Source organism: Amblyomma americanum, chromosome 5, assembly GCF_052857255.1.
Source record: "Amblyomma americanum isolate KBUSLIRL-KWMA chromosome 5, ASM5285725v1, whole genome shotgun sequence".
Classification (NCBI taxonomy): Eukaryota; Metazoa; Arthropoda; class Arachnida; order Ixodida; family Ixodidae; genus Amblyomma; species Amblyomma americanum.
This window is the reverse complement of record NC_135501.1, coordinates 144,332,453-144,403,552: the sequence shown is the minus strand read 5'-3', so window position 1 is coordinate 144,403,552 and position 71,100 is coordinate 144,332,453. Positions and strand designations below refer to the sequence as shown.

At 47.8% G+C, this 71,100-nt stretch overlaps 2 protein-coding genes, 2 long non-coding RNA genes and 2 other non-coding genes across 8 annotated transcripts in view; all 6 read left to right on the top strand.

Moving 5' to 3' along the window:
• The window catches only part of LOC144132808 (uncharacterized), a 31,715-nt gene extending 11,707 nt beyond the window's left edge, over window positions 1–20,008 (top strand). Inside the window, exons 5-7 of the mRNA XM_077665470.1 lie at window positions 1,129–1,227; window positions 9,932–10,027; window positions 17,100–20,008. Of these exons, the coding sequence (XP_077521596.1) occupies window positions 1,129–1,227; window positions 9,932–10,027; window positions 17,100–17,264 (360 nt within the window). The 3' untranslated portion in view covers window positions 17,265–20,008. The remainder of the gene's footprint in view (window positions 1–1,128; window positions 1,228–9,931; window positions 10,028–17,099) is intronic.
• A 5,147-nt stretch (window positions 20,009–25,155) lies between these two features.
• On the top strand, window positions 25,156–32,041 carry LOC144135127 (uncharacterized). Of its 2 annotated transcripts, none has more exons than XR_013315383.1 (2): window positions 25,156–25,702; window positions 30,236–32,041. It is a non-coding gene; the product is annotated as an uncharacterized LOC144135127 (long non-coding RNA). The 2 variants fall into 2 exon arrangements; XR_013315384.1 differs by lacking the exon at window positions 25,156–25,702 and adding an exon at window positions 28,251–28,346.
• Window positions 32,042–39,053: 7,012 nt separating this feature from the next.
• LOC144135126 (uncharacterized) lies at window positions 39,054–51,773 on the top strand. 2 transcript variants are annotated; one of them, XR_013315381.1, is made up of 4 exons: window positions 39,054–39,355; window positions 40,284–40,361; window positions 42,411–42,487; window positions 51,028–51,773. It is a non-coding gene; the product is annotated as an uncharacterized LOC144135126 (long non-coding RNA). The 2 variants fall into 2 exon arrangements; XR_013315382.1 differs by lacking the exon at window positions 42,411–42,487.
• Window positions 43,676–43,747, top strand: TRNAE-CUC (transfer RNA glutamic acid (anticodon CUC)). The gene has a single exon. It is a non-coding gene; the product is annotated as a tRNA-Glu (tRNA).
• Window positions 43,760–43,831, top strand: TRNAQ-CUG (transfer RNA glutamine (anticodon CUG)). The gene has a single exon. It is a non-coding gene; the product is annotated as a tRNA-Gln (tRNA).
• A 4,310-nt stretch (window positions 51,774–56,083) lies between the features above and the next one.
• Window positions 56,084–62,972, top strand: LOC144135125 (endochitinase-like). The gene is made up of 6 exons (XM_077667874.1): window positions 56,084–56,361; window positions 58,380–58,457; window positions 59,494–59,838; window positions 60,596–60,831; window positions 61,363–61,612; window positions 62,510–62,972. Exons 1-6 carry the CDS (start codon window positions 56,206–56,208, stop codon window positions 62,831–62,833), a joined length of 1,389 nt encoding a protein of 462 aa, XP_077524000.1. The 5' UTR covers window positions 56,084–56,205; the 3' UTR covers window positions 62,834–62,972.
• Window positions 62,973–71,100: the final 8,128 nt, after the last annotated feature.

The following is a 71,100-nucleotide window of genomic DNA, read 5'->3' as shown; positions in this document are numbered from 1 at the left end:
GGTGAAGTTTTAGAGACGCGAAATGGAAAAAGAAAAGTTTTACCCACGTATAATACAATTGACAAAAGCTCAGAGAAAACATTTATTCAAATCGCATCCCACACTTCACTTCAATCACTTTAATCTTCAGCAGCGCTTTCTTCGGACATTTCTTTGTCCGACAAATCATCCCAAATGTACTCATCTTCCGTGCGATCAAGGGCATTTGAGATTCCACACTTCTCAAAAGAACGACGCACAAGATCTTCTGGGATGGCCGCCCATGCGTCCACGATCCATTTGCACAGCGTGGCTGGCGAAGCCCGCTTCACCTGCCCGGCTGGCGTCTCTGCAAGCTCATCTGAGCACATCCACTCTGTGTAGCACCGCTTGACTGTGTCCTTGAAGGGTTTGTTTACACAAGCATCAAGGGGCTGTAGTTGTGGCATCATCCCACCCGGAGTCATAACGAGTTCAGTGCCGCAGTTGCGTAGCAGCCTCTTCACCGAGCCGCCCAAATGGCAACGAAATACATCCAGCACAAGGATGGACGGCAAAGACTACAGTGCACCAGATCGCCTACACCACACGGACTTTACCCAGTCCAAGACTAGATCCTCATTCATCCACGCTTTCTCATGACATCTCACGATGACATTTTTCGGCAGCTTCAACATTTTCGACATTTTTCGACCTCTCGATCACTGAGGAACGTTCATTCAGCTTCATTAAATGGAGGCCTTGTGTGTCTAATGGTAAATAAGTAAATAAATTAAAAGAATAAAGTAAAAATAAAATAAAACAAATAACAGTGTCCGTTTCTGCAAAGTGATATGCAAAGAGCACCCGAGGCTGCTAATGTGACCCATTAATGCTATCGTGTCATGCCCTTAGGGCGGAGCTTATGTACCCCCAAATCTTGTAACTTCTTAGTCTGTGTCTGTAATAACTATGCAGCTCTTAACAAGTGCTTCTGTTGTCTCAGTCCTTGGGTTTTCAAGGCACGAGATTGGCACTTAGCACTGCTGCATCAGGGTTTGTAGGTTGTTTTTTTCTTTTTCTCACTTTGATTGCAAAGTGGTGTTTTATGCTTCCTTGTTTTTGCCTCTGTGTGATAAACTCTGTTTGCCATGATTCCCCGCCTTCCAGGTTCCGTTCTCCCTTTCGATCGGCTTGTGGGACGGGCGCACCGGCAGCAGAAGTTTTGACTGTTTCCAGCAGCTCAACCCTGACAGCAAAATGCTCAAGGTGAGGGGCATCTAGTATTTCAGAAAGCTGTTTCTTGCAGAGCTGTGTTTTAGCGCAGCATTGTTAAGGCTTCCATCTTGAAAAAAAATGTCTAGTTGATTTTAGGTAATTGGGCCAAATGCGGATGTGTGCGCTGCATGATGTATTTCGGTACTCCGCTGCTTTGCTAGAATTAAGGTGGTTGTTGGCGTGTGTGTTCTTTCATGCAAAAATGAATGGAGGACATGGCAACACCTGCCATAGCCACTGCGCCACTGCTTACGTGCCCATCGGCTACACTGTGACAAGGAAGCCACCCGGTGGGCAGGCGAGCAGTGGCACAAGGCAGGTGCCATGGCAGGTGCTGGCATCGGTGGGACTTGGGTTGCGTGGGTTGGGCTGAGACCCAGGTTGCTCTTCCTGAGCAGCGTCTCACAATTAAATGGGCTGCTGCCTGACACAGTGGGCAGGTTTCCCACCACCGGGTGGGCATGCGAGCAGCCTGCCACAAAGCCAGCTTCAGACAGACAGGCAAACAAACAAGCACAGTAAGACGAAAAGTGTCGGTCAGAGTGGGCGATGCGTGAACGAGCGTTTCCGAGAACATGCCAACAATGTGAAACAAATGCGGGAAACTTTGGCAATTCGCTGCTGTGACTGAATATGAGGGTGGCGGCCATTGTGCTCCGGACTTCCCACAATCTGTAATTATCGTCCGGCATCCTTCGCAAATCACAAGGGAGATATTGGAGGCGCTAGAGATTGATAGGACGGGCAGTGGTTGCGTAAGGACGCCATCAATCGGCCTTTCAAAAAAGGAGATGATGTATCTGAGCGGGTATTGAGTGACATGACTTTTTGTATGCTGCTGTCATTGTTAGCTTTTGTCTTTGCCCCCTTTCATATGCCTATACATCTTTCGATGTTTCTAATAAACGTCAGTTAGAAGTTAGCGCTTGTCCTTCGTCTTTCTTTGCATCCGTGTGTTTTTTTGCGCTTTTCGTCTTACAATGCATTATACCAACTAGCCCGTACCCACACCTTACTAAATAAGCACACAATGTCCAAATGCATGGAATGGCCACTTTAAGTGCTAGCACACTAAAAATATGGCGGCAGCGTCACAGGTGTTGTGAGCTTAAAATGGGTTGGGTAGGGTGGCCCACATGGCCATCCTGCCCCTAGGTGGCAAGTGGACCATCTAGGTCACGTGACCTTGTGACGTCAAAACCTGCCCCCTGGATTGTGAGCAAACTGATCACCTTGGCAGGTGGCAGTTAAATTAATGATTGGTCACAAGAGGTTGCTTGGGAAGAACAACCTAGGACGCACAAGCCCCGCCGGTGGCAGCACCAGCCATCGCAGGGCAGTGGCGCATCGTTTAACTGCTGCACCAGGAGTCGTATGAGGACCGCCAGCGATCTGCGAATGTTAAGTAGATAATGATCGATTCTGTGTATGTGGGCATTGACCTATTAACATTATCGCGTCATACATTTAAGGTGGAGCGTAAGTATCTCCTCTAGTTTTTGTGCCCTCCATCATGGCAACAGTCTGTGCACCATGCAAAAATAAACAGCACAAGTCATCATGAATGAACCTAAGTGGGCGTGTAAGAATTAGGGTTTTCGATTTACAGCAGAAGCACTTTTGGGGCAGGATTAGGCCTCTTGGCACTATTGGGCGTTTTCAAGACCAATTATAGTGTACTACCCACAAGGTTATTGCATTAGATGTAGAAAGAATGAATCCACTCAAGTTTTGAAACAGCTCCAAAAGTTGCAAATGGATCGCCTCATACGCGTGGAATACAATTTTTATCGGCTTGATACTGATGCACATGTAATGATAATAATAATTGAGCAACGCTAAATTGTCAAAATAAAACTACCAATAGCAAGGATTAAAATACAAAGCATGAAATCAACTCTGGATCCAGCATTTTTCTATTTCAGAAATATATTTGAAATTACCGAATACAATAGAATCTCAATGAATGGAAATTCGTTCAACGGAATTGCCGCTTGAATGGAACATGAACCTCAAAGTTAGTTGATTGGGTATTAAGGGAGAGTGAAAAGAACCTCGTTTTCCGGATTTATTATCTTCCCACCACCAAGTAAGCAGAACTAAACCTTAAATCAAACCGGCAAATAGTAGGGCAAGCTCACCACCATCGCGATGCTCATCACTGTTGTCTTTGGCTTTCTCGCACATCGCATCTGCATATAGCCGTGTTCAGGTAGGCCTTTGCCTTTGTTGAGTGTTGTGTATGATGTTTGTGGTTCAATCAGCAAAGTCACTAGGATTTGCAATTCTGCTGGCAGCACACAAACACTTGTACACTACGTTTGTGCCAAATAGGAAGATAGAAATGACTCTTCACGAAAATGATGCTCGTAACATACCGTATTTACGCGTGTATAACCCGCCCCTGCGTATAACCTGCACCCCTAACTTCGAACTCCACGAAAAAAGAAAATAAACCCCGTATAACCCGCATGTTTACCTGAAAAAGAAAATATGAGCACTAGAAAGATACAATTGCATACTCAGTGATCATTTCATTTTCAGAACATTTATTCAAACGACCACCACCACGTCACTGGTTATCCGATTCTCAATCGTCGTCGCTCTCACTGTGGCCATCCAAGACTTCATTGCCACTCTCAAAGACCTAGTCTTTCTTGGAGCCATCAAAGCTGTTACTCATGGCACATTTTTAAAAGCTTTTAAGCACCAAGTCGGCCGGTATCGCTTTTCACACATTCATCCACGATCCACTGGCACAGCAATGGAATATCGGACCTTCGCACGCGTCCCATCGGTGTGAGGGCGGAAAGGCCGTCAACCATCCACGGGGCATACAGCCGCTTCACATGTGCCTTGAACGGCTTGTTCAGGCACACGTCGGTGGCCTTTAGCATGGATGCCATTCGCCAGGCATTATAATGAGGTCGGTGCCGGTCTCGGCGAGGCGAGCCTTCACCGCATCAGTGCAGTGGCCTCGGAAGGAATCCAATATGAGCATCGACCAGCGTGCCAGGAAGGCACCTGGTCTTCGTTCCCAGATTACTCGAAGCCAATCACCAACTAGGACACTGCTCATCCAGGAATTTTCTTCCGCACGCAAAACGATTCCTGGGGCAGTGGTGTGCTAGGTAGTGTCTTGCGTTTGAAAATCACATACGTGTGCAGTTTCATGCCGTCAGCCAAAGCACATAACATGACTGTGCAGCGCAGCTTGGCATTTCCGCCGGTCAGCAAGCTGACTGATTTGGAACTCTTTTTTTCCATGGTCATGCCCATCAGCATCACAAAGTGCACAGGTGTCTGACCAGGATTTCCCACCTGAGACAGCAAATAGCTGTGCTCCTTCCGAAGTGCGATGACATATCGTTGAAAGTTCAACAATTTTTTCTCGTAGGCATCAGGAAGCCGCTGGCACATGGGTGTTCGCCGCCGCCTAGAAAATCCATGTCTTCGCATGAAGCGCTGAAGCCATCCACGGCTTGCACGAAACTCGTGTGGAATGTTCATTTCCCGGGCCAACTTCGGCGCTTCCATTTGCACCATCTCAAAAGTCGAAACAGCATGGCCATGGCTTCTCTGCTGCTCAGTGAACTTGGCAAGCTGTGTCTCGAGGTGGGGGTACATGGCAGTCTTTGGACCACGAAACACTCGCATGTCCCGGTTTGTTGTTTCAGGACTCTCTTTTTTTCTTCCTCCAGTCACGAATGCACGACTTGTCAACATCATGCTGTCTCGCAGCAGCTCTGTTGCCGATGTCTTCAGCAGTGGCTATAATCTTTAGCTTCTTTTTCGCTGTGAAACGCTGCTGGCGAGTCACACTCATGACACCAATACAAAGCAGGCAAACAGTGCAAACTGGGGTGTAGTACACAAAACAGCGCCTGACACTAGGCTCAACAACGCTGGCTGAAGAAAATACTATGGCCAATGGAGTGGGGAAGAATAAACAGACTATGAATGTGGATTTGGCTATGCCTTTCGTTGGCCCCTCATCGGCTTGACAAGAGGCGATACAATGGGGATGGCGGATTACAGGGAGGCTGCCGCGCATTGTCGGGAAGCCGACGCCCCCCGCCCCCAAAGAAAAAATTTTGCAGATAACCTGCACCCCCCACTTTTTAAACGCGTTTTTTTTTCAAATTTTGGTGCGGGTTATGCGCAAGTAAATACGGTAATACGCTGCCCCGAAGAGTAGCCTGACTAGGATACTTCATGACAAGGACAAACTGCTGGAGGCTTACAGAAAGTCATGTTTGTATCTGCAGTGAAAAATAATACTGAGTGGCTGATCATGAAGATTTGGAAAAATGCTGGATGCTCCGAGTATGTAGAGCCCGTAGTGAGAACATCCCCATCTACGGCTCACTCATTCCAGCAAAAGTACAATTTGTCGTTCAGCTCGCCGTTTAAGGTTTTCTCATGTAGCAAAGGGTAGCTGATGAGTTTGACGGAACAGAATGGCCTCGTGGTTTGTGACTTTTCAGTGGAGTTTGCCTTGCCACTGTGATGCCATGCAGAGACTGACGGGCACGACAGCTCCCTGGGCAGTATGGATCAAAGATGACGTTGATGAGACTAAGCGATTTTTCAAGTTGATTCCCTCCAAATCCCCATCCTTCAGTGGACAGCAGTGCACGATTAGGAAACTTTGAAAGGATGGGCTGACTTTTGTCATCAGCATGACTGGAAGCAACGAACTGGAATGACTACTAATTGGAAGCTCGAACGTCATTGCTGCTTCAAAGATATTGCAGCCTTGCCCATTTCATATCGCACGTGGATGACACTAGGCATTTTCTTCGAGTGGCTTCATTGGGAAGATGCACGCTTATTGCAAGAGAAGAGGAAAGTGGTGTTTCTTGCTCTGGAAATGGAATTATGCTGAGCCTCACCTACCTTGAATTCATGGCAGCCAACACCGTAGCACTGCTGCAGCCCATGGGTTAGGGTGGGACGAGAAATTCAAGGTGCACTTCTGCATGAACCTTGTGCAGAGAATGTTGTTGTGCATCAACTCAGGGCAATAAAAGGTGGATCGGTTGCGCACCATGTACTGTCGCGCTCAACATTAGCTGCAACAAGAGAGCTGTGGCTTGATGTCAGTTCTTAAAACATTTCCTCTGCAGCACAGCCGGTAATTTGTGCACTTACTCGTTGATGCAAAGAACAACATAAGCTCAATTTTTGTGCAGCTTGTGGGCTCCATGTAAGGATGCATTGTGTTGCTGTAAAGTGGAATCCTTGGCAGATTCACTCGGGGCACGTTGCAGGTCACACTGAGTGTGATAGTACCTTCTCGGTAATGATTTGAGGGAGGTGAGTGCAATCGCCATTGCAAACTGCTTCATGCGCACGGAGTTAGCCGCCACTGTAGAAAAACCATGCATACAGAATGTGCCTCCTGATGTGGTCCATGATGCTGCTGAGGAAGATCTGCTTGAGAGAGCTGTGCTGCAGTTTGAGTCCGATCCAACGAGCATGTTCATGTTGGCAGAGATGTAGTACTATGTCCAGGAAATACCGTGGAAAGCATTGTAGCTGAAATTTGCCATGAGGGAAGCGAAGAGGAGGAGGCAGGTGAGCCTGAAAATGAGACCATTGGCCATGACCCTGGTGTGACTGCTGCACTGGCAGAATCAGCAGTGCAAATGCTGAAGAACTTCTTTCAGCAAGATCGAGGTGGAGAACTGTGTCTGAGCAGTGTCTCAGGTATAGGTGACGCCATTAAAAAAGAAACGGCGGTGGGAGCTAAAGCAAACAAATACATGAAATCTTTATTCACTGCTGAACAAGTAGGTATTCATTTCCACATTATTTTACAGATGGAGAAAGTAGTTGTACAACTGACCATTTTTTTTCTTTCATTTTCAGTACTTTGTGGAAAAAACATTTATATTCAGTGCTTACTCTTTTGCTATGAAGTTTGGGATCATATCATTCTGCTCAACCTCTCTGTAAATGGAACTCCTGATAAATGGAGCATATTTTCCCATTCTCATGAGTTTCCATTTACAGAGAGAGTCCACTGTATTTGCTCAAGCCTGAACTTAGTATTATTCAGGTTAGAGGGTGTTATGTTTGCTGCACAGTCACTATTGCATGCCAACTGCGTCACAATTGCCCCAGTAGCTTTGTGATGGTTTTATGCAAGTTAATGCTGTATATTTTAAAGCACTGCTAAATTTCTAGTTGTCACCACAGTGGGCCTGCATCCGATGTTACAGTGTGCTGTAGAAGCTCCACAGGGTTACAGCTTACCCTGTAATGAGTTTGTGCTGAGGTGTTTTCAGCCATGGTTTCCTATGGCGTGCGTAAAATAATTTTTGCTCCTCACGAAAATGAGACACCATTATAGTTAATGGCATAATTGCAATTAGCACAGACATGGATTGGAAGAAGGCCGTTCCAGTAAAATTTGTCGAGGGCAAAACATTTGAAGATGACTTTGAGACCAGTGTTCCCCACCTCATTCTCCTAACAATGGCTGTTCTCTGCTGCAAGGTTTGCTCAGGAACATAATTAGCCCCCTGTTGTCGCTTGACCTGAACCTGAAGTGGTATATTTTGGGTTGTAAAACTTAGCTGGAATGCCCTTATTGTAGGCTTTGTGAATATTTGGTCAAATAATAAAGTATTCTATAACCCATTCGATATGAATGAAATCTTGAAGTATTCGTCTCAAGCGAATAGCATTACTAGAATGCTTGCTTCACGTGGTTTTGATTCAGCATGCCCTTTCGGTATGGCACTGCGGCGCATTTGGAGCCAAAGCCTCGACTCTATGAACTCTTACAAGGGATGCATGCCGTGTGCCTGCGGGCCTACACATATGCTAGAGCTGTTCAGCACATGTGCGTGGCAGCAGACGCGAGCAGGCGGGAGCACAGCTCCCAGTTCTGTACCTGCCACGAGTTTACTCCCGTGCTACCCACAGTGTGCACACTCCGGATCTGACGCACTACACTATATGGAGGATGGATGCCTCCCTTGACTTCTGCATAGTGAGTCTTAGCTGACTGCAGCTGACTTAGCTGCTCTTTCCTGCTTGAAGTAAGACACATGGAGATGGGTGTCCCTTTTTCACGCCTGATGAGGGCTGGTGCTGGGCACGCATGCATGTGGTGTGCACATCTAGCAAGTGTTCATGGAGTCACCACTTAACAACAACAGCTGCACAATGAAGCAGTCATACTTAATACTAGCAGTCGAAGCTCCCGCACCCACAAAAATGTTAGCTTCGCATGTAAGTCGACTCTGCAATTTCCAGTGGCCATTTTTGCGAAAGGTTGGCATAGCTTCAATAACTGACTAAGCTTCAATGCACCCTTTCTTATTTTTCATGCTGTGGCTTTGTGTTTTAGGCAAATACTTCAATACTTAATACAATAGGAAAATCCATATTGTGCTTTTGAATTAAAACTGAAGTACTATATAGCTTAGCACTGAAACAGCCGGCACAAAGACAAGGCACACAAGTGCTGAAAGGTTGAACGACGCTAGCTGCTCAACCTTTTTTTTTTTTGTGTCAAAAGTTTCTGATATTATTCGAAGTAAATTACTATTTGGTTCAAACCAAAAAGCACTATTCGCACAGGCCTAACCTATTGTTGCTTAACCTGCATGTTAACTGACATAGTTCAGGTTGTAAGACTTAACCCAATTGCACTTGCACATTTTGCCCGTCGGGCTGCAGCGGTTCAAGGAGGAGCTTTGGTTCAATGTGTTGGTATGGGATTAGCAGCTGAACCCCATAAAGAGGCATAGCTGTAACAGACAGTTGGGAACAAGAGATTACACATTAGTTGGCCACCCTATGATTCCCATTAAGAGGAGCTCTGTCTTATGGAGACATTGGACATAGAACTCATTCGGTAGTAATGGACAAGTTATATAAAATGGAGAGCGACTGCAAAACTACACCACTGTTGCTAGGTCTAGCACAGCGTTGACATGGTAACCACACGGTATTTTGATGTCCAAGTGAACAGGTGCACTTAGTGCAGGAAGTAAATTGGTTTCGAGGGTAGCAAAGACGCAGTGACTGTCTCACTTCTATGTGAATACCTATACCATGCCATGGGGGAAGAGATGGAAGAGGGAGTGAAAGAAGAAATAAATAGTTGGGATTGAACCTGACGCAGTCAGCCACTCTTGTGTTTCACCCCACATCTTTGAGCAGCAGGTTCTAGGAACACCCTCTTCGAAGCCAGCCGGTAGCAGCATCAGCAGGCTAATCGAGCCAGTAGCAGCCACAGTGGAATGCGCAATGCTTCATCCTTCTCACCGAGGATGCCTTTTCCTCTCAAATTTTCTCTTTTGGGGGTGCTGGGCAAGGGAGGAAAGGGTAGTGCTCCGAAATGAAAGCACTAAAATATGCGAAGCGTCCTGCAGGGGAAGGCAAGGGGCATGCTTGAAATGCAGATGCTTAGACGCACTGTCCTGGCTGATGCCATGACCGCTGCTAATCCATGGTGAAAGCCTGTGTCAGGATGTCGGTTACTACGACATCCATCCCCATCTTTCACACATAGCTGTTTAGTATGTAAGATGTGCAGTATGGCAGGGCGAGCGCACTTGTTACGGGCCCTAACTTCTGGCATGGGTGACGTCTCTAAAAAAGTTTTTTCACCTTAAAAAGAAAAAAAAAATGCGGGTTAAGTCAAGTGAAATTTTTGCCCTGTCTTTCTCTGCAGCAAACTCTGGAAGAGCTGCACCCACTGTACCAGGCTCTCTTCCTGCACCTGATCAACTGGAAGGAGCAGCAGTCACGCTACGCCTTCAGCATTGAGGTGCGTGTCCGCTGTGAAACACTTGATCAAACTTGCCCAGGTGGTCTCTGCCTCCTCCCTGCACAGTGCGAGAAGAGTTTCGATTGGTGGACGCATAAAAAAAGTCCATTAGGCTCTGGTTTTGGTGACCGAAAGAGGTCAGATGCATAGCTGATAAAAATGTTAGGGGCAGCTGCAAATGGTGCAGCGTATGACTAAGTGGAGATTGTTGGGACAGGCCTTTGCCCTGCAGGGAGCATGATCTGGCTGGTGGGGTCCGGGGCGAAAAAAACTATTGGGTCAAATTGGGGTTTTCAATTGGAAACATCTGGATTGTCCTATTGGTTGTAATTGTGTATATAGAACCATGAAAGTTCCAGTTGGGATGTTCCAGTTGGATGCAGTTGGAATGTCCAGTTGGTTTCATTTGTGTATTTTGAACTAGTTGAAACCAGTTGGAATGTCCCAACTGGAGCTTTCATGGTCACAAATATGCAATCAGAACCAATTGGTTCCAGTTGGAATAGTTTGAAAACCCTAAATGTACCCATTGGGTTTTTTTCACCTGGAGTGGTCAGGAAGCGTGCATGTATTTTAAAGAAGGGACAGAAAATGCAAATTTAAAATTGTGGGAGCTAGATGCGGCCCCATATTTATTGCCGATGGCTTGAATTCATATGTGCGGCGACAGCCAGCGAGTAACACGTCTGCTCTGCCACTCGTACAGTATCAATATCAATACAATGTCTATAGCCCGATCCTACCCATGTGTTCCACTGTGCCGCTACTCGTGCAGAGAAAGTTGGAAGTTGTAGTTCTTAGCTGACGCTGAACAACACCTGGGAAGGGAAATGCGCATCAGATACGGTCAGTTCAGTAAGGGCCCGCGATGGTAGATTTTCTTAATATTGTCACCGACAAACGTAGCTGGAAGGTGGAAGCACAGCCGTTTTCTGGGGCGAGGCTTGCCGAACCGCCGCACTACTTCGAGACAAAAGAACACGTTTGGCCACGCGCTGGGAGACAGGTTCGGCCACCAGGTGGCGCTGGCAGAATGTCAGCAGTGTGGCATTGCCCCCCTCTTTTTCAAGAGGCATCGACTCGATGCCGCATGCGAGGGGGAAGAAACATACGTAAGGCGGAAGGTAGTGGCGCGAGTGTCTTCGTGGAAAGGGGCTAACGGGAGTAATACGGCTTCATTCGCGCCACGTGGACTACTTCGGACGTCGGTTGTCGAGACGACCGGACAGTTCCTTGAGAGAGCACGTCGTAGGCCACCGCGCTGAGGCGGCGTAACACCTGGCATGGACCAAAGTGACGGCGAAGAAGCTTCTCAGAGCGCCCTCGCAAACGCATCGGACTCCATACCCAGACTTGGTCACCGGGTGTGTAAATCACCTCCCTGCGGCGGAGGTTGTAGCGCTCGGCGTTCCGTTCTTGTTGGCACCGGATTCGCTGTCGAGCAACTTGGCGAGCGGCTTCGGCGTCACGAACAAATTGGTCACCGTCTACGACAGAAGAGGGAGTAGGATCCGGAAGAAGCATGGCGTCCAGCATGGTCAAGGCTTCGGGACCGTGCACCAAATGGAACGGAGTGAAGCACGTCGTTTCATGGAGCGCAGTGTTGTATGCGAACGTGATGTAAGGCAGTATCCGGTCCCAGTTCGCATGGTCATCGTTGACACACATAGAAAACATATCGGCAATTGCCTCGTTAAGCCGCTCAGTTGGACCGTTTTTTTGTTGATGGTAAGCTGTAGTCTTGCGATGGCTCGTGCCACTGAGTCGAAGTACCTTGCTCATAAATGCCGACGTAAACGCGGTTCCCCTGTCATTTAATCCGACTGTTGGGGCTCCGTGACGAAGCACAATGTGGTGAATGAAAAAATGTGCAACTTTGGCGGCAGTGCCACGGGGAAGGGCCTTGGTCTCACAATAGCGGCTAAGATAGTCCGTGGCAACAGCAATATACCGGTTACCCATGGAAGACGCCGGAAATGGGCCGAGTATGTCCATGCCGACCTGTTGAAATGTGAGGCGCGGGGGATCGATAGGCTACAGGAGCCCAGCTGGTTTAGTTGGCGACGTCTTCTGGCGCTGACACTCGTGACAGGTTCGCACGTTGCGGGGGACAACCATAGCAAGCCTGGGCCAGTAGTACTTGTGGCGTATGCGCGCTAACGTGCGGGAAAACCCGAGGTGGCCCGAGGGAAGGTCGTCGTGGCACGCACGCAGAACTTCGTCACGAAGCATTGTAGGCACTACAAGCTGATAGACAGTGTTCATTGGGCCATAGTTCTTTCTCTAGAGGTCACCATCGCGTAAGCAAAACGATGACAGTCCACGCTTGAAGAGTCGAGGTGGTGATGGAGCGGTTTCCTCGAGGTACTCGATGAGGGGCAGCAGTTCGGAGTCGTCTCTTTGTTGGCGGGCAAGGGTGGATGTGGTGACAGCACCGAGAAAAGCGGAATCGTCGTCGGACTCTTCCGTGGGGCTGGGAATAGGAGAGCGGGAGAGACAGTCAGCATCACTGTGTTTCTGGCAAGACTTGTGCACGATGGCGACATCAAATTCTTGTAACCGAAGGCTCCATCGAGCAAGCCACCCTGAGGGATCTTTCAGGTTTGCCAGTCAACACAGTGAATGATGGTCGCTCACGACCCGAAACGGGTGGCCATACAAGTACGGTCAAAATTTCGTAACTGCCCACAGCATAGCCAGACATTCCTTTTCCGTGGTGGAATAATTGACTTCGGAACGCGATAAAGTGTGACTGGCGTAGGCAATCACGCGTTCTAGACCATCCTGCCGCTGAACAAGGACCGCACCAAGACCAACATTACTGGCATCGGTGCGCAGTTCTGTGTCGGCCTCTTCGTCGAAGTGGCCAAGCACAGGCACACATTGGAGACAGGACTTCAGTTCCGTGAAGGCTCTATCCTGGTCCTCGCCCCAGAAGAAGGATGCAGCATCTTTCTTCAGGCGGGTCATGTCCTCATTAAACATGGCCACGCTCTCGTTGGACTGTTGTGACCTGGAGCGAAGGGCGATTTCAGCATTTTCCTTTCGTTAGTTCAAGCTGAATGTGGCAAGCAGCTCACAGCGAAAAGCTGCCCAGTTGGAAAAGGATGCCTCGTGGTTCTCGAACCACGTTTTCGCCGTGTCTTGCAGTGCGAAATAAACATTCATCAGCTTCCGCTCGTCCCATTCGTTGAATGCAGCAATCCAGTCAAAACTGGCCAACGAACCAATCTTCAACATCCTTGAACTGGTCGCCATGGAAGGATGGTGGCGACCAAGGTGCGAGGAGGACGAACGGGGGGGGACTGCCGGAGTACTGACCTGTCTGGCTGCCAGTGGTGGAAGTCATAGCTCGCACAGGTCTTTTCAGCGGCTCAAACTCAGGTTGCAGGCCTCGTAGGCAACGGCTGGCTTTGTGGACAGGTGTGGCATCCGCGCGTCAGGGAGAATCGTCAAGGATTTCGACGGAGCACGTATATGGGATGGTACCCAGCATGGCTCCACCAAATGTCACCGACAAACGTAGCTGGAAGCGGGAAGAACAGCCGTTTTCCGAGGTGAGGCTTGTCGAACCGCCGCGCTCATTCGAGACAAAAGAAGGCGTTCGGCCATGCGCTGGGAGACAGGTTCGGCCGCCAGGTGGCGCCGGCAGAATGTCAGCAGTGTGGCAATACAGTAAAAGCTCGTTAATTCGGCACTGACGGGACCGCGAAAAATTGTCGAATTAACCGAATGTCGAAATATCGAATGAATCACAAAAACATGAAATTTGCCCCAGCATGACATACCTTTATTTGGCAAAGAAGTTTGTTATCGTCGTCTGCCTTTTCGTGCGAATTAGAGCGGCTACAATAGCTCTAACAGCTGCCAGATGCTCCGCGGCACGCGAACCATCCGGAATTTGTTCACAGAAGTCTTCTGGTACGGACAAGGCTTCTGCGGCTTCTTTCACCGTGCGCTTCGGCGTTTGGGGCAGGTGCTCACGCCTCCATAATGCTGTTTTCATTCTTCACGTAAGTGGCCAAGGTGGTTCTTTTAACATCATACTTGACCATCACGTCAGAGCGTGAAACACCATCCTTCAGCACCTTCAATATTTCCACTTTCGTGGCTAGGTCCTTCGCCTGGTTGTACTTCGGCCGCTTTGCCGGTGTCGCCATCGGAGCAGGACGCGATGGCGAGGCGCGCAGGCACGGCGCGCTACGCACTCGAAAACAGCACAGTAAACACGCTGGCAAAGCACGCAATATCCAGAAAAGGCGTGTTAGGGTTCAATAACCGCGATCGTAGCAGCAAGAAACACGGGGCAACGACGACACACGCCAAAACGAGACTTGCTGAAGATAGGGTTAACACGACGACTGAGCACGACTGCAAGAGGCAACGAAGCACAAAGAAAGACACCGGGCGCTTCGGCCACTGCTAACCTTGCTTCCCTCGCCCTCTCTCGCACTGCTGATGACGATGACCGTACGGATGGCCTACGCTACATTCTTTTTTTCCAACTTTACAGTAGCGCCGCTCTTGGCGGGCCGTGGAACTAGGTCGAATTAACCGATGGGCGGTAAAATTTGTCCGAATTAACGAGAGTTTTGCCCCATAGACTCCTATATATAATTGTAGGGACCATGCGTGCAGGTCGAATTATCCGATTGTCCGAATTAACAAGGGTCGAATTAACGAGCTTTCACTGTATAAAGCCCTTCATGATAAAGTTTTCATATGCATGTAAGGAAATTTTGTGTGAGAGCTTGTTCACTTATTGTACACACCAGTGGTGGAACTGCTGCGCCAATTGCGCCAAACTGCGCCAAATCAGAAATCCTGCTACATGCTGCTACAAAATCGATTTTTCGCCTACTTTTGCGCCACGTCTGCGCCAAAACGCCGCTGAATAACTCTGCCGAGAGCAAAACCGAAATTCACTGTCGCGGAACCCGACATCTGCCGGCAACACTGTTCAAAACCTGTGCTGATTGGAAGAAAATGGCGCGAAGAAAGTGTCCGTCTTCATCCATGCTGGTCACCGCTGCCTGAGGTCATCGCAGCTCACGAGGTCTCCACCCTATTGGGTGAGTTTAGTCTTTGTGTCTCAGAAGATATTAGCCAGACAATCCGAACGACTTGATGACTTCTGGCAAAAATTTTTCGAACTCAAGCAAGAGGATGGGGCTCGAAAATATCCCTTGTTGGCGGCACTCATAAAAGCACTTCTGTGTCTCTCGCACAGCAATGCTCATTTGGTGAAGGGCTTCAGTGAAAATCGGCAAGTGCTGAGCGAGCGATCGTCCTTTTCAATACAAATTGTAAATGGGCTTAGGTCTGTAATGGCATATTCCCAGCGTTTCGGCCGAAATCCAGCTGCCATTCCTATGGCACAATGATTAATCAGAGCGCTGAAAGTATCGCGGAAGTGAAGGCTGCAGTGGTTGGAGGCAGATGCAGCAGAAGAGACACGTGCAACACGAGCAAAAGAAGGCTGATGTACCGGACAAGGACACCCGGAAAAGAGGTCAGGGTGAAGAGAAGGTACTGGAAAAGATCAGGCTGGCCAGGAATACGATCACCAATGCTGAGCTGCTTTTCGCAAAAGGCGTGAAGGCTAAAAATTTTGCTGATGTTTCAAGCCCTTCTGAAGAATGGACAGGAAAGGCTCGCAGCGGCGCTGTCCGAGCTGGAGTCATCAAGGAAATAAAAGAAATAGTACCTTAAATTTACAGTTTTAAGAATGGTATAATTTTTATAGCTTTGTTGCATATCTCGTTATGTCGTCCATCTAAATAAAAACGGCTTTATTTTTAGCAAAATCTCCTGTTTGCATATTTTTGCAGCTTTTTAAGGAAAGAACAGACTTTAGACTGAATTTGGGCTTGAAGCTTGTTTTTGCATGGCTATGGTCGTCATACACACCTGAGCAATTGACTGTTCCAGAAATAAAACAAGCCTTCTTTATTTAAGTGCTTCGGGACATGAAATTTTGCTAAGAAACAGTTTTTTTCCGCCTACAAAAGCTCAAATATCTGCTACAAAATGCCATTTTTTCTGCTACAAAACTTGAAATTGCTACTACAAACTGCGATTTCGTCTGCTACAAAAGCTGCTACAAGAAGCCAGTTGTCAGTTCCACCACTGCACACGCAAAGTAGTAGTATGCCTAAAATTTAATCCATTCATTTCTTACAGAGCAGTGTTTTAAAACTTGACGCAAAGTGCGGCCCGAAAAATGCCAACAGAAACAGACTTTGCCCTTCATTATCAACCACGGTGCGGCTTGGTTCAGCATCCTTCTCAGTGTTGCCTCAAGCCTGAAGGCTTAGCATTAAGCCAACAAGGACTACAGGTGTTATGGCTATCACATAAAGGGTGCACATTGTGCTTAACTGAATAATTCAATTCTGACTTGCCAAAGACTGAGTTGTATTTTTGGTAGCTTTGTACCATTCTTTGCCTTGCACAATTCTGGTTCCGGTTATGCATAAGGTGACGACACAGTCCACTTCCCACGTTAATGACAGCCGAGCAGACAGACAGGGACGACACATAGAAAGAGTGGTTCCTCCCGTTAAACGCCCCCAATATGTTTGTGTACGCATGCGTCTATGGTTGAGGTGGCAGCTGCTGCCATAGTTGGTTGTTTGGTTGTCAATGAAACGACGTGCTGAAAGGTGTGATGTAGGTCTTTGTCAGCCAATTCTGCTGTGTGTATGTACCTCTTAGGGACCTTCACTAACTACAAGCACTTGATTTGTGTTGCAAAGTAAACACAGGTAGAAGGCTTAAATGTTGAAAGTGCTTAGCAGAGATTGAAAAGTAAAAATTTCGGCATTTCACATAGCTTGAAACTATTATTTTTTTATGTATGCATTTGCTGATTTGAGTTAATGCAGATTTACCGCAGTACTTTGCAGTAGGTTTTGTCATTTTTTGTTCATGTCAGCATAGCCTCTGGTTCCCGTGTACTGTCACTACCCTAGGTCAGCATGACGAGGCCATTGAAGGTAGCGATGTTTCTGATGGAGCACACTGCCATTAGCCACGGTACAAATTCTTTTTGCACCCCTGCCCCATGCAGCATGACGGGCCCTCCCTGCTGCTGTGTGCCCTGATGCTGTGCCTAGTCATTGTGGTGCTGGTCCTCTTCGCCTGCCAGCGCCGCCTGCCTGACTCGATGCGTTTCTACCCGAGGCGGCGCATCGTGAGCCTCAAGACGCTCAGCTCGTCACTGCATTCCAGCTGACGCTGCCCGCGACTTGTGCTGTTTCAGTGAAGTGCCAGGGAGTGGTCATATTTCCTTCCTTCTCTCCAAGACACTTGTGCTGCCTGCTTTGTTTGTTGGGCGAATGTTCCTTATTTCTTTCTCATTTGTTGTCATCAGCTTATCCCTTTGCTAAGCTTTAATGCCACCTTGATGGCATTTTTAGATGATGCTTCTATAAGCGGGAAATAACAGCTGTTTCTAGTTTCCCTCCTTAATCGTGTTGTTAGAAGCTGTGCTTGGATAACTGGCATCACGGTTGTGACTGTTGTTTGTGATGGGCTGCAGTGTGCTTGCGTTAATGCAGGAAGCCATTCTTTCTATCTTTTCTTGGCGCATAGTCTGCCGCTGAGATTATTCTAATTTTTCCTTTGTTTGTGCAGCTTTCAGTGTGCTGGTAGGTGGCTACCATCGCAGCATTGTGGATATAACGTTACGTATTAACTCAAGGTGGTGCCTTGCCCTTGATTCAAGTGACATCAAAGCAATGTCACAAAGTCTGCTACAGAGCTTACCGAGTGTTCCTTTCATTTCATTCCAGTTTGCCAACACTGTGACATGAAATGCTACGTCTAGTTTAACAACATTCTTGTTCTTTCAAAAGATTGGCAGAATAGTTAAAAGAAGTGTGTGCACATGTGTGTCATAACATACTGTTCACAAGGTTCATTCCCATCCATGAGACAGATAGCTGCTGTGTACTTAGCTATTGTTTTTGCATGCTAGTTCATTTTCACAGTGTCAGAAATGATGTCTAGTTCTTATTAGTTTCTTTCTTGCAGCATGAATGTCTTTATGATAGTCACCTGCGGGGCTTTTGTTTTTATTAGTTTTATGTTTGTATGACTGTATTTCTTCGCCGTATTGTGGTTACTTCTGATTTGACTTTGCTCTGTCTTTGTATGATGATGCAGAATAATTGTAGTACTATTTACAGCATCAGTGGTTGTTCGTCTTTTGTTCTCTTATGAATGCAACTGTGCCATATTTTGGATATGCCGTACTGATTTGCCTTTTGCTGCTTTTATGGGGCATTAAAACTTTTTGCATTCTGCTTAATAGCTGGTCCTACAAATCGTTTTCGCAGTGGCATTTAAACTTTTTTTCAGTGGCATTCACAGAAAATGCCACTGCCTGCCCCTGATGCCAGCGCATGATCAAGGGAGCAACTGCTGCTAACATCTGTCTGATTGTAGGTGTACAATCGCGAGTGGCAACTATTTATCAGCTACTTAAAATTTTCAAAGCTGTTAGCAATTAATTATTGATTACTGTAGACACTGACAAAATTTTATATCTTATTGTTTTAAATTGTTAATGACAATGCTATTCCTGTTTTCCTAGTTTCCTACTACTGTGAAGCCTAGCATGTGTTGTTATCTTGGCGATGTTATCATGACTGTTAGTTGATTGGCCTTTTAGTAATTTGCAATGTTTAAGTCTGATATTGGGATTTCAAGTGCATTTCTGCTGATATTAAAAACCTTCTTACCTAATTTTTCCTCTCCATTTTCTCCAATCTGCAGGCCTCTTTGCACACTTTGTAACCTCAGTATCACTAATGCTGTCATTAATTTGTCTCATTTCTGTTGTGGTTTTTAGTCAGATTCTTGGCAACTTTGTGGCAAGTACTACAAGTAAATGTGCATGTGATTGTGTCTCGAGATGCGGGAAATTGTGTTGTGTCAAGCACATTAGTGTGCACCGAGCTGTTTATCTTACTGCGTCAGCTTTTTTTATTGGGTGCGGTAACGTTGATAGTGGCTACCCTTGTGGGAGTGAGGCAACTTCATCCATTGCTTCACAGCAGATTGCAGTTGGAGCATCTCTACCAGAAGACATTCAGAATGTTGCGTGGCGCTAAACAAAATCTTTTTTATATCACCACACGTGTGAATGCGTGCACAACTGTTTGCTGCTGTTGCTTGATCTTTGTTATCGGGCTGATGGCTCCTTCTTTATGATGCCCAGTGATTGTAGTTTTAGGGAACACTGGAATAGTTGATGTAGCGCACACTGGACTATTTGTTACAGATTGTGAAACAGAACGGAAGGCACTTCAAGGGTTGACTATCTTGCGATCAAAAGCGGATGATGGGAGTGTAGTGCTGTAGGGCAAGTTGGACTCTGAAGGAGTGGAATGCCACTGCACAGGAAGCTTTGGTGCCACTCTAACAGCTTGGGAGATCTTTTATTCGAAGTGTACCGAAATATATGAACCACACTTGAAGTATGAAATCATGAAGATGTGTGGTTTACTGTTTACAGCATGTGTGCTTTGGTTTTGGGGGTGCGGTGCATGGTGCCTGGTGATACCATGCTTTGTTTGTGTGTAGTCTGAGATGTCACACTTAGCATTGCTTCGCATTTGTGCAGCTAGCACTATTGCGTGACTTTGTCCTCACCCTTTATTATACAGAAATTCACTAATACCGATCTTATGTCAGGTAGGTCTGTCCTTTAGCAGAAGATATATGCCCATTCCATATCAAAAGTGTGAAAGGACTTTCTAATTTTGAATTGCATTTGTGCCTTAGATGAAAGTGCTGTTATATTACTGAGTTATAGAGAGAACGGATGAAAGGCAATTGCAAATACTCAAATTGCATGCTTCATAGCATGAAATGAAAAAAGAATGAAAATTGGTTTGTGGGGAAAGGAAATGGCACAGTATCTGTCTCACATATTGGGGACACCTGAAGGAGGGAGTGAAAGAAGAAAGGAAGCCCGGAATAATTTGGACCACCTGGGAATCTTTAATGTGCACTGACATTGGACAGCACACATGGGCGCCTTGGCGTTTCGCCTCCATCGAAATGAGGCTGCCGTGTTCCAGTGGAGGCAAAATGCTCAAATGCTGGTCGAGCCCGAGCTGTTGTATATGTATGTATATGTGGCATTTGTGTACGCAATGAGAGATGTGTTATTACTGTGGCGGCATTTTGTGAATTGAGCATCCTTGTTTCTAAAGTAAACTCGCTACCATTGCCATATATTAGTGCCAGCAAACTTCCCAATAATTGGACTTCACCTCATCTCACCTACTGCACAAAAAAATAAGTGGTAAACTTTTCTCTACTGTTATTTTATTTCGCACTGTGGCTTTCCCAAAGTGTATCAAGATGCACTGTCTTCTTGTTGAGAATAAATGATGCTTGAAATGCAAATGCAGATGGCACACTGTGCCTTATTCTGTAGTTGTGCTTGTGCACTTTATACTTAAGCATGAATAATGTAATGTGCACTGTATAATCCCGGAAAGTGCTTGCATACAGCATGCATAGTTCTGTGTGTGGATATATAAATGTGTGATTTATGGAGTTCATTGCACTGTAAAGAATTGAAAACTTCCTGATTGTGAATTAGGGCTGAGGTGAAGTTCAGAACGCAGCGGTCTCTAGTTTGCAAGCGCACTACTAGGCATGGATTGTAGTTATCTTCTTTGCTTATTGAGTGATTTTCTTGAACCTTCGATACTGGAAGGTTCTGGAATCCAGTAAGGCAGCACTATGGATGTCTCCTCATGTAGACAGTCTAGGTAGAATGGTGCTTGTTTTAGGGGTTTGAGATATACTCGCATCTGGGACTTCGATGTGGCTCTCTGGAGTGCATGAGTCGGCAACCTTACAGTGTGGGTGGCGACCGCTGCGAGATTGTGTGTGGTGACGTGATTGGTGGCCCGCTCGAAGGCTGAGGAGAAACACTGATGAGGGACGATATTTTCTGTCCCAGGGCGTGGACCGTGTGCTTGATTGGTGAATGTTGCTTTCAGATGCTATTTAATCGAGTCTTGAAAGGAGAAACCTGGGACCCAATGTAATAAACAAGCATTCAGTCTCTTTTCCCAGAATCCCAGACATCTCTCCAAGTTTCCCAGTAGTTACGACTGTGAAGATCACCAAGGAGAGTAAAACGCAGCCGGGAATGGTGGCGAGTTAGGAGGGCGTAGCAAATTAACGAAGCTTACTGGGATAACTTAGACCCGGCCGGTGTACGACAACCCAGGAAGCACCAAACATTATAATTGCAGTAGCGTTATATATGTGTTGCATTGGAACATTACATGAAAGTTATAACTGACAAACTTTACGTTATATGGAAAACGTTAGTGTAACATTCATTGTAAGCATTATTCTAATGCTGACATTTAAATGTTATTATACAATGTTAAAAATGAACAAAGTTGTATTTGTTGTTTAATAATCGTTACTTTTTAACGTTCCATCTAAACATTGATTAAATACAGTCTTTAAACATTACAATGGTTGAGTCATAGCTATAAAACAACATTACATATATATATTTCAAGTACTGCATCCCAGAAATTTCCCCGCTTTTCTTACAGTAAAGATATTTTTCAACTAGCACTACTTTGCAACTAATTTTCTTAGATTGTGCCTGTCATAGATTGCATGCACAGCCCCATTATTTTGTCAGAAAGATTTACTTATTACCCGCACATTCACCACTATTATATGTGGTGCCCCTCAGTAATACCTAGTTATATCATGGTATCCATTTGGAAGTGAGTTTATGAGTTGATTGTTGTGCTGTATTGTGTCGCCATCATTGTTGGTCCTTAGAAAGTATTGATTGAGTTGTGTACTTTCAGACTGGTCTGCATGCTCGCTCAAAGACAGGTTATGAGGGATAGTGTGTGGTGGACGGCTCCAGATTAATTGAGACCGCATGGTATCATATGGGCGTTTTCTTAAAATGTCGTCTCCATTGAGATACGGCCGCCAAGGCCGGAATCGAAATCGCGACATTCGGATTAGAAGCTGAACATCAAATCCATTGAGCCACCACAGCTCTGAAAGGTGTCAGTGATTGTCGCCTCTAAAGGCTTTTCAAGCACTGTTCTGTACATTGAAGCCATTGCACCTGCGTGACAAGCAATGAATGTGTCACTGACAAAGTCATTACTACTGGATTTTACCGGATTGTTAACTTGGCTCTCCTTTCATCTCCCTATCTCTCTCCCCCAGGGGGGGGGGGGGAGAATGGAAAGAAATAGAGGGTTGTAGGTTGGCTTGCTCACCTTTCTTTTTCTTTCCCTCTCATGACAAGCAATACAAATCGGAACCGCCACGAAAGTCTGTTTTGAAGCTTAATTGCACCCCCAGAAATAGGTGGTGCTGCCTGCGCATTGTAGAACCACCGCCAAATTTAATGCGTTCAGCCTTATCCATCCATCCAGAGTTACTGTATAAATTCCTAGAGTTGCGCATTTGTTTTCCCTGCGCCGCCTGCGCCTCTATGGGCTAAGCGCTGTCACGTGGTTGAAAAGCATCCGTGCATTGCGCAGCAGCCAACTCCTTTGCATCGTTTAGCACTAGACCTGTGGTCATTGTTCATTCGTACAACTACTGTTCTCGTGCTTTGCGGCATTTTTTTTTGTTCGAGTGCTGATGTTCGCTTAAAACGTACGTTTTCCTATCAATAACACACAATTTTGTCGCAAGTGTTCGCCGATTGTTAAAAGAAAACATTTGTGATTTGTGCCGTTTAGAACAGCTGGTGCCACCCATTTACCGGTCACGTGGTGAGTATTTTGTATGTAACTAATTGAGATAGGCCCTGAGGCAGCCAACGCATTATTAGCAAGGTATGTCATTCAATTCAGCAGTAATCCGCCTGGGTAAGGTAAGTTTGGCCGCCAGAATCAAGCGGACTGAGCCTGCTCTCGCTCTAACCACTGCACCAAGTCCCCCTCCTGCATGCAGGAGTGGCGGCTTTCCCTCATAATTTGGATGCTTGGGAGAGCAACATGGCGGACCTACGTGCATCTCGAGGTACTATACAGTAACTCTAACCGTAATTACCGTAATGAAAGCCCACCTCCCCCCGCCCTCGCACTTTTTCCTTCACGCATTTCTAGGTTTGCTTTGGCACACCATGAGCAACAATGTTTAGTCCAAGCTTGGAACAACCTGGATCTTCCAAACCTCGCTGAAACGCCGCTGGTTATTGTCACTTTCTCTGAGGACACTCTCCCGTCTTCAAATGAAGCTGCATGCAAACTCTTTGTCAAAAGTAAAATGGCCAAGTATCATTACGAACCGTGCTGTGCGGCGATCGTTTTACCTCGCCAATGTTCTTAGTAGTTTCATGGTCAGTGGAACTGCCGTCCTAACTCCTCCGAAATTTGAAACTTGCACTATTGCTACAATACCACACAGCCCGGCTCAGAAGAAAACTGGGCTCTATACTTTTGACAAAGGCTGTGGAGGGTATCGGTGAGAAGAATAGCATCACAGGCTGCCACTCCAACAATTCTCTTCTGCTCCAACCAAGTACTTAGCAGTGATCGGTATCTGGTTGTTTCCCCTCGTCCAATACATTATACTGATTCAACATTACACAACACAGAATACACAATGAGAGCCCCCCGGAAAGTCCCCGATTAGGTGGCTTGGTGGCGTCCATGACCACTCTGGAACTGCCTAATAATGGATCCCACCGCGTTCTGGTAATTTATGAGACTGCCCGCAAAGGTGCTAATCGACGATTGAGGAGAATGTGCTTCACGTAATATGACGTAACTTTATTGGCAAAAAGCTATGTGCACCATGAACTATGCACATCGTGAAGGACAAGCCACCAACCCATACAGCAGCATCATCACTACATTTGAAACGCTCCAAAAGATGGCGCCGCCGTCGACGCCGCCCGCTCCACCAGGTGTGCTCCGCTAGGGTATAGGGAGAGGACGTGTCGCCTCGCTGGGGAGGGGGGGGGGGAGGGGGGGCATATATATAGATGCGCTTCGCCTCAGTGTATTGTAGTCGTTATGTAGAGCGCGGAAGAGACGTTACAACGACAGAACGAAGCGAGGAAGAGACAACGTGCTCAAGAGACGCCAGAAGAACACGCCGCACGACTCGAGAAACGTCGTAACGGTGCTGTGCCTAAACGAAGTCGTGCCACGTCCCGGAGTGACTCTTCGACTGCGGAAGAGACTGGTTTGAGTAGTCGAGAGCGTCGGAATGAGACGCTCCGTACGACGGGCCGAGGGAATGAAGCTAGGGTTAACCACAGCCAATTTTTTTATAGTAGTGCGTAGTACTGAAGTGGAAGCAAAGTGGAGAAAGTGTGTGGTGTCACTAATGATGGGCAGAATACTCCCCGCTGCATCAGGAGGGAGGACCGACTTCTATTGTTTGAGTATGTAGCGGCGTAGTATATCGTATATGCGGCAACCTAGAAGAGAAGGCGTTATCGCGACTACTCTTAAGGCCAAGCTTAAGCGTCTTCATAATATCAATTTTCAATTCTGAGTCAGTGCTGTATAGTGTCCCTTCTGTTATTATGAACCTACAACCATTAGTGACGCCATGCTTTGAAAGAGGTATGGTTTTCTGAAACTGTGCAACCAGACGAGATTACGTCTCAGTAGCGTTTTTTTTAGCTGTTCATAACTTCTTTGTAGATGCGGGAGGCACTTTAGCAGTTAAAAGCAGGAGACAACCTACATGGACGACAGACACCCCTGTCAGGTTCGCGTTGCTTAATTTATTTTGTTTATTTTTATTTACTTTTTGTAAAGCCAGTTATTTCGGTTGATAAAGTTTTCGGATGGTCAAAGTAATATTGTCATGGAGTTCTAGAAGACGAAGCCGGAAGTGGCGCGGGAGGGAGCGCTCGTGCTGGGCTCATAAGTCATGTCATTGCCATCTGTCATGCTGCTTTGTTTTCATCATCTTGCCGGCACGTGAAAACAGCGCGACATAACAGGGACAGAAAAGACACACAAACGACAGGAACAGCACGAGTCCGGTCGTTTTTTTGTCCTTTCTGTACCACTTGGTCGCACAGTCTTTTATTATTTTCGAAGGCTCCTCTAAAGCTTCGCCACATGTTCGCGGCGTTACACACAGGCACAGGTCCCGTGCGGCACAATAAAGAAGTTAATTTTATTCAGAAACAATAATGAGTGCGTGGCTTGGACTTGTCAGATCAGGAAATTAAGACATTAGAAAACACTCCCAAAAGGGGAAAAACTGTGCACTTCAAAAAATTAAGCGATATTTTTAGATGATGTGGTCACCTGATGGGCTACAGTGATAATGGCGGATTTCACCGCAAGATTTCTTTTTATGCGATTTTCAATACTAAATTAATAACAAATGCCCGTTTGTTTGATATTGCAGAGGTCAATTTCTAGAATTAACCTCACGACAAGTTTTGGTCAGTGTTCGGTCCCTTTAAAGCCTTTCTTTTGTGTTTCTTCTTTCTCCCATGCAGAAGAGCTTGGCCTCTCGATATCTTGACGGCCGGCAAAATGGATCGCTACAACTGCCCCCTCCCGTGCGTGGACAAGGTGGCATCGCTTTCCGCGTCTACAGGTTTATGCCGCCAAAGCTCTGCCAAGGGCCCAACAGTCTGCCAGGAGCAGCCGCTGGACTTTTCGTCCAGGAGTAAGTCCTCTTCCTCTTCGGTCGCTGACGGCGCCGCCGGCGGTTCAGCTTGTGTAGCGGGTATTCCTGAGCAACGCGCCAGCACCGTCGGGCCGATGAACCGCAGACGTTCCGGTGCGAAATGCTACACGGACCCGGCGTACTTGGAGCACCGCAGAAAGAACAACGAATCTGCAAGGAAGTCCCGAGCTGCCAAAAAGGCGATGCAGGAAGCGACCGCTAACCTGCACATCGAGTTGGCGAATGATAAGATGGCGCTCGAATCCGAACTTGAAAAGGCCAAGCTCGCTATTGAAAAGCTGAGGTTACAGCTGAAAGAGGCGCGAAAGGTGGTTGCGCTCTTGCAAACAGCAGCCACGTGCAATCGTATGTAGGCTATTTGTTGTGACATTGGCTTTCCCTTTTCGGGACCCCTACCCCCTGCAGGTCAAGGCAGGGATTTAAATAGACGGAATTCCCAAATAAATTCAGAAAGAGTACGTTTCCGAAATTTTTTGCGTTGGCCGAGACGTGTTCTCTTTGGTTCCCGGGGCTGTAACGCGTTCACCGGCGGTCGCTCGCGATCGTGACTGGAGACAGGCGCGCTGATAAAGATGATGGCAGTGTCATCAAAGGGCCAACGCATGCCCAGATGCACGCTATCTCAAATCAGACATCCGTAGGCGCAGCACATGTATACGCAGCCAAAGCGCTCTAGACAGACGTACTGACAACTGTACAGTAGAAATAGATACGAGGAGGTTATAATGCAGGTTATATATATATATATATATATATATATATATATATATATATATACGGTCACCATTTAGAAGACACTGAAGTAACAAGCGTTAGCTGTTTGGGCGGCCGCCCTCCTGTGCCGGGGTCCCAGAACTGCACACATTCCAGTAAAATAAAAATATACGCAATTTCTTTCACCTGTATTTGCCATCAAGCACACTCGCATCCCTGAGTTTGAGCCACAGCCTTCCACGACGTAACGTCTCTTAATTGTCAAACTAGGTTACTGTAGTACGTGTCTCCGTATCCAAACAACAGTTCCCAAAGAGACGCAGCGCAGGACAGCTCACCCTTTCGTCGTCTCACGCAGGGGTGGTGAGCGAGTCGCACCGCATGCAAAGGTCGCAAGCACAAAGGTAACCACCACAGCCACCGTCGCCAACTGAAACAAGCTGACACACAAGAGGATTCACGTCGGCAGACCGCCGACGCAGCCCACGAAACAGGGGGGGATCAGGAAAGAGGGACGGATTTGCAAGGTCACGAACACAAAACCAAACATTGTCCATGCTGTTGCTGCCCTGATGAAGGCGCTCACACATGGAACTGACGCAACGCCACAGTGACTGACGCCGCAGTGCCGGTGATGGCGCCCGAGGCAACGCCGCAACGAGGCCTAAGGAGCTCGCGAAGCAAGCCAAGGACGTGCGCTGCTTGCTATGGCGGGATGCTCAACGGCTGTGGCGTTTGAAAATTCAAAACATTGAGAGCGACAGGGGTATCCTTCTTTCAGAATTTTCTTGTTCTTTATCGACGCCCCAAATGCGGCACAGAAGCGGCTGGCGCTTTCATCCCCCTGGCATGAACCCATACACCCGCAAAAGCCTTTAGTGAAGTTTAGCGCTTGTGTCTTGAAAGCTAAAAATTGTTTTTTTGCGAAAGGAAATGGCGCACTATCTGTGTAACAGCTCGGCGGACACCTGAACCACGCCGTAAGGGAAGGTATACAGGAGGAACTGAGAGAGGAATTGAAGGTTTGGTTTTGTTTATGGGAGTTTAACATCCCAAAGCGACTCAGGCTATGAGGGACGCCGTAGAGAAGGTCGCTAGAAATTTAGACCAGCTGGGGTTCTTTAACGTGCACTGGCATCGCACAGTACGGTACAGAATTTTGCCTCCATCGAAATTCGAACGCCAAGAAAAGAAGAGGTGCCGTAGTGGAGGGCTCCACAGAAATTTTGACCACCTGGGGATTTTTAACGTGCACTGACATAGCACAGCACGCGGCCGCCGTCGTCGGGTTTAATCCCGCGCACTCGGGATCAGTAGCCAAGCGCCCTAACCTCTGAGCCACCATGGCTGGTTGGTGTCTTGAACCCTGGTTGTTTTGTGCTATTGAACCACACGTGAATTACCCGCGATAACCAGAACCATCGCACTTGCTCCTTCTGATCACGTGTGATGACGGCAGTGGAAACCTTCCCTCCTTCTCCCCTGCCACTTTCGGAGCTTGACCCAAGGACCATGTGGAGGCGCACATCCTCGCCGCCAATCGCAAAAAAGCGATTGAATGATTGGGGGCTGAAAAACACACTGTCGACATAAGTGTAAACGCGTAGAAAAATGTATATTTAAAGAAAATGGCGAATTTTAATGACAATTTGCATCACATTTCAAGAAAAATAAAGAAAAAACACAGCATCGGGGCAACTGCCCCCACCCCGTTTCGAAGAGGACGCTCCTATCATCCATCCATTGGCTGCTATCAGTGACCCCCCCCCCCCCCCCTCCCCTTCGAATATAAGGGAAAGAGAATCGCAGCAAAGCTGGCCACCACAGCCGTGTTTCCACTCATTGCGTGCAGTTCGTGATTTGTGGCGTCTCTGATCTGCGACGGTGGGAGGACATCGTCAGCTTTTCGGTATGTGATTGTTTTCAGGCAAAACTGTTCACTCCCATAGCCTCTCCTTGCGCAATACGAGCGCTATTCGCTATGCCTTTTATACTACCGATATTTTCCATTGGTAGGACTGGACATCAGATTGTTACGATGTCATTATCTGTTTACGAATGGTACGAAGACGCCAGAAAAAAACTGCTACCGCCCGTAAACTTCCAATGTGACACCGACAGATAGCGGTGAATCTGAAGAAATTCAACTTGCAATTTGCTGTCAGTAGCTGTTGTTATAGGACTGAGTGCTGTTTGTTCGTGCCTTGTTTTGGCAGCCTTATTTCCTCCCACCGAAAGGCAACACGTACCCCGTGTGTATGTGGGCGCCGTATGCAATTGCAGTAATACCGCGCTAAGCACAGATTTTAGCATGCGGACTGAGGTCAGAGGACCTCGTTAAATTTTTTACAGTGGCTATTCTGATGGCAGCCGCGAGAATTGCGTTTCCGAAATTCTCACGGCACTCGCCTCACATTGGCTGTGTATTGTCACATGACGACTGCCCACATCTTGCCTCGTCTGCGTTCTTCAGGTTCTTGGTTAGATGAGAAGTTCGCGCAACGCCTAAAAGTGGTAATAATAGCAATGCTACTTATTAGCACTTGCGCCGGAAAAAGAAAAATACGTGAGGCAACATGCATGGCTCGACCAAGAGGTGAAAAACCCGAAGCCCTCCGCTGACGGGGTCGATTTCTGCGCCAACGCTGAATCCATGCCGTGAGAATGAAAAAACATCTTCACGGCTGCCGGGAGAATAACACCTTATTCTACCGGCAGTAAACATGTGTCCACGTACAGCCAATGAGAGGCGAGTGCCGTGAAAATTGAGGGCGCGGAATTAATTCTCAGGGATACCGGGAGAATTGCCATGGTCTTAATTTTTCTGCCCTCTATACTAGAATCGAGAGCTCAAGCAAGCTAATCAGCTGTTTTTTTTTTGTTCTGTGAACAGCAGTTTAATACGAATGGCTATTGCGGCGCCGGTTGTGAACAAGGCGGCGTTTTCGCTGTCGTGCATTTTGTTGTTTCTTTTTTAGCAGTTAGGGATGCGTGAACGCTTTATTATCTTCTTCCTAGTAGGCGTTGGCCAAAGTAGCGTGCATTATGTGGGCGAGCATGTCGTTTCAATCCTGGTAGGAATTCAAGCAATATTCGGGCAGTATGTTTATATCCGCATCTGTGCACAGTTGAGCTTCTTGGTATCATGATAAACCAGTCAGCCGAACAGTTCATGCTTCAGTGCTATGCAAGCGATAGCGTTTTCTGATAATCTGGCAGGCGCCTTGTATTACTCAGCAGCAGTGTTTTTTGGCCATTCATCGGTCTGTGGTAGATTTGGGAGGCACAGTAGTAGTGATACAAACGAAGCGACAGCCGCGAATCATGCATCGAAACAAGAGAACCAGCTCTGTTGGCGTTGCCAGCTTTATTTTTTATTCATTTTTTTAAGCCGCCGCTTTCGCAGCGTGGCATAACAAGCGATTTGTGCCAAGCACGGGAGCAAGCCAGCTTGATTTGGAAATTAGGAGCACAGGAGTTTTATCACGCAACCCATATCAGCTTCGCAAAGCCGTCTTACTATCATATCGCACAAGTTTCCGCAACATATCGCGACAGAGTGAATGCATACTAGAACACAGGCGTCTTTCATTTGCATTGTGCAAATAGATTCACCTTCCGCTATTGGATAACGCCTTTTAGTGGCGTGTGCTGCGCCTGTTGTCAGTTCTATGCTAAAAAGAAGTTCTACACGAGCTCTCAGACCGGCTGCCGTCATGCTGGTGTAGTTCATAAGGTGGCTGATACCAGGGGCCCAGCCTTTTGACTTTTTCTCCTCTTTTCTGTTTCATCGTGCAGCATATCCTGGGCTCTGGAGACAGCTTGACCGCACGCGCAATGGTAGACAACGGCCACCTGCCCTTCCCGAGAGCCCAGCAGTCCCCGCAGTTGGCGACTACAGAGCAGGATGCCAGTGGTCGAAGCCTCGTTGTCGGAGTGCAGTCTTGTCAAGAACGGGCGATGGACTTATCGTGCAGGTGTACAGGCGCCGCTGTATGTGACGACGAAGATTCCAGGTCCATGATGGACTCCCCCGTTCCCGAAGACAACAGCATCAACGCACTTTCCCAACTGCCTACGACATACCCAAAGTCACCCGAGATGCCGTCCCGGGCGTTGTCGTACTCCGAGCATGACTGCATGGCGGCTCCAGAGCGGGATTCCAGAGGGCAAATCCTCTTCGAAGGAGCGCGATCCTATCGCGATCAGGCAGTGGACTTCAGTGTTCGCATCTCTGTGGCACATTTGTATGCATGCAGTTGTTGCCTCGTGTAGGAGGACTGCCTGCGTAGCTACTGCTCTGTTTGGAGTGCTGTGTTGGGTACCTAGTCGTCTAGCCTGTCTCCTTTTTGAGCGTATGCAATATGCATCGAGCTACAGGTTACCTGAGTAATGTCTTAGTGCGCAGCGGTACGACAACGATGATACATCAGCTTTCATCGGTTGTATAGTTCCATCATTTTTTCTCGGCCACATGCGAATGTGAATAATACAAAGGTACGAACGCATTCCGTCCTTGACGAAGTACGGCAAGTTAGGTGGGGTGTGTAATCAGCTTTCTGCCTTTTTGCTGCACTTTTTGTTGTTTTCAATTTTTCTCACACTGTGTGCGCCCCTTTTCGAGATCTTTAGTCGCTTTCTTGAACGGCTGGTAGCTACGGACTCTTGTGCTTAAGCCCCTTTCGTAGAAGAAATAATATAAGAATGCAGTTCCTTTTGGCTTTCAATTTTGCAAGCTTTTCGACGGAATATTTAGGCGGATGTTTTGCAGTCTATATATGGCAACGTGTGTGTGGTGTTTGGCATACCGGACGTTTACTTCCACCGATTTCTCCTTTTGTGCCCATTCGTAACGGTCTGAATACTCAGGGAGGTTCAGAGCACTTGCACCTCATCGTCGCACGTGCACCAATCCGGTTCATGGGCGAGGTGGCCTTGCCTTCCCAGTCTCCAAATTCATGCGCCCAAACATCTGCCCAGGGACCAAGAGCCTGCCAGGAGCAGCCGCTGGACTTCTCATTCAGCAGATATCAATCGCCATCCACGTCCAGAGCTCAGTCGCAAGGCTACTTGTACCCGATGGCCGATGCTACGAAATCGTTCGCCTCGAGCACTGTGACCAACATCCGTACATCTTCGGGTAGCAGCAGCGCTTCTTCCTCTGCGGTCGCTTACGGCGTCACCGACGGTTCAGCTTGTGTGGCGGGTATTCCTGAGCAATGCGCCAGCACCGTCGGGCCGATGAACCGCCGAAGTTTCGGTCCGAAAGACTACAGGGACCCGGCGTACTTGGAGAGCCGCAGAAAGAGCAACGAATCGGCCAGGAAGTCCCGGGCTGCCAAGAAGGCCATGGAGGCAGCGGCGGCAAACCTGCTCATCGAGTTGGCGAATGATAAGACAGCGCTCGAATCCGAGCTTGAAAGGGCAAAGGTCGCCAACAAAAAGCTCAGGTCAGAGCTTGAAGAGGCGCGAAAGGAGGTTGCGCTCTTGAAAACCGCAGCCACGTGCAGGCGTATGTAGGCTATTTGTTGTGACATTGGCTTTCCCTTTTCGGGGCCCCTACACCCTGCAGGTCAAGGCAGGTATTTAACTAGACGGAATTCCCAAATAAATTCAGAAAGAGTACGTTTCCTAATTTTTTGTTTTGCGTTGACCGAGACGTGTTCTCCTTGGTCCCCGGGGCTGTAGCGCGTTCACCGGCGATCGTTCGCGATCGCGACTGGGGACTGGCGCGGCGACAAAGATGATGGCAGTGTCATCAAAGGGCCGACGCATGCCCAGATGAACGCTATATCAAACCAAACAGCCGTAGGCGCCGCACATGTATACGCAGCCAAAGCGCTCTAGACACACGAACTGACGACTGTACAGTAGATACAAATACGAGGTTACAATGCAGGGTAAAAAAAAAATATACCGTTATCGTTTGGAAGACTTAAGCAAATTGCGTTAGATGTTTGGTGGCGCTGTTTGGGCGGCCGCCCCCTTTTCCGGGGTTACTGAATTGCACACATTTCAGTAAATTAAAAATTTATTATAGTACGTGTCTCCGTATCCAAACAACAGTTCCCAAAGAGACACAGCGCAGGACAGCTCACCCTTTCCTCGTCTCACGCAGGGGTGGTGAGCGAGTCGCACCGCATGCAACGGTCGCAAATACAAAGATAAACACCACAGCCGCCGTCGCCGACTGAAACAAGCTGACATAAAAGAGGATTCATGTCGGCAGACCACCGACGCATGCCACGAAACGGGGGAACGTTCCAAGGTCACGAACACAAGACCAAACATTGTCCATGCTGTTGCTGCCCTGCTGAAGTTGCTAACACATGTAAGGGACACAACGTCACAGTGCCGGTGATGGCGCCCGAGGCAACGCCGCAACGAGGCCGAATGTGCTCGCGAAACAAGCCAAGGACGTGCGCCGCTTGCTATGGTGGGATGCTCAACGGCTGTGGCATTTGAAAATTCAAACCCGAGAGGGTTTTCCTTCTTTCGGAATCTTCTTGCTCTTTATCGGCGCGCCAAATGCGGCACAGAACCGGCTGGCCCTTTCTTCCCCCTGACATAAACCCATATACCCATAAAAGCCTTTAGTGAAGTTTAGCGCTTGTGTCTAGAAAATTGCAAAACATTATTTGGCGCGAGGAAATGGCGCAATATTTGTGTAACAGCTCGCCGTACACCTGAACCACGCCGTAAGAGATGGGATAGAGGAGGAACTGAGAGAAGAATGGAAGGTTTGTTTCATGGGAGTTTAACGTCCGAAAGCGGCTCAGGCTGTGAGAGACATCGTAGAGAAGCTCTCCGGAAATTAAGACCAGCTGGGGTTCTTTAACATGCACTGACATCGCACAGGTACACGGGCCTATAAAATTTCGCCTCCATCGAAATTCGAACGCCAAGAAAGGAAGAGGTGCCGTAGTGGAGGGCTCCGCAATAATTCGGACCACCTGGGGATATTTAACGCGAAGTGACATCGCACAGCACGCGGTCGCGTTCACACCCGGGCACATCGCATCAGTAGCAGAGCGCCCTAACCACTAAACCACCATGGCGGGTTGATGTCTTCTCCCCAGGTTGTTCTCTGCTATTGAGCCACACTTGATTTACCCGCTATAGCCCAAACCATCGCCCTTGCTCCTTCTGATCACGTGTGGGGACGGCAGTGGAAACCTTCCCTCCTTCTCCGCTGCCACTTTCGGAGCTTGACCCATGGACCATGGGGAGGCGCACATCCTCGCCGCCAATCGCTAAAACCGATTGGAAGATTGGTGGCCAAAAACACACTGTCGACATAAGATTAAACATGTAGTAAAATGTATGTAAAGAAAATTGCGAATTTTAATGAGAATTTGCAATACATTTAAACAAAAATAAAGAAAAAAGCAGAGCATAGTGGCAAATGCCTGAACGTGAACGTGAACTGCAGTTTAATACTAATCGCTGTTGCGGTGCCGGGTGTCAAAAAAACGATGTTTTCGCTGTCGTGCATTTTCCTTCATTTTCTAGCAGTTAGGCTTGCGTGAACGTTTCATTATCTACTTTCTAGTAGGCGTTGGCCAAAGTAGCCTGCATTCTGTGGGCGATCGTGTCGTTTCAATCCTCATAGGAATTCAAGCAGTAGTCGGGCAGTTTGTTTATATCCCATTCTGTGTACAGTTGAGCTGTTTGGTTTTCATACTAACCAAGTTAGCCCAACAGTTCATGCTGTAGTGCTATGCAAGAGATACCGTTTTCTGATAATCTGGCAGGCGCCTTGTATTACTCAGCAGCAGTGTTTTTTGGCCATTCATCGGTCTGTGGTAGATTTGGGAGGCACAGTAGTAATTATACAAAGGAGGCGACAGCCGCGAAGCATGCATCGAAACAAGAGAACCAGCTCTGTAGGTGCTGCCAGCTTTACCTTATATTTATTTTTTAAGCAGATTCTTTGAAAAACGCTGCAATGGTTCGTCAGTCTATTGCAGGGTGGCATAATCAGCGATTTGTGCCTACCACGGGAGCTAGCCAAATTGAATTAGAAACAATTAACGAACGCGGGGCTTTATCACGCAACCTATATCAGCGTCGCAAAGCCATCTTACTATCATATCAAAAAAGTTTCCGCAAAATATCGTGACAACATGAATGCATAATAGGACACAGGCGTCTTTCACTTGCATTGTTAAAATATACATTCCCCTTCCACTGTTGGATAACACTGTTTAGTCGCATCTGCTGCGCCTGTTGTCGTCAATGCCATGCTGAAAAGAAGTTTTACACAAGCTGTCAGACCGGCTGCCGTCATGCTGGTGTCGTTCATAAGGGGGCTGATAGCGGGGGCCCAGCCTTGTAACTTTTTCTATAGAGCCGCCGCGGTGGCTATATGGTTACTGCGTTCGGCTGCTGGCCTGAAAGACGCGGGTTCTATCCCAGCCGTGGCGGTCGAATTTCGATGGAGGCGAAATTCTAGAGGCCCGTGTACTGTGCGATGTCAGTGCACGTTAAAGAACCCCAGGTGGCCGAAATTTCTGGAGCCCTTCACTACGGCGTCTCTGAAAGCCTGAGTCGCTTTGGGACCTTAAACCACCATAAACCAAACATTTTCTTCTCGTTTCTTGTTCATCGTGCAGCATATCCTGGGCTGTGGAGACAGCTTGAACTCACGCGCAATGGTAGGCAACGGCCACCTGCCCTTCCCGAGAGCAGAACAGTCCTCGCGGCTGGCGACTACAATGCAGGATGATAGTGGTCGAAGCCTCGTTGTCTGAGTGTAGTCTTGTCAAGAACATACGATGAACTTATCGTGCAGGAGTACAGCCGCCGCTGTATGGGACGACGAAGATTTCAGGTCCATGATGGACGCCCACGCTCCGGATGACAACAGCATCAACGCCCTTTCCCACCCGCCTACGCCATGCCCAAAGTGACTCGAGATGTCATCCCTGGCGTGCTCGTTCTCCGAGCATGAAGGCATGGCATCTCTGGAGCGGAATTCCAGAGGGCAAATCCTCTTCGAAGGAGCGCAATCATATGGCAATCCGGCAGTGGACTTCAGTGTTCGCATCTCTGTCGCACTCTTGTATGCAGTTGTTGCATCGTGTAGGACTTCCTGCATTTGTAGCTTCACCTAAACTAACACATTTGCGCCTCCCATGCACTTCCATACCTGCTGTGTTTCATATCTTGTCGTGTAGACCGTTTCTTTGTTAAGCGTATGAAATGTGCATCCAGCTTACAGATTACCTAAGTCACGTATTACTGCGCAGCGGTGTGACAACGATGATGCATCAGCTCTCATCGGTTCTTTAGTTCCGTCATTTTTCTCGGCCACATGGGAATGGGAACAGTACCTATGTACGAATGCATTCTGTCCTCGATCAGGTACGGCAAGTGAGGTGGGATGTATAATCGACTTTATCTACCTTTTTGCTGAACGTTTTTATGTTTTTGCCCTTACTCACACTATGTGCGCCCCTTTTGGAGATCTTTAATGACTTTCTTGAATGCCTGGTAGCCACGGGCTCTTGTGCTTCAACCCCTTTCGAAAAAGAAATAATATAAGAATGCAGTTACTGTTGGCCTTTCGTTTTGCAAGCTTTTCAATTGATTTTTTTTATTCGTATGTTTTGCAGTCTTTGTATGCCGACATGTTTGTGGTATTAGGCATGCACGACGTTGACTTCCGCCGATTTCCCTTTTTGTGTCCAGTAGTAATACTTGGAACACTTAGGGAAGTTAAGTGCACTTGCACCTCATTATCGCCCGTGCACCAGTCTGGTGCACGGGCGAGGTGGCATTGCCTTCCGTGTCTTCATATTCTTGCGGCCAAACCTCTGCCAAGGGACCAAGAGCCTACCAGGAGCAGCCGCTGGACTTTTTGTCCAGGAGTAAATCCTCTTCCTCTGCGGTCGCTGACGGCGTCACCGACGGTTAAGCCTGTGTGGCGTGTATTCCTGAGCAATGCGCCAGCACCGTCGGGCCGATGAACCGCCGAAGTTCCGGTCCGAAAGACTACAGGGACCCGGCGTACTTGGAGCGCCGCAGAAAGAGCAACGAATCGGCCAGGAAGTCCCGGGCTGCCAAGAAGGCCATGGAGGCAGCGACGGCACACCTGCTCATCGAGTTGGCGAATGATAAGACAGCGCTCGAATCCGGGCTTGAAAGGGCAAAGGTCGCTAACAAAGAGCTCAGGTCAGAGCTTGAAGAGGAGCGAAAGCTTTCCCTTTTCAGGGCCACTACCCCCTGCAGGTCAAGGCAGGGAGGTAATTAAGCGGAATCTAGGCGCCGCGTTGTGCATCGGTGATCCCCAGCTTTGCTTAAATCTGAGCTGCAAGGCATCCAGAAGAACTTCATTGTGGAGAGAAAAAACAACAGAAGAAACTTCGAAATGAACGTAGGAATAAGGGAATGACCAGGACAGCGTGCCTCTCAGATAATGAGGTCTTTCATTCAGCGGCAGCGCACTGGGAGCGTCACATGGAGTTGTTCCCGGGTTCGAACCCGACCGCGGCGGCTGCGTTTTTATGGAGGAAAAACGCTAAGGCGCCCATGTGTTGTGCGATGTCAGTGCACGTTAAAGATCCCCAGGTGGTCGAAATTATTCCGGAGCCCTCCACTACGGTACCTAATTCTTCCTTTCTTCTTTCACTCCATCTCTTATCCCTTCCCTTACGGCGCGGTTCAGGTGTCCAACGAAATATGAGACAGATACTGCGCCATTTCCTTTCCCCAAAAACCAATTATTATTATTATTATTATCACATGGAGCTCACAGTCTGCCAAGAGATGGCGCGACATCACCAAGATAAAGGGGGAGGAGATGAAGTGCAAAGCTGTCTTCTTAGAGAAGTGCCGGAAGCTTTGGATGAAGGTGGACGCGCTCTACAACGCAGCTGGGTTCTAACAAAAGGCCCTAGACCAGGCGCACACAGGAGCAGCATTCTGATAAGTCAATCCGCTTCTCGAGGCCTTCCCGAGTTGTCCAACTTATTCCAGCCTTTTTAGAAAGCTTTATTTTTCTTCTCTGTTCAAACACACCTATACTCTAGTCATCCTACTTTTTAGTTCTTTTTCGATGATAGCGCCTTTCTTATGTTTATCTTCATCATGTCTAATAAAACAGGGTTCAAATAAAAGAGCAGTCTTCTGTCTTGTTATAGCTCATCGGGAAAGCAACATCTCACGCGCTTTCGTAATAAACCACAGCCTAAAACGATATTGCCTCGAGTCACAATTAAACGAGTCCGAAAACCACCGTTTTCAATCTAGGATGAATTGTGAAATTGTCCGAAAGGCGTTTCTACACATAGATCATTACGTAGGAATCGAATACGTGCAGTAAATAATTTGTCACTGAATTGTCTTTCCCACAAGCAAAAGTATTTGTCATTGACCCGAGTCGAAGTAAAAACTATTCAACGTTTCGGAACCCGTACGAGTTCCTTGTTCACAATGAGGCTAAAATGACAAGCGATCGAAACTTAAATGCGCAGAATATGAAGTAATTAATTTTTATACACGGGTGGCATCGTCCCTTCCTTCCGGTTCATAGTATTAGGCGTCGTTTGGATTAATGATGACTCAAGCAAAAGACGTGTCGTCCGGTTCCGCTCTTTGGATAAAATTGCAGCGTTGTCCCAGTCGATACCATGCGTTTTCTCGAGCGCGTGCTCGGCAGTCGTGTTTCAAGAATTCCCCAGAAGAATGAAAGACCATCAACACGATATCGAAAACCACAAAGTGGCTTCCAATGCGATTGGAGAGCACGCGCTCGAGAAAACGCATGATATCGACTGGGAGAACGGTGCAATTTTATCCAAAGAGCGGAACTTGACGACACGCCTTTTGCTTGTGTCATCATTCATCCAAACGACGCCTGATACCATGAACCTAAAGGAAGGGACGATGTCAGCCGTGTACATACAGTCACTACGTCAAGATCTGCGTATTTAAGTTTCGACCACTTGCCATATTAGCCTTGCTGTGAACAAGGAACCCGTTCACAAGGAACGGGTTCCGAAACGTTGAATAGTTTTTATGGCGACTTAGTCAGTGACCTAATACTTTTGCTTCTACTAATGCCTCAGCAAACGAACTTTCGTCCGAACCCATGACTATGTCATTTCAAACAATATCTCTCTTTCAGCAGCCCAGCCGTGCGTATGAAGCTCACGCTTCACGTAACCATATCTAAGGATTGACCTCATAGCTACCCGTCAACTTTTGGAGCCGACAACGCATGAGAAAGAATTCATTTGCGAAGCGTTATACGATTCGTTTTAGCTCGACGACGCTTCATCCATCTGGCACGTTTCACAAACATACCTTGCCATTTCATTAGAAGCTTGATCGAATTCCCCCCCTGACAGTATTGCTTCGTGCCCAGATCCAGAAAATTTTCGCACTAAACTAGCGAGTCACCTGTGTCTTACATGATGTTTTTAGCCTTACCACATAATCTACATGTTTTTAGCTTTACCACATTACCATTGCCTTCAATATCTCTATAACAGTATGTTACAATTTTCATTTTTCAAAACTTTTGTTCGAGAATGTTGGACGTGTGGATTTCGAAAAGCATAGCTGTATAGTAACGCCAACATCATCGCTAATACTTCAGAGGCATGAAAGAAGTAAAAGAATGCCCCGTGCATGCTTCTTTACAGTGCTGCTTGATAACGCTCGGATGAAGCCCGTGCCGTGTCCAGCTAAGGACCAGCGAAGCCCAGTCCGAACCCTTGTAAACACGAGCTCGCATTAACCAGTGCTGGTGCCGTGATGAAGGTGGAAGCAGCGAGCGGTGGTTCTCAGCAGGCGCTGGTCGACTCCTCGGAGCGGAACCAGTGTCCCCGCCGTCCGACACTGCCCCGCCTGGGCAGCCACAGGCGCACCATGATGGTCTTCTGTGTGGCGGCGGCAGTGCTGGCGTTGCAGGTGAGCGCACCTGCAATGGGAAATGCCTTGGCGAGCACGGTCAGCCTACGCGAGCCGATCTCTGCTGGAGTCCTTGCATGAGACTGGGTGGTGACGGGGACAGTGAGCGCCAAAGTGCGCTTTTCTATTCTCAGAAGATAATGTAGATAAACTGTAGTTTTCCCGGGAGAGCGATGCCGGCCATTTCATGGCCAAATAAAGTAGGTAGTTTAGTTGACTCTCAGATTGTTCGGCATCTTGCGGTAACCTAACTTTAATTTCGGCTTTAATACTAAGAATCGCTCAGCCTGTCAGAAGTATCAAAGCCTACGTACACTTTGAGAGCAGTAAAGCGCATTTGCAAGACACACCGCGAGGCGTAAAGAGGACACGGGACAATCTCTTGCCCTCACAAAATTTCTCGCTGTGGCGGGAGTCCTCCGCCCTCAGCTAGGAAAAAATTAAGAACTCAGTGGATTATCCCCGTAAGAGGATCCACTTCCAGCCAATAGCACCGGCCGATTCTCGTGACTCTGCTAGCGTGACAATGTAGGGAGCGGCTCCCCAATGCAGATAGGGGGCGATCCACGACTAAAGAGACAAGGATTATCCCCTTTCATGTACCACTTGCTTTGTCGCAATACCAGGGTGATGAGGATCGGCCGATGCCATTGGCTGCTGAAAGGGGCTCCTGTAACATAGAAAAGCCGCTGCTTTGTTGAGTTGTATCCGGCTATATGATGAGGTGGTGTGTGCATCTGGCAAGTACTTCGAGATATTTACAAGCAAGTTACCAGCACCTCACAAGAGGAAATTGTTTCCTGTAGTCACTAGCACTATGGTCAATAGTTCAATGCGTAAGATGTCCAGGCGGAACTTAAATTCACACTGCGCCGACGCATCTCTGTGAGAGCAGTTTGACTTTAGTCTCAATTTTGTTACTACGCAGGTGGCGTTGGTCCTGGCGTTATTCCGTCCGACCAAGATGACTCCGGACGAGGTGATTTCTTTCAAGAGTCTCCTTGAAGTGAGTAGAAAAAAAATCGTTCACACGCTTAGCTCTTTGAGCGTTGGTCAGAAATGCGACAACTTGCCTATTTCACCGCCAATATGACGGTGCTCAGCAGTTTTCAAGTAGTATAATGTCTAGGCTTCAATTAGAGGCTCTGGCCTCGTCCATTGACAGAATTTGTCAATCGATCGAGTTGCAAGCTCAATTCAAAGATAATGAGTAACTGCACATATTATGTGACGTGGCAGCTCTTTAATATCACGTCATCGATGCTTTGTTACGTAAGATATATCTGGCGCTGAAGGTTTGTCGACGGTTTTGCGGAGGCAAAACAGTTTGCAGCCATTTTAACCGGGAGAGACAATACAGGGGTCTGGTGAAGGCACTGCCCGCTACGGTTAGCACGCACTCGCGTGACACTGTTGCCGTGGAATCACAAATCACCGTTTCCAAAATTAATGCTAATTTATTTAGACGGAGAATTCCTCACGCTCGCTGTGTTCCAGGCCGGTGCGTCCTCTAGCACTGCAGACAGCTCATGCTTGTGTCTTCAAGCGACCATGTATCAAGCAAGTTTTTCCGGGTCTGCGGCATCATCGGCGCCAGCAACTGAGTATCCCGCGGTGTCATAGCATCACATGACTGCCCGCTTCATTGTCAGTAACTTTATCTCTAGCCGATCAGTGTTCACACTGTAGCGCCATAAGATTACGTGGCCCCCTTTTGTGACCAATGACACGCCTAACTCTTGCTTTGCGGAGCGGTGCCAACCATTTGCTGTCGCTTCCACTGCTGACTCTATTACATTATATGAGTGGGCTGCGCTGCTCAGGAGGCATCAAAGTCAATTTTTTTCGCCTTTAGGCATAGCAGTGGTAGACAGCTTCACCCTTGGTCAGAGCCTCTAACAATTACAATCGAATCCTCTTTACCAACCTCCAAGTGGATCGGTTGTGGCCTGGGGAAAGCTTTCTTAAGATCAGGGCAATTTATCCTTACCTTGTGTGCTGCACAGAAGTATATGTACTCAGACGGGCATCCGTGCTTTTAGCAATTCAGAAATTGAGAGCTTGAAACATTTTTGTTCTTTTTTCGCCATGCAACAAACGATGCCAGTGTTAAGTAGGGCACCTGATGGCCATATGGAATCACAAGGACTCTTTTGAGCAGCCTCGCACTTCCAAGAAGTTGAGAAAACAAGTTATGGAAACTCGAAATAACAAAACAAAAAATTTTGTTTTGATTAGATGCTTGGAAATTGTGCAATTATTTATAGTTGGCTTTCCGAAAGACAGCTCTGTAGACTATAAGATGAAGACAAGTAAATGACGCTTTCGTTGGTGCGTCGTGTCCTAACGTTTTGTTTGTTATCGCGTCTTGGGGTGCTTTTGCGACGACCGAGAGTGAGAAGTGCTCTGCAAGCGCTGCAGCGACAGGTAAGAACAGAACAAAGCAGCCGTGGACGGTCACTGATCTGTGGCATCCTCGCTAACAAAAAATGATTTTTTCTGAAACGTAGGGCATCGTCGCCCATATTCGCTCCGCCATCTGTCGGTGGAATGTGTGAACTTGAGGAATTTGAATAACTTTTTTTTTCCTAGCAACCACCTCCAATTAAAAATAGGCATGACTGCTCAATATGCGAGTTCTGATTTATTGCTTTGTTTCGTGTTCAACCGCAAGGTGATAATGATAATCATGGGGTGTCGCTAGTGTTCCTGTATAGGGAGCATATACAGGAACACTAGGTGTCGCCTGCGCTTAGCGCTATCTGTGGGATCGCATGCTCACAACTTAATGATAACTGAAATTCGCCCTGCGGGCACAGCGATGCATCTGGATAGACCATTGACTCAATGGACATGGGGATTACCCGTGTTACAGTAGTATGCGACCATCAGCTATCATATCCAGTCTGCATATAGCGTTTCGTGATACTTCCGCTTAATCCATGCACGACAATTGATAAAAGAAACTTTTCGTGTGATGGTCGTTGCGCGATACTTAGACATTATGGTGCATTGGTGGCGGTGATTGTGACTGCACTTGATCGGTTCTGCGCAGGATGTCGATTCAATTACCGACACAAGCGGCGATATAGACTAAATGGTCACCTGCAGAGAAGCCCTCGAAGAAGAACCGTATGTTATAAAGATCAGTGTAGAATTCATTTCGCTCGCCATTTTGAACCGCTTGGCTTCTGCAGTGATGAGCGATATCCAGCGCTGAACCTTTTTCTATACAAAAAAAAAACGTAAAAAACGTTATGCATGAATTAATCGTAAATACATGAGTGCGTACCACGAACTTCAATGCCGTGTTTGTCTGAATATCACCCTTAACAGAAAAAAAAAAGGTTTCCAGAAAAGGGTTAAGGTAAAAAAATGGGCTTTGAGCTCCGCCGTCTCTTGTTTGAAGCAAGGCCTGAATCCTGTATGGCTTCGCATGTGGGTTGTACAGGAGCAACTGCGCATGCGCGGGAAATCTCCGTGCATGCACCTTGGTTATATGCACGTTGGCCGTTGGTCTGTAGCTTTCAGAGCGGTCTAGTTAGGGAAGAGGAAGCCATTCACAGTAAGGAGCTTACCCCTGTGCAGCAGAAACTATGTGAAAACAAGGATTTGTGGTCGAATACGGTGCGCGGCACTTAAAAGTGTGTGAAGCACTTGACTCAACATATTCAAGCTCAAATAAAGCGCTTGTAGAACTGCCAGCATCTTGCGTCTTTGTATGTCTTCCAGTTTTTGCCACCTTCTGTTGCCCAACCGCGAATCTACACCTCCATCCACATCCACGACCCTCCAAAAATGTTTCTGAACGCACTTCCACATTATTCCGTGTTCCTTTATCATATTCTGGAAAGCTTAAATGTGTAGTCGCGTTCAGTCAACCCCCCTAGCCTCCTCCCCCCCCCCCCCCCCCCCCCCAAGTTTTACAGCGCACCCACAAACATTCGTCAGCTCTGCACCTCCACGCATTACATACTAGAAAAAGAGTAAAATATTTGGCAGGACCCTGCATATTTCAATTAGTAGCGTCACAGCGAACCACGGTGTAGCGAACGTGAACGTAGTGCTGCTGTACTGGTTGAATTTCGCGGTTCTTTTGCGCAGTCTAAGAACGCGTGCTTGTTGCGCCATCTAGCGGGCAAACAGAAAACCGCTTGCGAAGAAACGAAAGTATTTCGGCTCGAAAGAGTTATTAACGAATGTCACTCTTAAATAACCGTCCGAGGAAAACGCACAATCTTTAGCCTTTCAGTTCGGTGCCGTAAAGGTCACGCTGTGACGTTTCGTGCGGTTGGTGTCTGGTGTGACGGCGCCAGCAGCACCGGCGTGGTCTAATGGTTAGGATACCTGGCTCTCACCCAGGAGGCCCGTGTTCGATTCCCGGCGTCGGAAGAGTTTCATCGAGGTCTCATGGTGTAATGGTTAGCACTCTGGACTCTGAATCCAGCGATCCGAGTTCAAATCTCGGTGATACCTTAGGGACTTTCTTTTTTCCTTCGTTGAAAATACTCGCTAAGGCGACTTATTGTTACGAAGTGCAGCTCTTCCAAACCACTGCGCGGCTGCCCCGGGTTCATAAGCGGTAGGCACTTAGATGCTGCCCTTTTGATGCTTACCTAATGCATAGATATAGCTAGGGCGGAAAACAAGCTTCTGTATTAAGCCTTCCTGGACATAAGCGGTGCGTACGACAGTGTAAAGAAGGAATTTTTTGTCGAAATATACCAAGATAATAGCGTTGAAATTGCATGGAAAAGGTTAAGAAGTAGGACAACTGTCGAGGTATGCACAGCATTAAGGCAGGGTTGTCCTTTTTGACCGCTGCTGTTTATGATTCAAGCGATAAATGTGGCAACAAGGCTAGCTCAGAACAAAGTAATCTATAGGTTATAATCTATCGTGCAGGTTAGGCGGAACGGCCGTGGAGCAGCGGCTCCCCGGTTTTTATGTATGCAGGCGGTATTGTACTATTAGCTGACAGACTGGAAGATTTACAGACTTTGGCTAAGTCTTGCTGGGATGAAGGAGACGCTGTAGGCTTCACTTCTAGCGGAATTCGAACGGTTCCACTGATCAGGTGCTTACAATCCAAGGCCATGAGATGCCCAGACTGGCAGAATGCAAATATCGAGGGATTCGGATGAATGAAGGCCACATGGTTTGCATGCTTTACGAACACCCTATAAGGACAAAAGGGTGAAGAGATGCCGCGATAATAAAGCAGAGAGCATTATGCGGTTACAACAAGTAAGAATATAGCAAGTTACAATAAAGCCAAAGGGCAACTTTTTCCGCAGCTCTTTCAAATAGTTGGGCATATATAGAAATAAACATTTGATTTGGTTTGATATTTGGAAAGAAAAATGGTGCCATTGGTTACTTTTGGTAAGGGGCTTTTGTGCCTAAGGGCAGAAGTTCAGTCGGGGCTAGAAATAAATCGGAGAGCTGTTGGCAGATTAGCAATAGGTGCCCATGGAAAAAATCTACCAATGAGGCAGCATAGGGGATAAAGGCTATGCATCGGCTGAAGCTCGGGAAGCTCAGAATAAAACACTGTATGCATTAAGAACGCCGGAGGAAGTTTGAGGATAACAGGTGGGCCGCTAAGGTATATAAATACTTGCACTTGATGTACGCAGGACGCAAGGACGGAGAAATTATAAACTTTAAAGCAAGGGTATAAAATCACAGAGAGTAAAAGCTGGATTAATTCAATGGAAAAGTAGCGCACTGTAGAACTGTATAGAAACTGGAAAAGGCAAATCAGCTGAAGCAATCGTTCCTTGATAACTCAAGAGGCAGCGCCCTACTCTTTGAAGCTAGGTCAGGGTGTATTTAGAACGCGTAGCTACTGTAGCGGTTCCACTTCTACCGATGCACAGCTGCTCCATGCTGGTAGAGACCAAAGGGTTGAGACATAACGAATGTTATGTGAATTAATCTGCTCAGAGTTAGCAAAAAGTGATTGGACGATTAATGGTTCAAAAGCTGGGCGGTGACGCAAGTATACAAGTTTAGGATTAAAAATGTAATTTAACAAAAATGGCTAATATTATACATATAGAAAATACCGTTAAGTTTGAAGGATTGCTTGAAGAAATATGAGGGGCGAAAAGTCTAGGCAAGGCGGCAACCGCCACCACCCTGCATGTTTCAAAGGGCGCTCCTAACTTTCATCCCCCCCCCCCCCCCGTCCGTCCGTCCGTCAATCCATCCTGGACTTTCGATACAAGCCTCCATTGCCGCACTGAACTTGGTAAAAGGGCTCTGCACGCATATAGTAAAAATACGCATATAGCGAAAAAAAATCAAGCTCCTGACTGGATTCCCATATTAACATGTCTATGTTTTTTTGTTTTTAATTGTAATGTGGACAGTTATATTAAATAAATGGATTGAAAAATGCGCAACAATCTAAGTTCCTTTATCCAGGTCAAAAATTTAAGCTGGCACTAAACGAGCGTTATTGAGGACCGCTGGTTGCCATCTCTCCTTCAACAATTGCTTCGTTCAAGCGTTACTTTCGCCTGTGACAGTTCATCTGCCTGCGACAGTAACGCTGACGCTATCGGTGTTAGGTGCAGTGAGAACTGACGCTGATTTCTGAATGCTTGCAAGTATAGTTCTGAAATTGTGAAACGTGACAGAGAGGCCCCCATGCATGGAACGCAAACATATGTTGAAATTTGTAGTAAAAGCTTCTGGTTCCCTAAACATTGCTGCTACAGGGCTAGACTGCAGTGATGGCAAATGTACAGTGAACACCGACGAAAGCTGAGGTTGTCGATCGCGGTACTAGACTCCAGTAGGGTCGCGCTTAAATAAGGCAGAGTAAAAGGTTGAATTAAGCAATTGATATTGCTCGTTTGAGCCAATTGCGTGTTTAGAATCAAAAGAAAATCCCTGTGCTTCGAATCAATGTAATCTGTGACGGCAGGAAAAGCTTAACATCAGGCATTGCTTACTTACCGATATAGTGAAGTTTGCTTTTTACACGAACTGTTTTCCACAGACCCCTCTCTGTTTCTTTAACCTTTTAACAGAAAATTCTTGCTCCCCCCCCCCCCCCCCCTCCCACAGTGTCCATATATTTTCTTGCCAATTTTCTACTTCGCTTTCTTCATTTTGTGCCGACGTTTCATCATGTACAAGTAACTGATAACTTTCTGAGCCTACTGCTTCCCCGTCATTTCTCTGAATCGCTACTCAAATTCTATCTTGCTAATAGTTTCGGATCCCGTTTTACGTTGTGCCCCCTGATTTGGTGCATTGCCAAGGCAAGCCACCCGCCGCGGTCGCTCATTGGTTAGAGCGCTCGGCTACTGATCCGGAGTTCCCGGGTTCGAACACAACCGCGGCGGCTGCGTTTCAATGGAGGCGAAAAGCAAAGGCGCCCGTGTGCTGTGCGATTTCAGAGCACGTTAAAGATCCCCAAGTGGTCGAAATTATTCCGGAGCCCTCCACTACGGCACCTCTTTCTTCCTTTCTTCTTTCACTCCCTCCATTATCTCTTCCCTTCGCACGGGCGCCTTTGCGTTATGATAGAGGCGAAACGCAAAGGCGCCCGTGTGCTGCGCGACGTCAGTGCACGTTAAAGATACCCAGGTGGTAGAAATTATTCCGGAGCCCTCCGCTACAGCACCTCTTCCTTTCTTCTTTTACTCCCTCCATTATATCTTCCCTTACGGCGTGGTTAAGGTGTCCGCCGATATGTGAGACAGATACTGCGGCATTTCCTCACCCCCCCCCAAAAAAAAAAACAACAAGCAAGCCTACCTATCGGCGCTACTAATACTAATTAGTGTTGGCCCTAATTACTTCTATAACTAATTATTTTGAAGCGAAAAGCTTCACTAGGCTCGTTAACACCGGGCATCGCGTGAGCCACAGTACAGATTTGCCACAGCTGCGCACGCGCGAAACCGAATGGCATCACGCGGAGCGCAGGTGGCCGCTGCTGCCGCAGGCGTCGTCGCCGCCGCGCGCTGCCTCCGTCGTCTGACCTTTCGCCATGGAAGGAGGAGAAGAAGACCCAGAAGTGGTAGCGTGGGAGTTGGCTCAAAAGCAGCGAAGATATGAAAAGTGCAAGGCTAGACAAGCGGCTGAAACGCCAGAATCACGAGGGGCACACTTTGCTAAACGGCGGAAAAAGGACGCTGAACTGCGCCGTTTGGCTGCGTCAATTGAGAGTGGCCAGGTGAGCAAAGACTGTACTTCGGGAGACGTCGAGCGGTTTCGAGGAAAGAATGAGAAGGCCAGAGCTAAACAGCCAACCGAAACACCCGAGCAACGAGAGGAGCGTCTCGCTAAACGACGGCGACAAGACGCTCAAAAGCGGCTCTTAGCCGCGTCTGCTAGCAGTGTTAGCAGCCAACAGAGCGAAGTCGACGACGGCGAAGCTGTGGAAGAAGAGGTGAAGACTCGCTAAATGTTGAAACTCGGTGAAAGTGCCAGTGGGACAAAGGTAGGTCTCCTCGATTTGGCTGCACTTTCTGCACCAGTTGAGGAAGTGCGGCACTCTCGCACTCGATTTGACAGTGCAGCCAGTGCCACCTGCACTTCGGCACTCGATTTGGCCTCGTGCTGCACGAGTTCTTCTGCACTGCTGCACTAGCCTCCCGGCGAGTTCTCTTCTCGTGCAAGTAGTGCAAGGTGCTTGGCGCCCTCCGTAGCAGACGGCTCCGCGGCCGCTTGTTTTGTGAGCGGCGTTGAGACCATCTTTGAGACGGCCGCGTACCCGTGTAAGACGCGGCATCTGCGCCGGGCCATCACCAAACAGCTGAAATGACTGCGCGTATACGTGTGTGTATGCGCGTGTGTGCGCGTGTCTGTGTACGCGCGTAAGCGACTGGCTGGCATGGCGCACGTACGGAAGCACGTACTGCGTATGGGTTCGCATCTTTCTATCCAGCCTCGCACGTTGCTTACACCATTTCTCTTTTGTGTGCAATTATTATTATAGACGCCACCACGATGCAGCGCTTCCATAAGAGGCAGATTGTGAGATGTTTTATAATACGTGGGCGATCGCAAACGTTTGTGGCTCGCTGCGACATCAGTACCTCCGCTTACGACAGCGACTGGCTTGAGGTCGCCGTCAGCCCACACCTTCGCCTGCCACTTAGCCTCTGACAGTCACGTCGCCGTCATCGTCCGCAGAAAGTGAACGCGATTGAGTTCAAATATAGATCAGGCAATTCTTGGCGGACAACCGTAGTCACTCTTCGACAGGACGGAAGCAGCCTGAATCACGCGCATGGACTGTAAAAGATCGTCTCGAGCGGTAGTCTAAATAACCTGTCTAATTAATTGTTGCCTCTTCGAAGTACCCGTTGAATCAGTGACGGTCGACCGGCCTGCGCCCCTTTAAACAACGCAACGGAAAGAACGGTGTCAAATTCTTCACCACTTTTGGAATTAACAAAGTTCATAGCCGCTCCACGAGATGTGCCACTTGGAGCAAATACACAGCGTTTAGTGCAGCTAGCACAATCTCGCGCATATGTGAAAACACGCGACAAACACCAACACGTAGTACATGGCCGCAGCAGACGAAAGTTTCTGCACTTTTGCACTCGATTTGGCCGCTGCACCGACAGCACTAGTGTCGGGCGACACTCGCGCCGCAAGAACTGGCACTACACTGACACGGCACTTTTGTGAACTAGTGCGGAAAGTGCAGCCAAATCGAGGAGACCTGGTATTTACGACAGACTGTGGACAACCCGTTCGGCCACGTGTGTGACGTTTGTGAGCCTAAGGCATTGCGGGATCTTAGACGATTGTACAAGCTTTGTATACCTAAGACAACACGTTTTGGAAAAGCTAGAAAGGTATACCCAAATTGTAACCTTATATATGAAACAAGCTAAACCACGAGCATCGCCACGAAGCTTTTCGCTTCGAGATATCCACCAGAAGAACGCGCCTCGGTGTATTGTCGTTATGGAGAGCGCGAAAAAGACGCAACAGCGACTGAACGAAGCGAGGAAGAGACAACGCCCTCAAGAGACACAAGAAGAGCACGCCGTACGACTCGAGAAGCGTCGTAACGAAGAATCGGCTAAAAGTCGTGCCACGTCCCGGAGTGACTCTTCAACTGCGGAAGAGACCGGATTGAGTTCTCGAAAGTGTCGGAATGAGACGACTGCGTAGACGACGTGCCGAGGGAAAGAAGGCTTCGCAATTCAACAAGGGTTAACCAGAGCTAAACCACCGCCATTTTTTATAGTACTAGTATGAAGCACTGAAGTGAAGCAAAGTGGAGAGAGAGTGCGGAGTCACTAATGATGAGCAGAGCACTTCCGCTGCATCGAGAGGGAGGACCGACTTCTATTGTTTGAGTATGTAGCGGCGTAGTATGTCGTATATGGTGTAACCTAGAAGAGGAGGCGTTATCGCGACTACTCTTAGGCGAAAGTTAAGCGCCTTCGTAATTTTAATTGTCAGTTCTGAGTAACTGCTATATAGTGTTCCTACTGCTATTATGTGCCTGTAACCATTGGCGACGTCATGTTTTGAAAGAGACATGGTTTTCTGATAACTGAGTAACCAGCCAGATTAGGCCAATAGCGTTTTTTTTTTTTTTGCGGTTCATAACTCCTTGCAGATAAGGGAGGCACTTTAACAGTTAAAAGCAGGAGAGAACCTGTAAGGACGACCGACACCCCTGTCATGTTCGGGTTGCTGTTTTTTTATTTTTGTTTACTTTTCGAAAAGCCAGTTATTTCAGATGATCAACTAAAACTCGTCTTTGTTTTTTTTTTATTGTCAAAGTAATATTGTCACGGAGTTCTAGAAGACGAAGCGGGCAATGGCGCGGACGGAGCGCTTGTTCTGGGCTCATTAAATCATGTCGTTTGCCATCTGTCATGCTGTTTTGTTTCATCATCTTGCCGTCCGTGAAAACAGCGCGACATAACAGGAACAGAAAAGACAAACGAACGACAGGAACAGCACGAAGTCCTGTCGTTTGTTTGTCTTTTCGGTACCCGTTGGTCGCTAAGTCTTCATATTATTTCGAAGGCTCCTCGAAGGCTTCGCCACACACAAGCACAGGTCCCGTGCGGAACACAATAAACAAGTAAATTTGGTTCAGAAACAACAATGAGTGCGGGGCTTGCACTTGTAAGATCAGGAAGACATTAGCGAACACTACCGAAAGAAACAAAAATCAGTGCAGTTCAAAAATAAGGTATATTTTACCATGATGTGGTCACGTGATGCGCTACAGTGATAATGGCGGATTCCACCGGAAGATTTCTTTTTAAGCAATATTCAATGCTAGATTTCAATAATAAATTTTCGTTTCCTTCACACTTTGAGGCGCGATATTTTCGTTTGGTTTATGGGGGTTTAACGTCCCAAAGCGACTCAGGCATTGAGAGACGCCGTAGTGAAGGGCTCCAGAAATTTCGGCCACCTGGGGTTCTTTAACGTGCACTGACATCGTGCAGCCCACGGGCTTCTAGGATTTCGCCTCTATCGAGATTAAACTGCCGGGGCCGGGAACGAACCCGCGTCTTTCGGGCCAGCCGGAGAGCGCCATAACCACTCAGCCACCGCGGCGGCGGCGCGATATTTTTATTTCCGTCATAATGTGATGACAAGTTTGGGTCAGTGTCCGGTACCTTTAAAGCCTTTCTTTTGTTTTGCTTCTTTTCTCCATACAGAATAGCTTGGACCCTTGATACCTTGACGGCAGACGAAATTGATCGCTACAGCTGCCCCCTCCCGTGCGTGGACGAGGTGGCATTGCCTTCCCCGTCTTCAGATTCATCAGCCCAAACCTCTTCCATGGGACCAAGATCCTTCCAGGAGCAGGCGCTGGACTTTTCATTCAGCAGATGTCAATCCCCATACACTCCATCCCCGTCCAGAGCTCCGTCGCAAGGCTACTTGCACCCGATTTCCGATGCTACGAAATCGTTCGGCTCGAGCACTGTGACCAACATCCGTACAGCTTCGGATAGCAGCTGCTCCTCTTCCTCTGCGGTCGCTGACGGCGTCGGTTCAGCTTGTGTGGCGGGCATTCCTGAGAAACGCGCCAGCACCGTGGGGCCGATGAACCGCCCAACGCCCGGTCCGAAAGACTACAGGGACACGGCGTACTTGGAGCGCCGCAGAAGGAAAAACGAAGCATCAAGGATGTACCGGGCTGCCAAGAAGGCAATGGAGGCAGCGAAGGCAAACCTACTCATTGAGTTGCGGAATGCTAACACAGCGCTCGAGTCCCAGCTTGAAAAGGGCGAGCTCGCTAACAAAAAGCTCAGGTCAGAGCTTGAAGAGGCACGAAAGGACGTTGCGCTCTTGCAAACCGCAGCCACGTGCAAGTGTATATAGGCTAATTGTTCTGACAACGGCTTTCACTATTTAGAGCCCCTACCCCCTGCAGGTCAAGGCAGGGAGGTAACTAGAAGGAATCCCCAAATAAATTTCGAAATTATACGTTTCCGAATTTTTTTTTTGCGTTGGCCGAGACGTGTTCTCTTTGGTTCCCGGGGCTGTAACGCGTTCACCGGCGGTCGCTAGCGATCGTGACTGGGGACCGGCGCGGTGACAAAGATGATGGAAATGTCGTCAAAGGGCCGACGCATGCCCAGATGCACGCTATCTCAAACCAGACATCCGTAGGCGCAGCACATGTTTACGCAGCCAAAGCGCTCTAGAAAGACGTACTGACAACTGTACAGTAGAAATAGATACGAGGTTATAATGCAGGTAATTATATATATATATATACACGGTCACCGTTTAGAAGACACTGAAGTAACAAGCGTTAGCTGTTTGGGCGGCCGCCCTCCTGTGCCGGGGTCCCAGAACTGCACACATTCCATTAAAATAAAAATATACGCAATTTCTTTCACCTGTATTTGCCATCAAGCACACTCGCATCCCTGAGTTTGAACAACAGCCTTCCACGACGTAACGTCTCTTAATTGTCAAACTAGGTTACTGTAGTACGTGTCTCCGTATCCAAACAACAGTTCCCAAAGAGACGCAGCGCAGGACAGCTCATCCTTTCGTCTTTTCACGCAGGGGTGGCGAGCGGGTGGCAACGCATGCAAAGGTCGCAAGCACTGAGATAACCGCCACGGCCATCGTTGCCGACTGAAACAAGCGGACACACAAGAGGATTCACGTCGGCAGACCGCCGACGCAGGCCACGAAACAGGGGGGGGGGGGGGGGATCAGGAAAGAGGGACGGATTTGCAAGGTCACGAACACAAAACCAAACATTGTCCATGCTGTTGCCGCCCTGATGAAGGCGCTAACACATGGAACTGACGCAACGCCACAGTGACTGACGCCGCAGTGCCGGTGATGGCGCCCGAGGCAACGCCGCAACGAGGCCTAAGGAGCTCGCGAAGCAAGCCAAGGACGTGCGCCGCTTGCTACGGCGGGATGCTCAACGGCTGTGGCGTTTGAAAATTCAAAACATTGAGAGCGACAGGGGTATCCTTCTTTCAGAATCTTCTTGTTCTTTATCGACGCGCCAAATGCGGCACAGAAGCGGCTGGCGCTTTCATCCCCCTGGCATGAACCCATATACCCGTAAAAGCCTTTAGTGAAGTTTAGCGCTTGTGTCTTGAAAATTGAAAATTGTTTTTTTGCGAAAGGAAATGGCGCACTATCTGTGTAACAGCTCGGCGGACACCTGAACCACGCCGTAAGGGAAGGGATACAGGAGGAACTGAGAGAAGAATTGAAGGTTTGGTTTGGTTTATGGGAGTACGTCCCAAAGCGACTCAGGCTATGATGGACACCGCAGAGAAGGTCACCGAAAATTTAGACTAGCAGGGGTTCTTTAACGTGCACTGGCATCGCACAGTACCGGGGACTCTAAAATTCGCCTCCATCACAATTCGAACGCCAAGAAAGGAAGGTGCTGTAGTGGAGGGATATCTGACCACGGGGCGTCGCACATCCTCGCCGCCAATCGTAAAAGCGATTGGAAGATTGGTGGCTCAAAAGAACTCGGGTGAGATAAGGTTAAACGTGTAGGAAAACGTATTTCAAAGGGGGTACATAGACGGAGGCCACCGATGTGTCCGTGCGGCCGAGGCGGACGCGGATAGCACAGACTTCCATGAGGCCCATGTGTGGGGAGGCCGCATCCAGGACGGTGTGGGGCAGGTTGCTCCGCACATAGACGGCAGCGCGGGGCCTTTCCTGCGGGTGGGAGGTGTCCAGGCAGGGAGCTGCACTGCAGGTCTGAAGTGCGCAGCTAGACCAACCTGCATAGCCCGTGTAACCAGGGAGGCGGGCAGCATCCACTGGGACACGGGTCTCCTGTAATGCAAGGACATCAAAATTGAAAGTGCCCTGCAACAGGAGGTCCTTGAGGTCGGCATGGCGCACCCGCAGGGAATTCACATTCCACTGCAGGACGTGCGGCCTTGCCCTAGGACCTTTACGGCTGGCCATGATTGCCGCTGGAGGGGCTCTCTCCAACGAGAGCTGCCTCACGCAGCTTTCGAGCCCCTGAGGTAGGAAGTAGCTGTGGCAGGAGGGTCTGGACGGCCAGCCGCAAAGCCGCCGTCACCGACTGCTGGGCGTCCGGGGTAGCGGTCGGGGTAGGGGCCGGGATCCGGACAGCAGGTCGGGGGAGCCTGGAGCTCCGCGACTGCAGGGCCTGGGCGCAGCTAAGGCCCCTGGCTGTCGCGGGTCCCGGTTCCCTGTTGGGCTGCTGCTGTTGGCGGAGCTCGGCGGTGACGGCGCGGAGGGCACCAGGTTTGGCAGTTCCGCGAAAGGCAGTGGTCGCCTGGCTCTGCTCCTTCCAGCGGGGACAGGCGTGGTCTACTGCTCGGTGGCGCCCTCTGCAGTGTAGGCACCTGGGGATCTCGGCAGTGCAACCCCTGTGGTGGTGGGGGCCGCTGCATAAGGTGCAGCGCTGAGGTCTCGTGCAGGAAGCGGCCACGTGGTTGTACCCGCCGCACTGGGAGCACTGCAGGGGCCGGGCCTTGAAGGGACGAACCCGGAACTGCAGTCCAGCAATCTGGACCCGTTCCGGGGGGCTGCGCCGAAACGGATGGTAACAGCGCCACCGCGGCGCCGGATACTCAGGATGTCGACGGAGGCCTCTGTGATGTCCGCGATGTCCTTGTCCGGAACCGCCGGGTGGCAGGAGGCTGTGGCGATAGCGGTAGCGGCGTGCGAGGAGGTGGGGACTGGCCGAATGTGCCTCTTGCGTGTCGTGGAGAGGGACGGCCGGGCCAGAGATGCTAGGCAGGAGTGGCGGGGAGGCGGCCAGCGGTTGCCGAGGTGGGTAGGGTTCCGTCTAAAGTTGCGTGGGCGAGAGCGAGGCTGGGCCAGCTGCTGGCTGCTGCGACAGCGGGTCTGCAGCGTCGTAGAGCGGCAGCGGGCAGTAGGAGACGCCTAACTCCGCCCGAATTGCAGCGCGCAGCTCGTCGTACGGCCGACTGCCCAAGGCAGGGCAGGTGATCCGGAACAGCAGGTCGGACGGGAGGATATCGCAGAGGACTGCGTGTTTGAACGGCTGGATGGTGACGCCGTTCAGGAACACCGCAGCTTCGAACTGAGCAAACCACCCGCCTAAGCCTTGAAGCCGGAACGCCGGAAGCGGCGGGTAGTGGGCTGGGTCCTGCCAGTAAGCCATCCAGAAACGCAGCTGAGGGAGAACGTGCGGCTCGACGGGTCACCAGATGTGGGAAGTCATTGGATGCTGAGGGACAGCGATGTGTTATTGTCCGTTGTCCGGGTCACCAGATGTGGGATGCCATTCTGCCGAAGGACGAATCCCAACATAAAACAATAACTGTTTGTTAGGGAGGGCAGCGGATCAGCATTCCAACGCTTACAAAGAGAATTTATTTGTACACCAAACAATATTTAGACACGAATAGTGCATAAGGTAATCTCGAAACCACAGGAGCAAAAAAAAAATGGTCAAAGCAGTTACCAATTCAGACAGAAAAAAACAGGTACCGAAAAGGCAAAAAATCTGTGTACAGTAAATACCATAGCACAGCCCCTTTACAAATTCAACATACATCTCAGTACGCGGTGGTCACAAAGAGAATTTATTAGTACACCATACAGTAATTAGAACTTAATTGTACATAAGGTAATCTCGAAACAAGAGGTGCAAAAAAATGGTCAAAGCAGTTACCAATTCGGACAGAAAGAAACAGGTATCGAACACGCCAAAAATCTCTGTACAGTAAATACCACGTCACAGACTCTTTCCAAATCCAACATACATCTCAGTACGCTGTGGTTAGGCAAAGGAGAAGGTGGAGTGAGGAGAAAGGGCGGGGGAAAGTTACCATCTGCGTACTACACTTGTACTACACACCCACGCCACGCTCGACCGGGTAGCGGAAGGAAAACAGCCGCTTTTCCCAGCCGGACAGCCTGTTTTTGTAGCCGCCGTTGGTGACGCGTGCCTCTGGAGACGCTGCGGTGGCGCTGTGCTTCATCGGCAACGCAGTCCAGCGCGTGGCCATGTTACGCTGGGCCGGATGATAACAAGGCGGAGGCTGCGCGGAAATGTGCGCAGAGTGTGTCGTCACATCTCTTTATGGCACTCCTACAGCTATCGCATTAAAAAAGAAAGTGTGATTGTTGTCTCGTACAAGACACAATAGCTACGTTGCACCCTGTTAGTATTAAGCTCCCTACTTGAAAAGCACACGTACAGCAACGCCACCTGTATCGCTAATATTTCAGAGGCATGAAAGAAGAAGCAGAAGACGACCGCGTGAACGTTCCTTCCTAGAGCCGTTTCGTGACGCTCGCAAGAATCAATACGTCACCAGCCAAGGCCCAGCGAAGCCTACTCGAACCCTTGTAAAGACGAGCGCATCTTCAACAGCATCGGTGCCCTGATGCAGCTGGAGGCAGTGAGCGGAAGTTCCCAGCAGGCGCTGGTCGACCCTTCGCGGCAGAACCTGCCTTCCCAACGTTCGAATGTGCACCACCTGGGCAGCCACAAACGCACCCTGACAGCCTTCTGCATGGCTGCGGCGGCGCTGACGTTGCAGGTGAGTTGGCCGTCACTGGGATATGCGCTGGTGTGGGAACAGGCAGTAAGGGTCAGCGCGGCCAGTCTACGCGAGCCAAGCTGTGATGGAGGCGTTGCACTTACTGCTTTACAGCGGTAGTTGAGGGACTTCCTACCGAGTCCAAAGGTCATCGAAGTGATACCTGTGGCAGAAAACTCTTCGCACTGTTAGCCGAGAGAAAGGTCAAAGGCCATGCGGAGAGGTTATATTGAAGACAAAAGCGCAAATAACACGAGCCAAAAGAAAAGTCATATACAGAGTCAGGCATAATTTCTGTTTGGCTACAGAGCATGTCCACTTAGATCGGAAGAAATGATAGATCCGAGAGTTACAAGGTGCACGACGCGAGAGAGCAAGCAGCCCTCGTTAGCTGTCTCTTCCCCTGCAACTGCGTTACTATATAAGGCGTAAGAACGTAAATCATGATTGAAATGCACTCTGTACGTAGAACGCGGCTGCAACAAAGCCTATAGCAAAAATTGGAGGGGACACTTAAGTTCCATACTAAGTGTATGACGCAATAGCGTAGTGGGTTAATTCCATATCTGCAGAAGGTCTTTCTGTACTCTACATTCCTAGATCCCTCGGGGTTTTCACACACCACCTGGCGCAAAGATGCAGCGGTTAAGCGATGCGCCATTGCCCTGAGATGGCAGGTGCTGTCATCGGTGGGCCTTGAGCCGCCCATGTTGCTCTTCCTGAGCGACCAATCATATACTTAACGGCCACCTGCCACGGTGAGCAGTTTGCTAACTAACCGATGACCAGGTTGTGATACCGCTGCAAGTCATGTGACCTACGCGGTCCACCTGCCTCCTAGGTTGCTCTCTGGGCGACACCTGCCAGAGTCATATGGTCGTGAGTTTTCGCTCACAACGTCGATACTGACAACGCCTACACCGGAAATTCTGGACAACGACAAGCTTTCTCCTGGCCTGGTGATCAGATTATTTGGGTTGAAATTCTTGGTAATTGGGTCTTTGACCCCACCTTGAGAAGTTGAAAGTACCTTGTGCCATTGCGCTATATATGGCCATAGATGCCCATGTGCCATAAACAAATTCATATGCGTCAACATCATTATCAGCAACATTTTCTGGACAACGGGGCTTTTAACATTCACAGCTCGTCAGTACAGGCAGACGCTCATGTTTCTGGCTTTTAGATATCTAACTAACAATTGTGTCACCTTCTGACGCGAAGAGAGTGAAGCGCCGTCCCTCGAACCCTGTGGCTATTATGAACGTGCATCGGAGTCATAAGAGACACAAGACGAAGCCCATTCGAGAGTCCATCTGCAGTCACGCGATTCAGATCACTATGGAAATTGGGCGAAGGGGTAGCACATCTCGGGTGTCACTTCACAGCCCTAGCGCGACAAGCCTAGGAATTTCCTTCTCTCCGACATGCCGCCGTATTGTACACGCAGGCCATCTGAACACACCACACGTAGTCCCCTTAGCAAGTAGCTTAGCTGACATTAAAGTTATGAAGTTTATGACGGGGATATTTTAGTGGAATATGTGCGCAGCAGTCCGTGCTGAGATTCTGTATAGTACACAGTTTCTTCGAGCAAGACTGCCCGGTAGACTTCAAGACAGAATAAACTAGACAGTTTAGTTGATTATGTGAAGCTTGTTGGTGCGAATGCGCCGAGAATTACGTAAAATGTGATTCTGAAATGTTACTTGCTCACGGTCTCAGAAATCTGGTAGGCTACATACACTTCATCCATTTCGTCAGAGAAGAAATTCCAATAAATGCTTCGAAGAAATAGAACTGCCTCATCCAAGACATCCAAGAGGCACCCATAGGTCCTACCCTATGCACATAGGTTAAGAACCTGAAAATGAGGTATTTTCTAGTGCCTCCAATCCAAGAAGCAAGCCGGGGTGTGTTAGTTCAGTGTCATTAAGTTCGATCAATGCGATTCAAATGTGTTGCGCCGACACATCGGTGTGAGGGGAATTCGGTTTCGATCTCAATTTTTTGCGCAGGTGGCGCTGGTACTGGTGTTATTTCGTCCGACCAAGGTGACCTCTGAGGAGGCGATTTCTTTCAACAGCCTCTCTGAAGTGAGTACTAGAAAGAAATAAACTCTGATGTGCCTCTGTGATGGTGCTCGACAGTGTCCAAACAAGAGCTGAGCTTCGATTAGGTGTTTTTCGAACTCCTATAGACCGGTAGACTTCAATTGGCTAACTGGTCAATTAATTGCCGATTAATTGAGCTTATGCTATGGTCGTCAAGCAGTATCAAAGACTGAAAATTTCAGTCGGTTTGTGGAGGGTAAGGAAAGCTGATTCCCGTTTTTAAGCGGGAGCTTAGTTTCTGGTGAAGGCATTGCTTGCTGTGGTTAAAATGCGCTCACATAACACGTTTGTCGCCAAATCACAGATCATCGTTTGCTGCTAAAATAAGAGTTCATTTCAAAGAAGAAAACTTCACGCTCAGTGCCGTTCAAGTCTGTCCTCAGTCTAGCACTGCAAACGAGCAACACGCAACGGCGCAGTCTATGTTTGTATCCCTCAGCGACCATTGTATCAAACATTTTTAGTTGGCTTCAGTAACCGAACATTCTGTGGCTTCACTGCATCGCAAGACTACTTTCTGACCTACGCCAGTAACTTCCTCTTCCCACTGCCTTCTCACGCTTTCAGTATTGTCTATGCTGTCGCCCTCCGCTCCACGTCTTTCACCCACGTGCATAAGCTTGCTTTATCTTAAAAACCACCGTACATGCAGTCACAATTAAGCTGACATGCCACCCGTCAAGACTGCTACAAAATGAAACGCCGGTAGCACAGACGAGGCATGGTCCCTAGAAATGTTCCCTATATTACGGCGTGGGTGGGACATTGCCGAATACTACCAGGACAACGTTCTAACAAGACTACTTATTAGAGTCATCTTACCACTGATTAGGCTGCGCTCTCTATTGGACGGGCCACGAATTTTCACTCATATATGTGGCAGTAGCCGCTTTTTGTCAGCAGAGTCTGCTCACCTGTTTTACTACAAGGTTACAACAACACACGACTGCGACGTCGTTTGAGACAGACTTCTGCAGGTCTGTTGTTTTAACTGAACTATGTTTTTTGTGGCACGCAGCGGAGGCGTCAGGTCGCGGACGACTACTCTGACGGCATGGGCGACTTCGACATCGGTGATGGCCCACCGGCGACCGGCGGCGCTTCCTCCGGCCGGCAGCTGTGGTGCGTCTTCGAGCCCGGCCGCGGTGGCTACTCGCTGCGCGACGTGCCGGTGCCGTTGTGCACCGTGGTGCTCTACTGCTGCGTCCACCTGACGGCGCGCGGGGTGCGCTACAGGAAAGCAGAGGACGAAGGCCCCGACGGGGTGGACGCATTCGCATCCCTGCGGCGCCGTCGTCTCAACCTGCCGCTGTACGCGCTCTTGGGCGACGGCGTCCAGACCACAGCGGTCTTCTGCAACCAGGTACACGTCTTTCTCGTCTTCTGCAGCGATGGGTATGTGTTTGCTCTTTGTGAAGCAGGACATTGCGTGGTATATATTAACCATTTCCACGCGTTTCCATGGCAGCTGCAATGGACGATGAGGTAAACTTTACTTGAAACCAGAACAATAGGGCCGAGTGAATAGGAGTGCTTGCTGAGACGGCATCTGTTGAAAGTTTACTTATGAAGGAAGCACCCATACGGAGGATTGGGTGTGGAAAACAGGGAGAATAATTGGCAGCGTAACATCGGAATAGAATGTGTACTGTATATCTACCCAGAACACATCCACATGGTAACCAAGCACCCAGAATCTGCAAAGGACACATAGGTGCATTAAAGTGAGCTGTTTCATACTACCTGAAGTCGCTAACATTTGTGGGGTGAGGAGAGTATCTGTCCTTGGAGAAGGACTTGTGCTTGTTCAAGCTAGCGACGGTGGTCTGCACGCAAGCGCCCTAGGAGATGTGGGCAAAAAAGACGGCTTGCGCAGTGGTTTCCTACCATGTTAATTGACTATCCATGACAGACCAGCTTTCCCGTCAGTAGAAATACGTTACTAAACCTATTGCTCTTGTCAACGAAATTTTCACCTCAAAGTGAATTGCGGCGGTGGATTTCGTTGGGCGCTGACAAATGAATGCCCTTGTGTCAACGTACTATAGCCATGCTGAGGTATCAAATGTAATGCAAGTCCCTTTTCATCCCGTCGTATCCATGCGAATGATCTGACGCAGGTGCGCGGCTCAACCACGAACGAACTCAGCGCTCTGGCCGGCACGTGGCTGCACTCGAAGCAGCTGGACGGGCTACTCTTCTTCTACCGGTCTCACCGCACGTCCACGGCCACGGACGCCGAGTTCTTCGCGCACATGGGCCGCATGCGGGACGACCTGGGCCGGATGGGGCTGTTCGTGTCGGCTGTGGTCTCCTTCCACAGGGAGCAGCCCAACGGCCCGCTGTCTCCCAGCAGGTCTGTCCATCACCCTTTTCGTTCTGCTTTGTATGGCTTCCGCAGCGCATCCCAACGCAAGGTTTAAAGATTGGCCCTTAGACGATAGAGCCAATGAATCAATGCATTAGAGCTCCTCCACCTCTGAGTCGTTGGACATCATGGAGGTCTCATCACAATTTCGGTTCGAACGTCACCACATGAATGGCGCAACAAGGAGTTCGGCCAGTGGCGAGTACACATAGACGAACGACATGCATAGGATTCAAGAAGGCCCTTGGCTTATTGCGTGCGCCATAAGGCCGCTTGATGACGTCGCCCTATTTTTCTTTTCGTTTCATCGCTGGAAATTCCTGTGCCATCTTCGAGCGCACACGCACCACTGGCATTTCTCGTAATGGCACTAGTTAATGCTCTAGCGTTAAAATAAAATTTTCAAAATACAAGCACTGGGTCATAGAGTACACCTATACTGGAAGACGAGATTAGGCCTGCTCCACGCGAAGTCAGATTCGTCCACAGTGATTCCCGGCGTGGCCATGGGGGGAGCAGCGTGCTGTCTCTGGTGCAGGACATCGTGGTTCTACGCACGCACGACTTGTCCCCTGCCCCAGAGGGAGCGGCGGCCTGTCCAATGCCGTTCGCCCTGGGTGGCACGACGCAGGCGCCGAGCCTTTCACGGCTGCTGGGCGACCTTCAGGAGACGGTGCCCTACTTCGAGCGGTCAATGGCCCCCCGGCTGCTCTTCAGCGTCACCTTCGAGGCGGCCAGCTACTTCCTCAACAGCTCGGGCTCCTTCCGAGTGCGTCTCTCTCTCCTTATACATGCTTGCCTCCTCCTGCTCTTCTTCTCTTGGGGGGAACCTTTCATTTGAGTTGAGAAGAATTAATATATATTCGGGCAAACAGCCCTCTGACACAAAAAATTGCTGGAACTTCGTGGGGATGATGGTTAAAACTTGCACTGGGTAGCTTTAGGGGAGAGTGGAGTGTTTTACCGCTGCCTTCCCTGGGTGGTAGTCCTTATTCAAGGACACCGTTGGACGTAGCCGCTACCCACGTTCTTTGAACCAGAGCCCTCTGGGACTCCAGGTCCAAGCAGTCGGACAGGGTCGCCTCCCAGCCCTTCTCTGCTTGGCTGGCTTATGCTCTTTATTCCCGTATTTTTTTGGCAGGCCCGTACTACATGATGTGCGTCTGCGCACGTGTTACAAAACTTTCAGTACCTCGAAAAAGTCGGGTCTATGTGTTTTAAAATTTCGGAGCTTAGAAACTTCCTGGCGAAAAGAAATATTAGTGCTCAGCCGCCCAGTTTAAGGCAATAATCAGCGAACGGTGATAGGCATTAACCACCGAGAGGTCTGGAGTGGCAGGCCCATTTTAGAATTGTCGAAGCGACTGCCTTGTTGAGCGTCTCGCAGGCCTGTTTTGGCGTCTTTAAGCTCTCGTGTGTACTTGGCCTTCCGCTTGTGGTTCGATCGCGTTCCCGGCACACTTCACGGACTATATACGCCGGTTGAGCTTCACGATGCAGAGGCCATCGTCGCTGCAACGCTACACTTTCACTATCCTATGCAGAATCTTCCGAACTGATTGCTAAACACCGGTGGACCGACCAATACAAGACGGAGCAAACGCAGGGCAACAGCAGCGTATATCGTATACGTGGGGTCTAACGCCCCGACTCGACATGTGCGCAGGAAGGCGACCCAGCGGTCAAGATGGCGACCGGCTTGAACTACTGGCAGATGTGCGAGATGGCTGCCAAGATGGGCTACAACCACCACTATTCGCGCCACGGCGACTGCCAGGTGATGCACAAGGACCGCTTCTGGCAGGCCGGTTTCGGACCGAACTCCTTGCGGTTGTTCGGGGCCACGCGCCACTTCGCTGGCGTTGTGCTCTTCGCTATGCACGCCGACGACACCAGGGGTAGCTGCGGAGAGCCGAACGGCCTGGCCAATCACGTGAGGCGGTCGCTCGACCAGTTCGCTGCGCCCTCTAAGCCCGCCAGAAGGGGTTAGCGACGACGGTGCTTTGCGGCAGCTGAGATTTAATTACGAAGTCTCTTCTTTTGTCACTACACGTGTGCAAACCTCTGGCTTACCACAGCTACTTGAGCAATAGCGGTGCATTGCTTATCGTCCACGCTGTTATGGACGCAACTTTAATAAAACAACGAAAAACTTGTTCAAACGCACGGATGCGGCGGAGGATGGCATGTGCAGTCTATCGCTTAATGGTGAGTTTAACCGTTTTCATCATTTTTTCTTCTTTGTGCATCGATGATCATTTGGGGGCAAAGCCATCTGTCGGTCTATCGATGAACCTTAGAGTGGGTGCATATACAAGGCGGGAGAGTAAGGTGCTTTGCGGTGCATCTATCAAGAGTATGCAAGCGGTATAAGCCAACAACAACACGTTTGTTGTATAGGACAATGCGTTCGTCGGTTGCACGGCACAGATCGCACACATTACACGATTAACACCTTTCCTGCAGCAGATTTGGCAGAGTGAGCGAGACGTACAGTACGCGGAGCGAACAGGGTGCTCCACAACAGGATTCCTTTATCCCCTTATTAATAGTAATTGAACCTCCTTTTATTAATGACCAGTCATTCGATTCGATTCGTCTCGTCTCGTATAGTCTTGTGCAGGGCACAATTTAGTGCGAGCTTTCCATTAAGCGAAACACTCTGTATATGCATGTGAAGCTTGCAGCGCCAATAACAAAGAACAATGTCGTACAGATGATCGACCGATGCCAAAGCTGGTTCTCCTTGTCAGCAGTTCTATTACCTTTACGACCGCTAAACCTCTGGCATCGGATAATTGCAACAACATGACAACACCGAGAGTATCTTGCCTTTGTTTTCTTCCAGTTGCGCCCCACTCCTCCTCCTCAACGTGCTCCTCCTTCTGAGATGATGGCTTCCTTCGTTGGTGCAAAACAATATTCATGCGTTATTCTGGGAGATATAAACATAGACCTTTCTTCCAATGACTTGCACGCCAGCGAACTAAAGACTCTTCTTTCTACATACAATTCCGAAAACAGCATACGCATGCCAACAAGAATAACCACACAGAGTGCAACACTGTTAGACGTATGCGTAACAAATTTAGAACCTCATGAATTCTATTCTGGAGTGCTCTCATCTGACTTGAGCGACCACTTGCCATTATTTTTGATTGCGGTATCCCAAAAGAAAACCAGGAAAGACCCGGATGCGCTGCTTCATACGCGTCGAAAAATCACTGATGAAACTCTGCAGCGCTTTGCTCGTCTGATAGAAAGAGTTGACTGGAGTGAAATCTATAAACAAAAAGACGCTAACAAAGCCTTCGATATATTCTTCACCTTGTTACGTTCCTCGTACGATGTGGCATTTCCAGAAGAAAAAGTCATTTCTCGTAGAAACAAAAAATTCCGAAAACCATGGATGAATTCACTTCTTTACAGCCGCATAAAAACAAAGGACAAAATGTACCACGAATTTTTGCACAAAAGAGACCCAGGTTTATTTTTGAAATTTAAAAAGTACCGGAACGCACTAACATCCGATCTGAAGAAAGCTAAGGCAGAATAGTTCCATAGTAAATTCGATAGCATAAGAGAAAATCCTAGAAAGGTGTGGGATGCAGTAAATACACTCACTGGAAGAACTAAAAAGTGTTTAAATATTACTGAAATCACCATTGATGGCAAGATTGTGCGCGGTGATGCGCTCGCCAATGCTATGAACATGCATTTTGTTAAAGTAGGCTCGAATGCCTGTACAACAAAGAATTGCACTGATCAGTCAGTATCGACCATAGCACCGTTATGCGAGTCAATTTATATGCGCCCAACAACTCCTCACGAAGTAGAAATGTTAATAAACAAGCTTAAAAATAATGCTGCTGCTGGAATCGATGTCATCGGCCCGATTGAGTTGAAGTATATATCCGCAGTGATATCCGTTAGTTTGGCCTTTATTATAAATCTTACGTTGTCCACAGGAGTCTTTCCACAAAAGTTAAAGGTAGCAAGAGTCACCCCTATATATAAAGGCGCGGGCCCTGAAAACTTAGCAAATTACCGCCCTATACCCGTCCTGCCAACGCTTTCAAAAATTTTTGAAGGTGTCATTCATAACCGATTAGTGTCATTTTTTGATAAACATAACATTATTACAGAAAGTCAATATGGTTTTCGAAAAGGGAAATCAACAGAGCAGGCTTTGTTATACATTAAGGATAAAATAATTTTTAACATTGAGGATCGAAAATACACTGTAGGACTTTTTCTCGATATTAAAAAGGCGTTCGATTCTATACAATACAACATCTTACTACACAAATTATCTATGTACGGTGTACGTGGTGTTGCCCTGCAACTTCTATCTTCTTATCTTTATGATCGATATCAAATAGTACTCATTAATGGCTCAAGTTCATCACAGTTAAAACTAACTCAGGGTGTCCCACAGGGAGCGATATTAGGACCGTTGCTCTTCCTCGCGTATATTAATGATATTGTGAAAATACCTGAATCACCAGAGATCATTATGTATGCAGATGACACTAATATTTTTTTCACATCGCATGAGATAACAGCACTCGAAACCAAAGTAAATAACTATCTAGTGCACTTGTCCAGCTGGCTGAAGGAAAATATGCTAGAACTGAATTCAAAAAAGACAACATTTATCGTATTTCGCCCAGTTAACAAACCACTGCACAAAAGAATAACACTTAAGTTTGATGACCAATGTATTTCCTTGGTTAAAGAACAAAAATTCCTTGGCGTATGGTTCCAGGAAGAATTGTCATGGACGCCACATGTGAATCATCTAACAAATGAACTAGCACGAACCGTAGGATGTTTATACAAAGTAGGGCACATAATTCCTCTATGGCTAAAACAATTGTTGTACAACTCCCTGTTCTATTCAAAACTAATATATGGGATGATGGTGTGGGGAACCACAACAAAGGGCAATTACAATAAGCTCATAATACTGCAGAAAAAGATATTACGTTGTTATGAAAATTATTATTGACGTTACCAGCTACTACAAACTTCTCCTTTGTTCTTAAAATATAAAATGCTTAGGACTGACCAGCTATACTACTATAAACTACTTCAGTTCGTACAACTCCGGAAGCTGCACATTTGTGACAGGGAAGAAAACTCCACTTATCCTTTCCGACACAATAAAAGACGCATACCAAAAACTAGAACCAATTACGGTAAACAAACAGTTCCTTATCAAATGGCTTCGATTCTTAATAAACTTGAAGGTAACTTGAATTTCGCATCTAATATTAGCACATTCAAAAAGCACATTAAAGATGTCCTAATAATATCAGGTGTTTTGTACGGGGAGTGACGAGTACATATGACATGCATACTCAGGATGTATTCTTCTTTTGTACTATGGTTTTTCACTTTATTTTTGTAATAAGTGTCCTTCAATGTATTGTCTACTGAACAAAATCTCTGTATAATATCCTTGCATTTTTTTTTGTACTTATCATATTGTGTTAATGTTGTGGTTATAATAGCATAATTTACCCACATTTGTTTTAATTATGTGACTTACCTTCTTGTTATGCTCAAATTTGTATTGCACTTCCGTCGACTGCAGAGGGACAGAGGCCTCGTCAGGCGCCACAGCCTTCAGCCTCTGCCCCTGCAGCAGATGCTGTAACTGCTCTGCTGAAATAAATCTTTCTTTCTTCTTAAAAAAAAAATGAGGTGTGATGTCCATGCCTATCCGCCGCGGTGGCTCAGCGGTTAGGGCGCTGAGCTACTGAGCCGGAGTACCAAGGCATAGAACTCGGCCTCGGCGACCGCCATTCTATGGTGGCGAAACGCAAAAGGTGCCCGTGTGCTCTGCGATGTCAGTGCGCGTTAAAGTTCCCAAGGTGGTCGAAATTAATCCCGGAGATCTCCACTAGGGCACCTCTTTCTACCTTTAATCTTTCGCTCCCATCATCATGCCTTCCATCTCGGCCCGGTTGAGGTGTCCACAGTGCGCTCCGAGGACCCGGTCCGGCAGAAGACCGCAACGGAGGACCGGGCTGCTGACGTCATGGACAGTGGGAACATGTTTGCGGGGTCGCGCAGGGGCCCAGGGGCCTCTGACAAAATAAAAGGTTTTACCACCGCCACCCCGCGAAGTGAGACAGTTGCTGGGTCATCTTCCGGTCCTAAAAGAAAACACCAATAATCTGCAAGTCTGAAATACTGCGTATGCTGGAGTTAAATATTGACTGATTTTCAACGAGAAGGTCCATTTTTAACCATCAAGCAAGAAAGGTCCTTTGTTTTCGGCGTAGGCAACAAAATAGTTGGGGGAAATGCGTAGAAGGCCCCTGATGATGACCAATCCCCAGAAAACAATCAGCTGATGATGCAAGCTAAAAAAAAGTTATGTGTTTCGATGCACAAAGTTTATCCTGTGTTTTGGAGTTCTTTGTGGAATTATTCGGACATCGCAAAGCATTGTTCGCTAACATATTCACAAATTATTGCTGATATTTTGATTTTGCATTTAAATATACTGTGCATGCTCGGAAAGTAAACCTTGTCTGTATTGCATAACTTTTACTTCTGCTTATAAGGACTTGAACGAGTTCCCTGTGTAATCTTAGGAGTCAAGCTCGACGATAGGTTTCTTCTCCATTATACTCAGACTGTGTACGTTACAATCAAAACGCCCAATTAGTATTGTTGTTTTTTTGTTCAATAAAATCTCGACTCGCAGGTCACCCACATCATTCTTTATTTTGCTATTTTTAATGTGCTCGCATACATCAGAAAAATCAATTTCCATTTTAACATTTTTAAGCATCACGCCGTCACAACCCTCCACCATCGAACAGCGGTCCTATACAGTGTGCTTCACCCAGGACTTCAAAAGAAAAAAAACAATTTTTGAGTTAGAAGAGCGCTTTTTTCGGCATAGCATTGTCAGCGGTGTATACCTCAGAATACAACTAAGATGTGCGAACTATAGTAGGCTGGTTAACTAATATAGAATAGTTAATATTTTAACTACTATTTTTAGACTTCTTAATTATTGAGATGCGTGTAGCCCACCGGAATTAATATCTATGCCAGTTTTTAAAGTTTTGAAAACGCGGTTGCCCTCAGCTCCTTGTCGCAACAAATTTTGGCTTTTTCAAACAGCAACAACCCGACCGCGGCAGCTGCGTTTTCATGTAGGCAAAACGCTAAGGCACCCGTATGCTGTGCGATGTCAGTGCACGTTAAAGATCCTCAGGTGGTCGAAATTTTTTCCGCAGCCTTCGACTACGACACCTCTTTCTGCCTTTACTCTTTCACTCCCCCTTTATCCCTTCCCCTAAGGCGCGGCTCAGGTGTCCACCGATACGTGAGACCGATACTGCGCCATTTCATTTCCCCCCAAAAAACAATTATTATTATTATTATTTAGCAATGCTGGAATTTTTACGCCTACATGAAGCTTGCCGCGCACAGAGATGGGCGGAGCTGTACCTTGCGTTGGGTCAGTGCCTCCTGTGTACTATATGCATATACGAGGCGCTGGTTGGGTGCGGAAAGAATCAGTGTATGCTGTCGCGGAAACGCACCTCCGAGACTTGGACGAACCGCCCATCCATACTGAATGGTGCTGGGCGGGGAGCAATAGAGCGGATCATGGTCGTTAAGGTGGGGGCGTGGGGATGCTGTTGCGCCAGGAGTTGCAGTGGCAGACGCCACAGTCACAGCAAGTCTGCGCAGACCACCAGTGGGTCTGTAGGCGATGTTTTTGGTGTGTCGGTGGCAGTGTTGTAAGCAGAGAAGGATTGCGGAGAGCGCGAGAGCAGCGCCTGTGTTGTGTCTCGGGCAGAACGCAAATATCCATGATCTTATACATAACCGTAACCACAAATTAATGAGTCAACTGACAAAACTTGTAAAGAAAGTGCATTGAAAACATTTCTTCGATTTCACATATGTATGACCATGTTGTTCTGTAACTTTGGGTGTGCACTTAAGTCATGTGCACGCAATCTAATCATGACTGTAACACGCGACCTTCCAGCCGTGGCAGACAGCAGGTGCCACAGCTACTAAAGCTGAAGAGTGCGCTGAAATGTAGCAGTACCGACTGTCGTAATCGTATGTGAATTTTCTGTTCTAGAACCTTAGGTTCGAGGAAAATCTGTTAGTTGGAAGCAATATTTTAGGACATACCCGGCAATTCTATACAGAAACATTGTTGAGCGGGAAACCATTTATCAGCGCAATTTTTTCATATCATGCACGATTTCACTATAACAATCAAAATTGCTGCAGATCACCAAACGGCAGTCTTGTATTCTTCTTCTTCTTCTTCTTCTTCTTCTTCTTCTTCTTCTTCTTCTTCTTCTTCTTCTTCTTCTTCTTCTTCTTCTTCTTCTTCTTCTTCTTCTTCTTCTTCTTCTTATTCTTATTCTTCTTATTCTTATTCTTCTTTTTCTTTTTCTTTTTTCTTCTTCTCTTTCTTCTTCTTCTTCTTCTTTTTCTTCTTCTTTTTCTTCTTCTTCTTCTTCTTCTTATTCTTATTCTTCTTATTCTTTTTCTTTTTCTTTTTCTTCTTCTTTTTCTTCTTTTTCTTCTTCTTCTTCTTATTATTATCATCATCATTAACGTTTATGCTATCGTAAAAATCGTTCCCCATTGGTTTTCTAGGCAGGCTTAACTGTTCGATGTGATCGATGGAAACATTTTAAAAGAAAGATTTTACTACATATCATAAGAATGCACCATTACCTACAATATTTCTATAACAGTGTCTTACAAGTTTTTAACGGTGGCTGAGTGGTTATGGCGCTCGGCTCCTGGCCTGAAAGACGCGGGTTCGATCCCGGCCGCGGCGGTCGAATTCCGATGGAGTCGAAATTCTAGAGACCCGTGTGCTGTGCGATGTCAGTGCACGTTAAAGAATCCCAGGCGGTCGAAATTTCAGGAGCCCTTCACTTCAGCGTCCCCCATAGCCTGAATAGCCTTGGGACGTTAAACCTGCATAAACTATGAACCAAAAGGACAGTAACATTTATGTCCTGTGGTTACAAAAATAATGGCTGCCAGAATATGATATTCATAATTTGTTCGCCATTGACGAACAATATATAGACTTCGGGAGAAAGATAGACATACGACAAAACATATTCATATCGATTTTCCACCTCTTATAGCGCGGTGTTATTGATCTTGGAGTGAAAAGAAAATTTACAGCACATCACTGCTTTGTATAACAGATGTACCTTAGCTATATTACATTGGTTAAACAACTGATACGAGTGGTCCTTATAGAAAACATTTCTCACGACGCGTGCAAAATGACAGTAATGAATACGTGATAGTAATTGGTGACAATGATTTTGCTAATTCATAAGTGCTTGGTAGGTCTGAGCGGCCCGACAGTATATGTTATCGAGACAACCTAGAAGCATACAGAGACAACTGAGAATCAGCTATTCCAGTGTTGCTAAAGCTTTATTTTTATTTGTTTATATTTGCCACGATCTTTAAGAAGCGCCGTAATGGTTCATGAGATTTCTGCAGCGTTGCACAAAAGCGATTTGTATCAACCACGAGACAAAGAGAATATCAATAAGAAACGATGTGAAGCGCGGGAGTTGTGTCCGCAAAACTTATCTGTGTCGATAACCATTTTCCTATAATATTGCAAAAGTTCGCATAACATCTGACGGCTCGTTGAATACTTCTCAGGGCAAAGGCGTCAATATCTGTTTTGCATTGTCGAATGCGAAGCCGATGCGATATAGTGGAAACAGCTTCAGTGCAACTTGCTCTATTTTCTTTACCGTCACACTGCAATGCAGTTTTGTGTACTAGCTGAATGATTCATTCTTTCCAGATGCAATAACTCGATGGAATTTCCTGCCGGATGAGATTGCTTCGTGCGCAGATCGAGCAATTTTTCGCGCTAAACTAGCGAGTCACCTGTGTTTTTTATGATGTCTTTGGCCTTACCAAATAATCTGATCCTGTGATACTCTCTCTTTCATGATTTCTTGCTTTGTTTTGTTCCGGTGCTTATCCTTGGCTCTGCAGGCAGCGTAACCACACACACAATGGACAGCTACGGCAACGACCACCTGCCTGTCTCGAGCAAAAAGCTGTCCGCTCGGTTGCCATCTACAGGGCTGGATTCTAGTGAAGAAAGCCTCGTCGTGAACGCGCAATGTTACCCAGAGCAGGCGATGGACTTGTCGTGCAAGAGAACGGCCCCCGCCCTGTGCAGTGAAGGCTCCAGGTCCATCATGG

Bases quoted from the DNA above. Each gene is read 5' to 3' on its own strand.
- LOC144135125 (XM_077667874.1), top strand. From the start codon at position 56,206: ATGCAGCTGGAGGCAGTGAGCGGAAGTTCCCAGCAGGCGCTGGTCGAC. The intron at 59,839-60,595 runs GTACACGTCTTT...GATCTGACGCAG, and splicing joins CAGCGGTCTTCTGCAACCAG to GTGCGCGGCTCAACCACGAA. The intron at 60,832-61,362 runs GTCTGTCCATCA...TGGGGGGAGCAG, and splicing joins GGCCCGCTGTCTCCCAGCAG to CGTGCTGTCTCTGGTGCAGG.